The 70,250-nt window shown below is 42.3% G+C and overlaps 5 protein-coding genes across 5 annotated transcripts; 2 read left to right on the forward strand and 3 right to left on the reverse strand.

The window, feature by feature from the left end:
* Positions 1-418: 418 nt before the first annotated feature.
* usp8 (ubiquitin specific peptidase 8) lies at positions 419-12,237 on the reverse strand. The gene is made up of 19 exons (XM_079163662.1): positions 11,876-12,237; positions 11,059-11,234; positions 9,505-9,649; positions 9,296-9,381; positions 9,044-9,185; positions 8,739-8,781; positions 8,392-8,563; positions 7,986-8,148; positions 7,724-7,865; positions 6,891-7,165; positions 6,279-6,776; positions 5,630-5,704; positions 5,201-5,499; positions 4,785-5,003; positions 4,494-4,704; positions 3,171-3,407; positions 2,787-2,929; positions 2,489-2,621; positions 419-1,920 (listed from the first exon to the last, which is right to left on the reverse strand). The coding sequence occupies exons 2-19, from the start codon at positions 11,160-11,162 to the stop codon at positions 1,762-1,764; spliced, it is 3,246 nt and encodes a 1,081-aa protein (XP_079019788.1). The 5' UTR covers positions 11,163-11,234; positions 11,876-12,237; the 3' UTR covers positions 419-1,761.
* Positions 12,238-15,178: 2,941 nt separating this feature from the next.
* On the forward strand, positions 15,179-19,009 carry hdc (histidine decarboxylase; the record flags this gene model as incomplete). The annotated part of the gene is made up of 12 exons (XM_079161008.1): positions 15,179-15,206; positions 15,363-15,535; positions 15,622-15,735; positions 15,861-15,983; positions 16,072-16,209; positions 16,294-16,437; positions 16,983-17,049; positions 17,172-17,334; positions 17,433-17,523; positions 17,615-17,713; positions 17,871-17,972; positions 18,233-19,009. The coding sequence occupies 12 exons, from the start codon at positions 15,179-15,181 to the stop codon at positions 19,007-19,009; spliced, it is 2,019 nt and encodes a 672-aa protein (XP_079017134.1).
* Positions 19,010-19,117: 108 nt separating this feature from the next.
* On the reverse strand, positions 19,118-23,437 carry LOC306695441 (long-chain fatty acid transport protein 2-like). Its single transcript, XM_079158679.1, has 10 exons — positions 22,876-23,437; positions 22,040-22,249; positions 21,764-21,922; positions 21,452-21,576; positions 21,038-21,232; positions 20,759-20,849; positions 20,469-20,667; positions 19,971-20,068; positions 19,634-19,764; positions 19,118-19,521 (listed from the first exon to the last, which is right to left on the reverse strand). Exons 1-10 carry the CDS (start codon positions 23,354-23,356, stop codon positions 19,348-19,350), a joined length of 1,863 nt encoding a protein of 620 aa, XP_079014805.1. The 5' UTR covers positions 23,357-23,437; the 3' UTR covers positions 19,118-19,347.
* A 25,542-nt stretch (positions 23,438-48,979) lies between these two features.
* Positions 48,980-59,215, reverse strand: LOC306695449 (long-chain fatty acid transport protein 2-like). Its single transcript, XM_079158692.1, has 10 exons — positions 58,747-59,215; positions 57,002-57,211; positions 56,740-56,898; positions 55,263-55,387; positions 51,493-51,687; positions 51,174-51,264; positions 50,800-50,998; positions 50,300-50,397; positions 50,051-50,181; positions 48,980-49,838 (listed from the first exon to the last, which is right to left on the reverse strand). The coding sequence occupies exons 1-10, from the start codon at positions 59,141-59,143 to the stop codon at positions 49,662-49,664; spliced, it is 1,782 nt and encodes a 593-aa protein (XP_079014818.1). The 5' UTR covers positions 59,144-59,215; the 3' UTR covers positions 48,980-49,661.
* A 4,770-nt stretch (positions 59,216-63,985) lies between these two features.
* Positions 63,986-68,719, forward strand: gatm (glycine amidinotransferase (L-arginine:glycine amidinotransferase)). The gene is made up of 9 exons (XM_079162539.1): positions 63,986-64,129; positions 64,948-65,160; positions 65,303-65,498; positions 65,961-66,151; positions 66,379-66,516; positions 66,840-67,004; positions 67,127-67,190; positions 67,280-67,396; positions 67,521-68,719. Exons 1-9 carry the CDS (start codon positions 64,061-64,063, stop codon positions 67,631-67,633), a joined length of 1,266 nt encoding a protein of 421 aa, XP_079018665.1. The 5' UTR covers positions 63,986-64,060; the 3' UTR covers positions 67,634-68,719.
* The last annotated feature ends 1,531 nt before the right edge of the window (positions 68,720-70,250 follow it).

The following is a 70,250-nucleotide window of genomic DNA, read 5'->3' on the forward strand; positions in this document are numbered from 1 at the left end:
ACACAGGTCACCTGAACATGGGTCACTACACAGCTCTGTGTCACAACGCCTTGACTAAATCCTGGCACCGTTTTGACGACTCAGCGGTCAGAGAGGTACGGGACAGCCTCGTTCAATCTCCGAATGCCTACGTGCTGCTCTACAGCCGCAAGCCCTTTCAAAAGCCAAAGATCCACGGACTGAGCTCTCCAACCAGCCGGCCAAATCCACGAGGGGACTGAGTTTCAACTTCCTTTTTCTTGTTTTATCCAAGCTTTTTTTTTTTTTTTTTTAACTGTTGTTTTCTTTCTAATGATCATACATGGTATTGTCTTACAGCCTCAGGAATGACGAGACTACAACATAACAGGAGGGTTTCATTCAGCCGTTAGCCGATTTATCCTAAAAAAAAAAAGTCACTCAGACACAAACAGTAATTTGAAGCAGTTTTAATAAATAGTCATGAGTTGTATGAGGTTAATATAATTGTTATATCTGAAAGAAAATTTGTTTTAGACCATTAAGAAATAAAATCAACATGTACAAGTAAAAAGAAAACAGATTATGATCACATGCTTGGCAATAAAACTTTACTCAGGAAGTCAAATCCTGTCGCCTCAGATCTCTGGTCCGTTCAGAAGATACATCAGTATACTTTGTGCTTGCTCACGTCAGTCAGTCCGTCAGTCAGGCAGCAAATGTTGACGCTTGTGTAAGAGAATAAGGTCAATTTCTCAAGTCTTCATATTCTCCCGGGTCAGTACTGAACACAAACAAAATAAATCAGATAAATCTAAATTACAGCAACACTGATGTAAGCCGAGAAGGAGGCCAAGTTATCCCAGTAACTTGTCCTCTAAATAGTTGTTGTGTTTGAATATAATAATGTAAAGAGTTACGTATGTTTAACAGAGAACACATTTTACAACAACCTTTAAAGAAGCAGGCAGGTTTTTCTCTCACTGCCTGGACCAAGCAAGACGGCCGAGCTCTCAGCATCAGTATAGTTTTAAAGCGTTCTGAGTCGAGTATTAATGTCTGCTGTTAAACAAAGTGTTCTACATAAACAACTTAAATTGATTGCATAATGTGTAAGTGCAACAATGTGGCTAATATGAACAAGAAACAATCTCCGGTCCCTCCTCTCTGAAGGAAGAATGCAAAAGTCAACGCTCACAGTCTCCTCCATCCCCTTTAAGATCATGTTAAACACCAGAAGGCTATCGAGTTAAACCCCTAAAACACAGTTTGTCGTTATGAATATGGTGATACTATGATGGCTGCTACGTTCCAAGAAAAACTAATTTGGTCACATTAATACCTTGCTCTCCAGTATTTACATTTTTGAATGTGCAACATCAGCATCGGTGAGTATGTACATGCCATCTAACGGTTGACCCCGGTGTAGACACGGTACAAGGAAGCTGATCAAGTTCTGTGATACGGTCCACGCCAGCTGTCAGCCCTACAACACAACCATCGAGAAGTCAGAGTAAAAGGAGCATCCGTTTAGTCACTAGATCAGTAATATGAACAGACGGCATGTTTTAACAGGTATAAGGTCCTCTAGTAGCTGAAGCATTGTGTGTCTGCACATTCCTCCGATCTGCCACAGACGGGATCCCATCGCCACTCGCTCGAGTGCGTCCTGGCGTGCTCATACACGACTAGTGAACCTGCAACTACGTGCACCAGGTCCTCAGAGCTGTGATTTTAAAAAGGAAAAAAAAGAAAGCTTCGCTGCTCTGGTGTGGTATTCTGTCTTCGTGTCCGACGGCTCCATCACAGGGCGGAGTAAAACAGGATGTAGGCTGCGGAGGACTTGACGGTGGAGGTGGTGATGTCGGTCACCTCGTGGTCGTCAAACTTGTACCAGCGCTGTTTGGGCGCGTTCTTACAGTAGGCTGTGTAGTGGCCACCATCTAAACCCCCGTAGTGGTTCTGGTAGTGGAAAAGAAGAGGGTTAGTCTAGTCTAAACAGCACATCATTATTAGGATGTGATCGTTTCTCATTTGAATATGAGCTTAAAGATACGGTTTGTGATGTTCCTCAGAAACATCTTTTGTTGTATTTGATGAAATTCTAATTACATCCCGATAGCAACAGATAAATGAAATGCTCTGACCAAGAAAGAGAAAAGGATCCTGTATCTGTGGCTGTAGCAGGACCCGATAAGCCCGCTCAATCACTTTATTCAACCCGAATGTAATGATGGGAGAGGCGACAAGTTGGATTTTTTTTGCTCGTCTCTCAGGATTAACAAACCCTAATGTCAATTTGTCTTGCCGTCATGGGGCCAAAACATTGGTACACAAGTTTGTTATTGGCTTTTTTTGGACTCTACCAACAAGGACGGATCGCTTTATGGGAGATGAACAAGATATAACTACATAACAATATAATACAATAATACTACATTGCTCTCTGGTGTGCATCTCTTAACCTCTTCTGTAACATATTCATTTTGTTTTACCGCTTCACAACATAACCAATTTCACTTTTACTTACAGAAACTCCATAGAGGCAGTATCTCTTCAGTGTCTGTTTTGGTCCAATGACGTACTGGGTCAGGTCCAGAGTTTCTAGAGAGAAGTCGACATAAGTCTGCAGCTTCTGCTTCCATCTACCCTCGTAGGAGAACCTGCAGAAATGACGCCCATTAGAGAAAAAGAGTGTCAATGTGGGAACAGTGAGAAAAATGCTAATCTGATTTCCTAAACAGTGAAAGTGTGCATTTAGTTGTACTAAAGCAGGGACAAAGAATTTGGTCTTTGTCATTATTTTGAATGCAAACACGACTACGGACCGTTTTAAGTGCACCAGGACGATGGGGGGGACCTTCCAGATCTCCAGTTTCTTGGTGGAATCTCTGTGGGCCTTGCAGTGTCTGCAGAACACCTTGTTGTTGTCGGTCAGCTTCTCTTCCTTGGAGAACAGCCTCAGACAATCCTGCCAAGAAACAGAGAACAAAATCAGTGAAGCACAATAAAGTAACTTTTTCTTTTTTTTTTTTATACATAGAAACTCAGGGAACACTCTAAGCCTCGAAGATGTAGTCAGAAAAGGGTTTGTGTGTTTGTCAAGAAAAATAGTGAAAATAACTGTTTTTTACAAAGCTTATAACAAACTGTTAAAAAAAGAGAAATCTCCCGACACACGCTTTGATGCACACGTTTAATGTCTGACCGACCTGCAGGGAGCACTTGCTGGTGGAGGCCAGAGGCAGCGACAGGTACATAAAGGTCTCAAATGTCCGTGACTTGCGGTGGCAGGTCAGACACTGCACAGTGGACTTGAACTGCCCCTGGAACAGTGCTACAATGATGGACTCATTGAGCAGCTTGTGTTTGCTCCAGGCCAAGTCGGCTGCCGTCTGATCATCCAGATGGTCGTTTTCCTCCTCCTTGTACCGCTTCCTGTTGTCCGCCTGACACCAGAGAGGGAAACACGTTGGTACACGAGGAAAACCTACCTTCATGACTCATGGCAGATACATAATATACTGGTCATGACTACAATACAGTAAGCGTTGAGAAAACAGAGCTAAATATATAAATGATAAACTTTGTATTCAACACCTATCTAATCTCTTTCAGCTTCATTAGCATGCGTTTCAGCCAAATCACTTAAATTATGAAATGTAGGAAGAGATGAGAGGCGGGTAAACCCTTTCTAATTAACGTCTCATTAATTAGACTGACTGATTCATCATTTAGTCTGGAGAGACACAGTGGACTGAGGCAGACGGGTCTGAACATCACACAAAAGGGATGTGATGAAATGGAGTGTGTTGCATGAGAAATGCACATTATCAGCCTTCACCACCTAAATGGCACTTCATCCTCAAAACTTAAAAAGAGTGAATAGCTCAATATCAAACTGTGGTGAATGTATTACTTCAACTCAACCCCAGGTGGAGACAGTATCTTAAAGCTGCCTGTTCATCTAAGAACAGCGTGTGGCCTTCACCAGGAAAAAGGTCTTTAAAAAACGATCAGGTCTTGATGTTTAAACGAGCATAAAATGCCTTCTTAACAATTCACCGAGTCCTTTCCCCATTCAAATGCACATGAAGCCAGTAAAATCAGTCGATACAGGCAATGAGGCATGTCTTGGGTCTACATGCACATAGGTTCTGACAGAGCATCAGACCAGACAGATGCAGACACGCCACACACACACACTGCTGCAGGAGGAGGACCAAGGACACACAGCTATTTACTTACTCTCTAATTTGCCATCAAAATGAAACCAGGTGAAAAAAAAAAAACAGAAAGAAGGAAAATGACAAAATACTATGATTTAATCGTTAACAGGCATATGTGCAACAACATACAGGGGTTGTAAAAGACAAGCCATAGAAAGCCATGGTTTAAATGAATAAATTACTTATTATTTATTCACTCAAGATTTAATTCAGGGCGAGCGCGTGTAGATGCAAGTGTTTCTCAAAAGCTTTTTAAGACTTTATTTATGCCACACTGATGTTAAATGAAACAAGTGTGTGCGCTACCTTGTTGAGGTCCTCGTGGAGCCCATCCATGAGGAACAGCAGCAGCTCCTGGGAGTCTTGCTGGTCATAGCCGGCAAATTGGTCATTGATCTTGCCTATGGTGATCTTGAAGTCCCGCGGACTGATGCACTTGTACAGACCAGCCCACAGGGCCTTCATGATCACACCAAACTCCTCCGCCACCTCTCCTTTATGGCCCAGTATGTTGTACCTGTCGGAGGTAGAGAAGTTAAATGATTGTCTTTGCATGAATCGTTATGGTCAGTGATTGCACCTATCTGGGGCCCTGACCTGTTGATGTCGTCCAGGTACAAATTGTTGTTGAAGTACTCAGCCATGCCCGTAGTGTTACACAGACACTGCAAGATGGAGTTCATGTAGCACGTGTTGCCCATGTTACGAAGGCCAGTCAGTGATGGACCCAGACCTCCAAATGAAGGATTCAGGTTGCGAATTTTGGCAGCTGATGGTCGAACAATCTCCACTTTAGAGTAGACTTTACTAGGAGGTCTGAAAGGCAGAAGAGCACAATGAGAGGAACCCAGACTAGTTTCTGCAGAGATAAGACTAAAGGAAACATAAGTAAAATAGTCTAACGAGATACACTGCAGTCAGATTACGACAACAGATACTAGATGCAGGACATTGTCCATTTATCACAGTTCCTGGACTTCCTGGAGTTGAATTAAAACATCTGTGTGCCTTACTTTGTCTCTCTGTTGATGGTGGGTATGACGGCAGCAGTGATCGGGGCGGCAGCCTTCTTCTGGGCCTCCTCTCTCAAGTCCTGGCTGATATCAGGGGAGGAGTACGAGCGTTTCAGTTTAGACTGTTCCCGTTCTTGTTCACTGCTGGTGTCCGGCTCAGCTGCTCGCGGTGGTTTCTGTTTGACTGTTGGCGGCGTGGAGGGTGGGGTCTGGGGAACCATGACCTCAGGAGGGTACAGGTGGACGCGGTTGGTTGGGGAATGGTAGTATCGGTAGGTCCCAGTCACCGTGTCAAGGAACTAGCCAAGAAATGGAGGGGTGAACAGAAAAAGAGATAGAACATTAGGGAGAAGAATAATTATTTCTCAATTCTTTCATCTCAGACTACTCCAAAAGAGTCAACATATTTCAGATTTAAACATCTGGTACCTTCATCCAACCGATTGGAAGCCCTGGTACACTCCTACCCATCTCCTCACTCCTTGCTCGGGTCAGGGGCTCCCTCTGTGGGATAAACACACACACACACACACACACACACACACACCATCTTCACCTAAAGGTTCTCTACAAAAATAATTATGAGGGACTTTCATGGTGAGGACAAAGGAAATAATAGGTATTTCTGAAGCCCAATGTCACGGACACGTCAGCGTTGTTCAGCATAAAACAATAGACCAAACATTCTTGTTTTTGTGAATCTTTTTAAACAAAACTAATTTGAGAATATCTACAACACTAACTTGTGTCTACAGTATTTCTTCTCAACTGACCTAATTGCACATGTATTTATTGTTTTTGATCGATCTATCAAATTATTTATGATATGTTATATTTTGGCAGCTGATGGCTGTACCATCTCCACGTTAAACAAACGTCGGCGGTCAGTCTGAATGGAAAGAGCTGGACAGCACGAGCTAGTGGCTGAGCCCGAGAGAGAAACCATACAAATGGAACCAAAAGTGAAACGCAACTGTATTTGGTAATTCTGTCATGTCATTCTGGGTAAATATATAATGTCCAGTCTCTTTCTCAATACTGTCACAAAGGGGCAATAAATGCAAATAAAACAACTCACCTTAATTTCACTAACAATATGGTTGGGAGCAGGAGAGTCCAGAGACATACTCTTGGAGGGAGTGTCAGAGTTCTGCTCCTTACCCCTCCTCTCTTTCCCGTCCCACCCCCTGTTCTCTTTATCTTCCTCTTCTTCTGCCTTCTGCCTTTCCAGTTTCTTTTTCTCCTGAGGTCCAGTCTCCTCATCTTCCTTCTTCCTCTTTTCACTTTGCTCCCTTTCTAGCCTTTCCTTCTGGTCCTTCTCCCGTCTCTCTTCCTCTACACGACGCTCCTGGTTGCGTTTCTCCTGCTCTTGCTTCGCCTTCTCCATCCCTGCCACCGCCTCAGAGTGTATCTGGCTTTGTTCTTCTTTAGACAGAGAAGTGTTGGGGATGAGGGGTGGTTTCACTGAGCGGTCAGGGACAAGTGGGCCGTTCTGCAAGGAGTCCTTTGCTGACCCGTTCTGGCTGGGCTTGAGATCGTTCGACACCCGGACAGAGGGTTTCTTGGTACGGTCAAACTGGGACACGGGGATAAGAGAATAAAACAAAGCATGAGTGATGTTTAGCACACTAGAGTCGTTAATATTTAGCACTCTCCTAAAGTTTATTAGTTATCAGGGCCGTTACAATACCTGGGGGAAGGCCTTGGTTGTTGCAGGCGACGGACTGGATGTGCCCTTCTGACTAAGGTCTTGCCCAGAATTTATGGAGCCTGCGACGGTGGAATCGACAGCATCTGGCAGCCTGTCGGTAACCATGGAAGTTTCAGATGTGGGGGGTTCTGCTGGTGGAACCCCGTTCAACAGCACAGGAGCAGAGGGTTCCTGAGGCTTGGGTGTAACCTCAGGCTCTGGTGGAGGTGGGGTTGGAGGCTTTGGTTCCTCGAGGGATGGGTAGCTAAAGTTCACTGTTCAACAACATCAAGAAAGTAAATAAAAAGAGAATTATTTTCTTAGAAAAAGCTTCCTTATCTCACTGTATAATGTAATCTCCTCACCGCCAATGTATGCCCAGTAAAAGTGCTTGCATTTGTCACGGACAGGCTGAGGTTATTACAAGTGTCTGACAAGATTGTGGAACGAAAACCCCGACAGAGATATAAAACATTTTTCTTCCACAACATCACAGCCTGTTTAGCGGTTGCCGTCTGCAGCTTTCTCACTCAATACCGGACCGATTGTCAATGTGTTGTCCCCATTAGTGGAGGATCAAGTCCAGAAAACACAAGCATAATGTGGGATGCAACGCTCAGAAATGGATTTTGTGGACTCAATAATAATTTTGATTAAAATAAAATCTGAAACAAAACGAAGCCTATTTTATTTTACTAATCTTATCAATTTGCTGCTATAATTTCTGTTTTTTAAAAGCAGCTGCAACAACACAAACAATAAATCAAACTACGTGGTGTGAAAAACACAAAGAGCCAAAGCTGTGACTTGCATGCTGTGCTGGTAATACTCACACTGAGGGGTGGCGCTGATGATATTCTGTCTAGGGGCGCGAACTTTAGCGTTGGTTGAGTACATGGGGTAAAACAACAGCCAGTTCTCGTAACCTCCCTCCAGCACCAGCGGCTCACTACGCAGGATGGTGATGCTGTCCCACTGGGCAGTGTGCAAACATATTATTATACTTCACAGGAAAGTTCTGCTGTTGTTATTCACACTTTAGGAGTCACACATAAGCCTGCGCACAAATGGCCACAACCACACACACTCAGTTACCTTGAAGAGGGCATCTTTGAGGCTCTGCAAGGTGGTGCCAAGTCTCAGGTCAGTGACAGAACTGAACCAGTCCAGCAGGACTATATAATCCACAAATCCCCGCCTTCTCCAATGCTCTTTAGACACCTCCGGCAGCTTCGCCTCAATCTGATTCACAGTGATTCTAAAAAGTCATGACATACCAGTTCAGGCGGTCAGGTTTAAGGAATTTGACTTTTTTTTTTTAATCCATCATTGTTTGACGGTTAATGACAAAAAGCAGAGGGAATAAAATAACAAGTTAACAAAAATAAATAACATAATAGATTCCTTCATATTATGCCTCCAAAACCAGATTACAAATGACACATTCAGTGTGAGATCAGACAATCAGGTATGAAGCCTGGTCTCATAACCGCTTTCTCACCCTGGACTAATGGCCTCCTCAGGCACACTGACGCAGGTCTGGCCTGGGACCTGAATGCGAGACTCCTCAAAATCCCTGTGGCTGCGGGCATCCATGACAATTATGGTTATCGTCTGGTCCTTCATCATGTGGAAAAGCCTCTCAGCTGAAATCCCACCAGCTGGCACCACAGCTACCAGATAAAGTCATTCAATCAACACAAAAAGTAATAACGGACTAGAATTTGCACAAAGCTTCATGGGTTCAAGACTTAACATAACGTCAGCAAATGTGTCAGTTCCTAGAATGATTCTCCCCTCAGAAAGGACTACATAGGTTTATCAGACGTGGTCGTGTTGACTGCTTACCTTTGGAGGTTGTGTTCTTGAGTTCATTCTGTTCTCCTTTTACCTGACATACAGACACAACAATCATCTTGTTCATACTTTAATGTTGATTTGGCCAATTTCTTCTTCCATGAAATAACTCCATTATAAACATACTATTACTTACAACAAGGACATTTATATATTTGCTAATGAAAACAGTAGTTATTACTGGTATGATGTGAACTGTAGATGTAAAACTGTGTAAATTCAGTGAGTGTATAATTTCCATTGGAATCCAGTGTCTGCCTCATGTGAGTATGTTTTAATATGCAGCACATCTCTACCTTTTTGCTGTCCTTCTTGTTTGCTGAGGACACTTTTGGAGAGCTTCGACCGCCATCTTTCTCTGTTATTTCCTCCCTCCTTTTCTTCTCCTCTTGTCTCTCCATCTCCTCCAGTTTCTTTCGAACCTCAACTTCCTCATACCTGTTAAAATGTGAAGATTAGCTGAGTAAAATAGAAAAAAAAATTCCTCATATGCCACCTTGCAGCTTATGCATTAATAGCATGTGTACAATCCAAGAGAAGTCTCTAACCTGAGTTTAAGGCTTTCAGAGAGCTTCTCGGCCTCTTCGATGGCTTTCTTAAAGCTGTTTGGCCCAAGCATGGTCATGTAATACTCCTTGGACAATGGAACAGAGAAGAATTACATAGAAATACCCAATTCTTGATACATTTCCACAGCAAGACGCTACATCAAAAATACACAGAAAAAAAGACGCAGTTATAAAATGATTAACTATACCGGTTGTTGCATGAAGTCTGGTCTTTTCTTGATAATGTCATATACTGTGAGATACTTCATGTACAGCACATACGCCTTCTCCTCATCTCTGTCCAGACGACACTCCTCTGCCACCTTGAAGAGTTTGCAGGCACTCTGAACATAGCTGCAACACAGCAAAAAAACAAAAACTATTTCATTACTATCATTGCAAAATCCTTGATTTGAGTAGGGGCCTTTTTTGGTATGTTATCCCCATCTGGCTGCCCTGACTTAAAGACAGTTACTCTGTGTTGTGAGTGTGTTTTTACTGTATGCCATATAGTGCTGGGCGGTATACCGGTATTAATTTCCCGTACGATATGAATTTTTCATATACCGTCATACCGGAGCACAGTCTATCAACAACTGTCAATCTTCAGCAGGTGGCAAAATACATTGTTCGCCGCGGCTTGCGTCGCAGTCGGAGCTAGTTCTATTAACTGTATTGAGAGGGACCCTTGATCATGGTTCTAACTTTATAACACAACAATGAATAACCCACAACTAACGCTATTTAACAGGGCAAAACACCACGACACAACAGTTTGTGACACAGAAACAATTTGTAACACTAATAATTGTACATTTATATAATTTCACCGCCGAACTGCATGCTGGGTACAGCTCACTCGCCTGCTAGCGCAACAGTCTGCTAACAGCCGGGAGAGGCTCATCACATGCACAACGTTACATTAAAGAACAGAACAGATTGATGCAGGATGAACATAGACAGACCGGAGATGCACCGACAGAGTTTGACACATATGCAACGCTGATTACGTTTAATATGTGTGGCATTTGTAATAGATGTACGTTGGTACGTAGAGGGTGATAAGACGCTGTAACGGGAGGGACTTAGGACCCAGGGGAATGTAGGTGAAGGAAAGCGGAAGAGACGGAAGACACGCCACACGACGCCACACGAACAGCTGTTCACCGCTCGTCACTATCCTGCAGACCAGAGATTCTCAACTGGTGGGTCGCCGCGGACCTGTTTTCAGTGGGTCGCGGGCCTTTGCCTTATGCAGCGCACTCATTCACGCTCCTTTCCAGCATTTACGGCACTTGTTAAGGCGCTTGTTAAGCGGTGCAGGAAAAACGCCGACCAATGCGTTGTAAATCACGTCACGTGATGCAGTTTAGCCAATCAAATAAGGGTATTCTGAAACGTTTCCTTACTCTAGTGAGATGTACCCACACCGTGACACAGGGAGGAGAGACAAGGAAAGACATCATAGAGCAGATCTCATGAAAATGTATGTGTGAAAGTCAAATATCTCTGGTCGATTTTAACAATTGAAATTGCTGAAAAGACCGCATTCCTAAACGAGTGCTGCGAAAACATTGCAATAAAAGTGTTTCTCTTCCGCACACTTGGCCTTATGGTGAGGTGTATGTATTTGAAAATAATACCGTGATATACCGTGGTACCGCCAAAGTTATGCAAAATACCGTGATATACATTTTTCGTCATATCGCACAGCACTAATGCCATAATGGGTTGATAGCAGCAAACGAAAAGCTTAACGTTACCTTCTGGTGCTCGTCTTGTCTGGTTTAATTTCAGCCTTTTTATTGAGTTCACCCAGAGATGTGGACAGATACAGCTCTCTGACCCCGGTGGAGACTGCAGGCATCTTCGCGGTCGTGTTCAGTCAGAGCTCACAGGCAGGAAACCAGTCAGTGCTGCACACACGAGCCGGACATACCTGGAATACACGTGAAACTAAATAAACAACAACATCCAACCAGCTAGTCCTGTCCAAATCTATTTTTAGATTACAGTTAAGTTAAACGAATTGAGTTAAAAGTTATGAAGCATTTAAAAATGGCCACAATTAGACAGGCTGAAAACATGACATGTCGATGATACGTAACGTTATATCTCACCTTAACTACAACAGGCTATTGTTCTCACTGTTAGCGCATTAGACAATATTATCAAGTTATTTAGCTGGCGCGGGATTTGTCAACATCGACAACAACAACAAGTAGCTAGTAGTTTCCTGGCTAACGTTAGCCTTGATCGGTTGCCTGTTGGACAGCTAACGGGAAACAACATTGGTGTTGTTCAACTTAGATTATACACCAACCATTGCTTTGATACAAACACAATTCAGCTCGATAATTAAATGTTAACTTAGCGTTGTTACCTTCTCAGCTAGCTACGTTAGTTAGCGAGCTAGGCTCAAAGCTGCACGCAGCTTGGTCAGCTAAAGTTGTTTAGCTATTTAACTAGCTAGTGTTACTGCACAGGAAGCCACAGCTGTGGTCACATTCAGCAGTAAAGAGACATCCTCTAGTAATCACTGACTGTCTGTTAATAAGATGCTGTTCATTTTAAAAGTACCTCTTTCTGATCCGTTGCTTACACTTTAGCTACTTTTTGTTGACAGCTGATTTCTTGTTCCGCCTCCTCCTCCTCTTCTTCTTCTTCTTCTTCTTCTTCTTCTTCTCTGACGTTTTGCGGTAGCTGGTGTCTTTAATGTTGCCGTACTGCCACCTCCTGGAGCAAATGTTCTGCTTCACTGACCACTTTCTCTTGTCCTGTCCCAACTTCTCAGTACCTCAAACTCTCAAATCGCCAAGATCCTTTTCATTCGTGTATAGTAGCAGTGTTTTTTTGTCAGGGAGCATGCCCCCTGTGCCTCTATTGTCACATGAATGTTACAGATTCTTTACATTGTTCACAAAACCGGTCCGATGTGTCCCTACAATGTGTCCTGTTAAACGTGTTATGTCCTGTTGTTCATCATTGCCCTGTCCTCTACCTTAAGGTCTACAGTGTCAAACTGAACTGTACATACATTAGCCTAATATGTTTTTTTTTTGTATTCTTTTCTATATCTTCCTGTGAATCCGTTCCCTGCTCAGTGATTATCTAACTTTCTGTTTCTTTCCTTTCTTCTACACCCATACTCCTCCTACATATACTTTACCAATCTCAAGTGTCATTGAGCAATACCAGCCGCACTGCTGCATGGCGGAAGATGACAGATGTCGGGCCTGAGTTTTGTGTAATTAGGTCAGCCTTTTGTGATCACGCCTGGCAAAGCAACGATACAAGCACATACAGTGGCCACCAACCCGTCCAAAGGCCTTCTCACAGGCCACTCAGTAATGAGGGAAGAGCAAGTGTTGCTCTGTCAATATCCACTCTCAGATTTATACTGCTGGTCATAATAAAAACTATAAAACCTAAGGTGTGTCATAACTTAGCAAAATTGCAGTGACAGAAGCAACGTTTCTAAACCCACGCTTAGTTTTTTTACCCCTTTATTCACAGATTATTAGCCAGCAAGTATTTTATGCTCCTACTCATGTCAAACTAAATCCTATCTATATGAATTGTTTCTGACTTTTGGTTTGAAATATCAAGCCCAAGGTTTTTTTTCTTTTTTTTTTTTAATAAAAGCAAAAGAATATGATCCATCAGGATGCACTTTGACTTTGATGTCATGCCAATTGTGCAATTATGGTTAAGCCTGCTTTCATCAGGGTCAGACGCCCAGATGTAAAGGCACACAAAGAGCACAATACTCCCAGTGTGCTCTGCTCTATATCACATAACACTTATTTTTGTGTATTGCACCACACACACACACACACACACACACACACTTTCCATTACTCTAGTCATTGCCTGCTACCGGGCTTCCTGCGGGATCAAAAGTCTGTGCAGCATTTATTGCTCAGATTCAAAGAAGTTGTGGGTCAACTGTCATTCAGAGGACTTGCATGAATAAACAGACAAACTTCCCTGTTGAAAGTGTCTGTGAAACTGTCCAATGGTAAATCAAAGAGTGACAGAACAGATAACATTAGATATTAAACAAAAGGTATTTACAGATTTTGATAGTGACAATGGATCCAGATCTTATTCCAGCAGGATCTTACACATATACTGTAGAACCACATGAGAGCTACCACATGTGACCACAATGCAGCAGTCAACAGCACAGTGTGTGAACAGTCCAGGTGCGACAGAGTTTAATGAGCGCGACTCCTCATCATCTCATCTCATCTTTTTATGTGTGTTCATTCATTGTTCATTTGTTTGTAATGTCCCTATTTTACCTTTCTGTTTGCTCACGAAGAGGCATCATTTAATACAAATATTGATTTGCTTTTACACTCATCTTCTGTAATGCGTTCAGGGCGGATGTGAAGAGGAAATGAGAGAGATTACTGTATGAAAGGGCACCATTGTTTTAGAAATGTATGGTGCCAATGTATATATAATCAATCTCTTGAGGAAAATAAAATAAGGTAGGTGTATTTCTCAAAATATGGAATTGCTGGTTCTACCAAAGAGCGATTTCCCCTTTAAAACTTTTCAAACAAGTTCATATAAACAACTGTTTGAGGCCCAGTGAGGTCATATTATTAACATGTAATATTTCACCAAAAAAGAAAAAGTCTTTCTTTGCTGCTCCTCAGATGTTTCTCCTAACCTATTGGAGGGTGGCTGAACTCCTGGTTGTTAACCATGTACTGGACTAAAGTACCAAACTGTGTATAAAATCAGCTCCACCTCAACCAGCTCCAACAGTAAACCGATACATGAACATTGATGCATTGGTGGGACTTTTTAGAATCTAAGGGATCGACATATTCTTTGCAAAACATAACCAGTTTTTTTAAATTATTGTTTACTATATGAAAACTAACTAAAAAATATAAATACAAATAAAAATAAATATTCGATTGAAGTTTATATGGTAAAAATATGGCAATAAACTGAAAACAATCTGTAACATATATATATATATATATATATATACATATATATATATATATATATATATTATAAAATTGTTTTTAGGTTAGATTTTCATATGGACAACACATTTCAGATACATATGAAGTATATGTGTATATACAGGACTGTCTCAGAAAATTAGAATATTGTGATAAAGTTCTTTATTTTGTGTAATGCAATTAAAAAAACAAAAATGTCATGCATTCTGGATTCATTACAAATCAACTGAAATATTGCAAGCCTTTTATTCTTTTAATATTGGTGATTATGGCTTACAGCTTAAGAAAACTCAAATATCCTATCTCTAAATATTAGAATATCATGAAAAAGTATACTAGTAGGGTATTCAACTAATCACTTGAATCGTCTAATTAACTCGAAACACCTGCAAGGGTTTCCTGAGCCTTGAAAAACACTCAGCTTGGTTCAGTAAACTAAATCACACGTATGGGGATTATCACAATATTCTAATTTTCTGAGACAGTCCTGTATATATATATATATATATATATTTGGTATAGCATGTAAAATAATTACACTGTGATATTTTTCCTCTGGGGAAAGATTATTTGTTATTGATGTAAGTTGCAAAATGTTATCTTGACGAACAATTTGACCATGGTTGATATTGTCCCATCACGTTATATACAGTATTGTGTATTGAGATGTGAATAAATGAATCACTACATGCAGAGGAGAGTAATTATTTAGTGCAAATGTGAACATGTGATGGGCGGTTTGGTGGCTCAAATGCGTCACCAATTTTGGGCGTGTTCTCCACAACAGGGTCTTTATAGTCCTGTGATCTCTGCTTCAGAATACACAAAGCATCATTGCAGCCACCTGTTACACACAACAAAACAACCCAAAGAGCTCTCATCTGAAAAAGAAATGCAGGCTGAGGAATACAATCGCAGAGGTAATGGTAGCTTCTATTTGACTGCATTGACTCATTTTGTCTGTGTTGTTATATTCACTGAAATTAATGATTTGTAAAAAATAGACAAAATAAAGGTGAATTATGAATTTCAAAAGGAATATCATTCCAGCTTTTACAGTATCTGTTACTGCTCAGGTAAGGAGCTGGTGGACTACATCACACAGTACCTGGGCTCCATCAGAGAGAGGAGGGTGATTCCAGACGTGAAGCCAGGTTACATGAAGGAGCTTCTCCCTGACACTGCGCCTACAGAGCCGGAGGACTGGGAGAGTATCTTTAAGGACATCGAGAAAGTCATCATGCCAGGGGTGAGTGTTCTTAATGTCACCCATTATAATATCAGTGATATTAAACTACGGCAAGGAAGCAAGTATTTCCTCATCTTATCCCCCAGGTGGTTCACTGGCAGAGCCCTCATATGCACGCCTACTACCCCAGTCTGACTTCATGGCCCTCTATGCTCGGGGACATGCTGGCTGATGCTATCAACTGCGTTGGATTCACCTGGGTAAGAGGACAACCCACACTTCTTTTTCTCTACTACATTTTCTAGAAACAGCAAAAAAAAAAAAACATCACAGCAATGAAGTCATATCCTGATAAATGATGATTGTTGGTGCTGGTTTTGAATAGGCCTCCAGTCCAGCGTGTACAGAATTGGAAATGAATGTGATGGACTGGTTGTGTAAGGCACTGGGGCTCCCGTCCTTCTTCCTGCATCATCATCCAGACAGAAGAGGTGGAGGCATCCTGCAGGTTTGCGTCAACCTCGATTCATTTATTTTAAAACCCCAACCTTTGCAGTCTGTGATCATGGTTCTTTTCCACCTTACTCGTGTGTTAGAGCACAGTCAGTGAGAGTACACTAGTGGCTCTGCTGGCAGCCAGGAAAGACAAAATGTTGCAGCTGCGGCCTGAGCTCGACCAGGACGTGGACGACTCGGTCCTAAATTCAAGACTGGTGGCCTACGCTTCAGATCAGGTCAGTGTCACCACTTCTTCTACAGTGACTTCCTGTCAATCAGATGAATTCAACTGAGAATGTTGATCTGATGTGCTTTCACAGGCTCATTCCTCGGTAGAGAAGGCAGGTCTGATCTCTCTGGTGAAGATCAGGTTTCTGCCCACTGATGAGCAGTTGTCTCTGAGAGGAGACACATTAATACAAGCCATACAAGAAGACAGGAGGATGGGACTGGTCCCTTTCATGGTAGGTGCTTAGGTGGAGAACTTACAAATCATACCAGTGTTTTTTTGTGTGTTTTAGCTGACTGGAAACTATTTTTGAAAGCATATTGTACAGTAAGATATTAGAGTGATTTTCTACGATGTGATTTCCACGATGTGATTTTCATGTCATGTCTTATATATATATATATACATACACACATATATATATATACACATTGTATAATATATTATAATAAATAATTGCTTGGCGCCAAAGAGGGAAAGTCTTCTAATTAAATTTGAATTGTTGCTTTTTTGCTGATGACACTTGTGATTATTTAAATTGGATTTTGAATGCTTGTAACAGAAACGTATTGACATTAATGTATTGGTTAAGAAACAATGGTAAAAAATATTTTTTTTTAAATCTGTTATTAAGATTTAATTTTACAATACAGCACAATTTGTAGGGCTGAAACATGAACAAATAATGGAATTTTATTTTAAAAGAAAAAAAATGACAACAAAATACAGACATTAGATGTCAAATCTCACATGATGTAATTTTGTTTCTCCCCTGTTCAGCTGTGCGCAACTTTGGGAACAACAGGAGTGTGTGCCTTTGACAATCTGCCTGAACTGGGACCAGTCTGTACGTCTTCAAATTCCCTCCCAATGATGTCTGTTTAAACGTCTGTAAAGCCAAAATATTGTGTTATTCCATTGAGATGCATTCAGAGAAGTACCATACTTGTATTCAAATCTTTTTTTCAGGTGCAGAAGAGGGACTGTGGCTCCATGTCGATGCTGCGTACGCTGGCTCAGCCTACCTCTGTCCTGAGCTCCGCTGGTCCCTGGAGGGCATTGAATTTGCTCACTCTTTTGTTTTCAACCCCTCAAAGTGGATGATGGTCCATTTTGATTGCACAGCTTTCTGGTGAGTAAGAAGACTGAAGCCCGATCTCCCCTATATAGAAATTAACATTATCAATGAAGCTTGTTGGTTGGTAATATGGTTTTACTTTGTTTTCTCAGGGTTAAGGATAAATATAAGCTCCAGCAGACGTTCACTGTTGATCCCGTTTACCTCAGACATGAAAACTCACAGGCAGCCACAGACTTTATGGTATCATATTGTCACGTCTTCACCCAATTAAAGAATCATTTATCATATTAAATCATTTCAAGCAATGAATCTGCTTTTTTCTGTTGTTCAGCATTGGCAAATTCCCCTCAGCCGGCGCTTCCGTTCTCTTAAGCTCTGGTTTGTTATGCGTTCCTTTGGGCTGAAAAACCTCCAGGCTCATATCAGACATGTAAGTGGCACTCAGTTCTCTTCATGCAAATGATCTAAAGAATAAATATCTGATATGAAACTTGTAAGTGCATCCACGGAAGTCCATGACAAACAACGGAATTGATAAGTTTTTATGTTTCAGAATTTACATGTATATTTCTTTTATCTTTTTTTAGGGGATTGAGATGGCAAAGCTCTTGGAGTCTCACATAAAAAGTGACCCAAATTTTGAGGTTCCTGCCGAGAGGCACCTTGGCCTAGTGGTGTTCTGTCTGAAAGTATGTGGCACACATTTGTACTACACAGCAAGGTATCTTTTATTGACTAATCATTGTTGAGATACCTCGTTCAAAGGTGAATTACTGAATAACTTGTTTTCATCAAACACAGGTGAGGGCAAGAGCAATACCACAGATCATAAAGAAGAGCGGAAACATTCACTCAATGTCACTGAAAATGCTTACGTTTAGTTTGGAAGCTTTTTTTTTGGCTCAGCAACGTCTATGAAGATTTAATGTCGGGTTTTTTTTTATTCTAGGGAGGAAATGCTTTGACCCAGGAGCTGCTGAGGAGACTAACCCGGTCGGGCACCATATACCTCATCCCTGCAGACATTCACACAAAGCGCATCATCCGCTTCACGGTGACCTCGCAGTTCAGCACCGCGGAGGACATCCTTAAGGACTGGAGCATCATCTCCAAAACGGCTTCCACTCTGCTGGCTGAGACACAGGCTCTGAATAACGCAGACCAACCACAATCAGGGAAGGATGAGGTGATACAAGAAAACCAAGACTCAGACACCAAGTCTGAGGAGAGAGAGGATGCTGCCTCCAGGCTGGACAAGAATGAAGTGGAGCTGTGGATTGACAAGGCTTGGAATCGATCTCGGAGACCAATGCGATCTCTTAGCTGCAGCAGCGAGCCTCTGCCTTACACTTGCGTCGGTCCGCTGTCCTGCTATGACTTTGAAACGAGGTCTAGTCTGAAAGATGCTGCAGGCGCACACCCCAACGTGCCATCAATGGCAGGATCCGGTCCCATGTATAAGATCAGAGAGATGCCTTCAAATCTTCTGGTTAAACATGACCTGAAAAAGCTTACAAAGTTCTACAGCGTGCCCAGTTTCTGCAACCAGTGGGTGCAGTGTGGCCGCCACCAGCTGTGCTGCCCTGTGAAGGTTTCACAGGCAACTCAAAAACACTTATCCTCCACCTGCAGACGAATGAACTGTATGTGTTCTTCCCCTGTAACCAACACAGCTCCCTCTCCTACTCCACTGGAAACTGCCACTGCTCCTAAACTCCTGGAATGATCCTGAAGCATCCAAATGATAATTAACCAATTTACTGCAATAGCTGTGTTGGTGCGGAGCAAGCACATTCAGTTCTTGGTAATTTGAAGATCCCTACCTAAGCGTGTCAATGATTTGGGATTGCTTAGCTCATTTACAATCATGTTTTAAGAATATTTTTTATTAAAGTGTTTCAAACTAAATATTTAAGTACACAATATTCCCCAGAAGTAGCTCATGAAATGTGCTGTACATAAATGCTCAATGTGCAGGTCATTAATTAATTTGGCATCTTGTGTCATTTAAAGCAAATGTATTATTTTCAAAGTGACAATCCAATAATAAACGCTGAAACTCATTCAGAGCCTGAGTTTTCCTTCTGCAATGGAGCTGAATATCTCCGGAGTCATGGGTACGTAGCCCTTGTTGTCCTCCAGGTAGAACAAAAGGTCTCTGATGACGGCGGGGTTGAAGCCCTCCTCTGCCAGCTTCACCTTCATTTGCTTAAACGTCCCAGTTAATACCAGTACTTCCTGTCAGAGCAACATTAAAAGGTTATATCATGATTGACATTTTTAGTTAAATTCACGGATTTCTTTTTGTTTTTTTAAGTGTTACAATATTAATCAGCAAGACTTTGCTCACCTGTATGCGAATGAAGCGCGGCCGTGCGTAGCTGGGGAGGTAGTTCTTGACGTGCTGATACACAGCTTCGCCGTCAAAGTCCATGTTTCCTTTGAGCTTCAGTGCTGCCATTCCTATTCTTCCCTCGTGGCCTAATCAGCCATGGTTAAAGTACAAAGAGGACTTATTTCAGAACGTGAGTATGAACAGCCCTTCATATGTTTCAAACTAATCACGATTCATAAGTACATTGTTAATGATTAATGGGCAGGTGAAAACAAATATAGTGGTCAGATAACACACAGTTTCACCGATGCTATGAAACATATTAAAACATTGCTAACAATGTAATTATTACCTGGCACCTTCACACCGTAGACATTGGCCTCTTCAACACAGTCCACCGTGAGTAAATGATCAGCCACCTCTGTAGTTGCCACATTTTCTCCTTTCCACCTGTATTGGATGATGAAAGAAAAAACAGAACGAGCTCAACTGAGCTGCAATGTTTTCTTTAAGCACTGGGAACAGTTTTGTTATAATTTACATACAAACAGTCAGGGGAAAGCTTGTTTTTTTATTTGCAGAAAATGCTGAAATAATAATAATAATAATAATTAAAATAAAATAAAGTCAAACGTAATGTTGTGTCCTACACCTAGAACTGTGATGAAATGTATCGCTCATCATCGTATCGTTATTTTGCAATTAACTGACTTCAAAAGTCAAACGTAGCCTGCAGTTAATCAAGCAATCATCTAAAAAGATCAAACCATCTTTACAGTTCAGGCTTTGACATTGTTATCTAACCACTGTTTCTAGATGTGGACTCGTCAGATGTGTTTCACCCACTCACCTGAAAGTGTCTCCAATGCGGTCTTGAAAGAAAACAAATCCCTCGTTGTCCATCTTTAGAAGGTCGCCGCTGTTAAAGTAGAGGTCTCCCTTCACAAACACGTCTCTCACCTTCTTCTTCTCTGTCTGCTGATTGTTCTTGGCGTAGCCGGTGAAAGGTGTTCTTTCTCCAATTTTTGACACCAACAAACCGGTCTCTCCTGCGGGTGAAAGCAGTGAGCACGGGATACGTGTTAGTAAGAGCGAGAAGGTCAAGCGGGGGGGCTTTAGTTTTGGAGGAGATGGGCTCACCTCTGGGGACTTCAATACAAAATCCTCTGGAGTCTTTGACTGGCTCCTCTTTCTCTGTGTCGTACCTTATGAGGGCATACGGACATCCCATCTGAAACACAGTTTAAGAATAAATCATAGAAAATAATTGAGTTATAAATCCAACACTTTGAAATTGTGATAAAGCTAACTTGTAAAGGTTGGACTAAATAGTCCAGCCAACCCTGCAAGGTTATCCCATGGTGTTAAATGTTACCGTACAAAAAAAAAATAAAACTATTTGCAAAAGGGAGCTCTTACTTTGTGGAGAAAATGCTCTTTGCCAATAGCTCCAACTTTGCCACAGTAGTTGACAAAGCCAACATTTCCTTCAGTCGCTCCGTAGCATTCACAGATACTAATGTCCCCAAATCGTTGCAAGAAATCAGCCCAGACGTCGGCTCTTATCCCGTTCCCTACAGCCAATCGGACTTTATGATCTCTGTCATTGTCTCTCTGGAGGAAAGTGAAGGAGAGGTGAGACCAGGATAAACATCACATCATGCTTATCTTTGGTTCTGAATACAAAGCAGTGTGTCTGACTGCTGCAGGTGTTAGCTGCCCACGCAAATGTCATTAGAACAATTAAAGCTTTGCTTTGTATTTAACAATCAATAATGTTCAAAAATATATATATATATATATAAACATGTTTGTTATGACACTAAGGTTTACCTTTGGGGTGTTGCAGAGGTAGCGCATAATCTCTCCTATGTACTGAAAAACAGTCACGTTGTACTTTCTACAGTCATTCCAAAAGTGGGAGGCAGAGAATTTACGTCTTAAAACAACAGTGATGCCTGAAATGAAGACGCACAGATCTCAGCAACTCAAAATATCCCACTGGAAGCACAGTAAGTGTTAGGACTTTGAAATACAAATAGTGGAAATCCGGATCAAACTGTGATCTGAGGTCATATACCTGTTTGTTTAGCCTTTAGTAAACTTGTCAAAGTTGTTTTGTAGTACTATGATGCCACAAACTACCTTTTTCTATGGCTCCACAGAGTCCCATCAGAAAGCCAGAAGTGTGGTAAAGAGGCAGGTACACGTAGATGATATCATCTGAGCGTACGGCAGCAAGAGACTGGAGAAAAGATGCCATCCATAGTCTCTCATGGTTGATTACAGCAGCCTTGGGAAGCCCTAAAAGGAAACAGACGTAGCGTAGTTCTTACAGTCTTAGTTCTGCAGCTCAAGGCCTCCATACGATAAACAGCAACGCAGAATAGAGGCAAGCGTCACATTAGCCCGTAAATTTACCCGTGGTTCCTGAGGTGTAGATGTACAGCGCAGGACTCTTCATGGTAACGTTGGCCCTCAGCTGAGGTGACAGAGGCTGGTCTGAGGCCTGCTGAATTTTATCAGAGAGGCTTTCAATGCCCTCCACACCAGAGTCCTCGCTGAGGATGAACACACGGACGCCCTGCTGGCTCAAGGTAGGCAACACCTCCTCGACAGCCCCTCGCAGGTCTGAGAGAGACAAAAGAGAGCAAGTGAAGGCCTCATGTAGGTCAGTGCAGTGACAATAAAAAAAATGTGAAAACAATCAAAACAGATGTGGAGAATCATGGGAGTTAAGCCCATTAAGCCCAAACCCTGGCCAGCTCATCTGGTTAGAGGTCAATTAGAAACCGTGTGTCTATCACATGGTTAGTCCACCAGAGAGAAGAGATTTTTAAATTGTAAATGTGGTCACATATGTTTTTAAATGTCAGGGTTCCATATCCAGATTGCTTATGTTTAAAGTAATTCTTTAATTTTTGGTACGAATATCAGCACTAGACTTAAAAAACACAGTATCGATCAGGCTAGACTTTAAACACTATAAAAAAACATATTCACAGCAGGGTACTACATCAAAAAAAGAGATGACAATGTAATTCATTCATTCAAGACTCCTGACAGTTGTTTTGAATGAAATGGCATCTGACATTTAAATGCAGATTATGTGACAGTAATAATGATTTGGAATGGGGAGGTGTGAAAGACCAGTCACCTTCTATTCCTAATGTAACACTAGACAAATAAATAGTGCAGAAAACCCTGAAAACCATAATCACATAGAGGATGAACTCAGTCTCATTTCCCCAGCTTACCAGCACCAGCGACCAGGACCTTGGCTTCGCAGCAGGAGAAGCAGTGCAGCAAAGATTTGGACCTGATGTTGTTGTTCAGTAAAGAAGCGGTGCATCCCAGCTTGGTCAGAGCGAGCCAGAGCCACACGAACTGAGGCTCGTTGCCCAGGAAGAGGGCCACCGTGTCCCCCTCCTTCAGCTGTGCATGCGAGGCGAGAGCTCTGGCCACTTTGCTGCTTTCTTTGTCCGCCTGGCTGTAGGTGTACGAGCTTTCCTCGAAAAGTATGAACTTCTTATGCGGCTGCTTCGCCACTTGATCCAGAAAACGATCCAAAATACTGTAAAAGGGTTTCTGCTTCTTGAATCTACTCAGACATGCACCAATTTGAATTAAAGAAATCGTGTAACGTAAATCTTGAAAAAAATAAGGGTTTCTCAAGTAAAGCAGTAACGGCAAAATCGCCAAACCTGTCAGAGCGGTGTATATAATGAGTGCAATCATTGTTAATTAGAAGAGCAGTGTCGGTCCGGGCTGCAGAATGAGTGCTGAAAGGTTCAACTTTCTAGAGCACACAAAAGCTGAATACACTGCTGACTAATTCAGTTTACGCCTCTTGAACTTTGACCGTGGTTCCTCCTTTGTGGGAGTGTACTCAAACTCCTCACTCACGGGCGCATGGACTTTGAGGCGCGCTCCCGCAAAATCCGTGAGGGTTTAGGGTTTTCCCACTGTCAAATCATCGAGTATTTGAGGGCTCTCTCTCAGACATTTTGAGCCCTTTATGAACCCTTTCCGTAAATCAGCATACGATGCTGACTTAGCCTAAGGGAATTACCCACAAATCATTGCAATGTGGCGTTAAACACGGGGTAACCAGTGGACGCATGGAGAGGTAAACAATAAGGACGGCTTACATGTGTTCAGCCGGTCTTATTCAATTTACACAGAAACATCAAGGGTTAAAGATGAAACATAAGATAAACTTGAAATCAGAGGATATTTATTTATTTATTTATCAAATATTTGATTTTGTCATTGAAGCCGTTTTGACAAAAACGAGTAAATAGATTATCTGAAGTTACCTCTCCTATTGTGAGGAAAGAGCCTGGAAGACGTTCAAATCAGGGAGTAAAAAATATAAAATAAATACACACTATGTTTTTGACGTTCTTATGGTAACGTGATATGTTGCATCAAAGTGCTGTTACCTTCATATTTCCACCATCTCAAGCCACTACAGTGTCTCACACTCGACCATTTACCAGGTATGTGCCCTGCATTAGTTTACTGCTGACAGAAGCGCTCACTTCAAGGTAAACTCCCTCTTGTGGCCAAATGGGTCAATAACGCTGCTCTTCAATATGTGACTAGTATCCCTGGGTGCAGACAGTGCATAGTTTAAGTCCGTTAGCAGTCGTCAATGTTGTACTCCCTGGAAGTATAATGTCCATCATGTGATTTTTGCATTCATTTGCAAGGTTTATTGATTATTCTTGATGTTCTTTTTAATATTTTTAGCAAGGCATCCATACAGTTATATACTACAATGTTATTCAAAATTCGATAGTCAAATTTATGATAGGACAAGAAGTTCAAAGGGCAAGAAGCCAGCCTAACATATATGTTATTTTATTTCATCTCATTAAAGCTCCATGGCATGACCTAAACTGTTTGCCAAAATATGTATTGTTCATATGGTGTTGTAGTTTACAAAATAGTGACTGTGCTCCAGTTGTCTGCACCCAGGGGTAGTAGTTACACATTGAAGAGCAGCGTCATTGACCCATTTGGCCACAAGAGGGAGTTTACCTTGAAGTGAGCGCTGCTGTCAGCAGTAAACTAATGCAGGACACATAACCTACATATGTTTTATTTATCACCACAGGTGGAGAGATGTTTTCCTCTGTTTCTTTTTGAAAATATATTTATATTTATATTTATAAATCCATTGTGCAATGAAATTAGTTAGCATAGCCGTTCATTCACCCCAGTTTAGTCTGCTGGTGTAGTTGACATGGCAACAAGTGCCAACTGATGTTAGCTTATATTAGCTTAGCTTAATAAAAACGAGTAGCCATACTATTACAATTCGGCATTTTTTTTTAATAAACCAATTACAACTACCAACAGTCATACCTTCAAGGACGTTAATGTATTTTCACATATTGTCAAATAACGAAACATAAAGGCTAAACTGCCGCGGCCCCTCTTCCAGACAGTGGACCTGCCACGGTAGCTGCCACACGCAGTGGAAACTACCGGGAGAGCTGAGCTTGCAACAGGAAGTGCCTCTACTAGCTGCCGCTGCCACGATTTGAGCTTGCCCTTTCTCGGCAGGAGAGACGTTGACTGCCACTGCTGTTTTATTTAAGTTATTAATTTAGTTGTATTCATGGTTTTGTTTTGCATAGTTTTGTTTTGCATGTGTAGGTAGTTAGTTCAATTAGTTACCCTCTTTTATTATAATCTGTATCACCAAGTATATTAGATATATACCTTTTTATTGTTTTTAACCTGTTAGATGTTATGGATTTCCTGTATTTTATTACCCCGTTAAAGTGTTAATTGTTGTAATACATGTCGTAATCTTGGGGTAATCCTTGGTCTCAGTAAATCATTCACTGCCACATGTACCCTTATAGAGAATATGTGGGTTTTGTGGCCCATTTGGCCACAAGAGGGAGTTTAACTTTGAGCAGGTTTTAAAGTATGTACATTTTAAACTAAATCCGGGCCTTGCGTGGTCACAATACATTAAAATGGACTCATTGCAACACATCAGTACATTCTCCATTGTGCCTGTTACTGACCCCATTGTGACACCAAGAAAGGGTTGACCTTTACCGAGTAATCAAATCAAAGATCAACTTCCTGTGAATGTCTCCACCATTTTCCATCTAAAGCAGCAAACCGATCATAAAATAATAAAAACTGAACATACCAGAAGGCAACGTGGACGGCAAAGACCCGGTCAAGTTTATGTCAGAGCTGCTGCTGCAGGTGATAGGTCCCGATGTCTTCCCTGCGCCGCCTGAGCTGGAGAGAGCCCACCGGTCCCCAACCTTCAGATCTGGCCAGGGAAGATTCCCTTTTTCTAGATTCCAGCAGAAATAGGCTGCGTTGCGCTGTGCGATGTGAGGGATTTAAGTTTTAGAGCATTCCTAGTGCTGGATATTATATGTTACAGTGTGTTTACTTGTAAGAGTTTAGACCAAGAAGTAATCTCATCATCAGAGGTAATTTCATGCTGTAAGAGGAAGGTGTGAGGAGTGTACTGGAAGCGGGGGTTTGGCGAATCAAACAAAGGAACTGGCCCCAAGAATGTAAGGAGGTGTCTGCCAGCGGGGGTTGGAACGAAGCTGGCTGACCTAGGTGAGAAGAACAGAACAATGGGTAATCTGCCCAGGAGGGGCTTATTGGATGAGCCAATCGTGGGAGCTGATCGATAGGCTCAGGAATGTAACTTTGGGGGGACAAAGAGCTGTGAATCCCTGGAGAGAGTGAGAGACTTCCTTGGGGCCATCCAGTGAACACACCAGTTTGCTGGGTGGCCTGAACGGGGTCTCACATTTATGGAATATTATGTTTGTTTTATCATTCATGGTGTACATCAGTTTGCAGTTGTTTTGGCTTCTGTTGGTTATTAAATATCTTGTGATTTTGATCTGGACCTGCCGATTCCTGTCCTCCATCAGAATGGGAGCAGGGGGGGGGGGGGCTTCTTCTCCTCTGGGCTGCTTTTCAACATGCGGCCTTCCACAGTTCTGAGAGGTTCTGAACCTAACAATTTGGCGACCCAGATGGGACCTCTCGACTGGACTCGTGGAAAGCTGGACGGGTCGTGAATCACGGACATTTTTGGAGTGGCCACGAAGAGGATGTTTGTGGTTGGTGGCCCCAAAAGCTGGACACGTGGAGGAGAGGCTGCAGGAAGCAGGTAAATGACTGTATAAGTTGCGGAGGAGCAGTTGCGGACCGAATGCAAATTGTTTGTGATGTTTAATTAGGTAGTCCAAACAAAGGTTGGATGAGTTGGTAGCTCTGAATTGTGAAATTTGAGCGAGTGTTAATTTGGTAGTCTAAATGAAGTTTGGATGAGTGTAATGTTAATTTGGTAGTTTGAACATGGTTTAGACGAGTGTAATATTGTTAGAGCATTTAGTAAGCTAAGGCGGATTGAGACGCAAACTGACGTATCTTAGGAGAAGGCGACGGCTCTTCTGGTTATTGCATTAGCGTCTTGGGTCTAGTAAACTAAAGGCTCAAATATACGGGAGGGAATAAATGTAATACAAGCTTAAAAAAGCCGAAAGAACGGGTCACGTTTTTGTTAGCTCCACTGGTTGGAAGCTAGCTGTCGCGAAACGCTGGTATGACTGAGTTCTGGGGAATCTAATCTTGGGGTTGGTAATAGGTAATGAATGGTGCGAATTGTACATTGTGTTTTGTAACTGCTGTATTTTGTGATAAATGTTGTAGTGTTGTTGAAAGTTCTGTGAATGAATTGTTTGAAGCCGGGAGCTAAAGGCCTGCTCCTGTGTTTACCTTGAGATAATAGATAAGAGGAGATTATTAAGAAAATATCCGGTACGGTGGTGGAAGGCCACGTCCTGGACTAGTTTAATAAAATAGGAATTATCTGCCGTGATAAACCTTAAAACACATTTGATTTGGTACTGTTGTGTAATTAATTCACTTTAAGACATCGGAGATCGAGAGACAAGTAGTAAAATCAATTTGCTTTATTGCAAGCTCAGCATGAGTAGTGTATTCCGGCAGTTAAACGTGCACGGACCTAACAGTGAACGTCTGACCTAGAGTCAAACTTCCACAAAAAGGCGCTTACACAGAGTGCGCAGGTATTTCTTATAGGTTCTTCTTATGGAAGCCTATTGGACAAAATCATAGTGGCAGGCGGTGCTTGTTTAGCGTGAAAGCAGCCCAGTTGGAGCACTGGGCAAATCCACCCACGCTGGCTCACGTCCCAGAGGTTGCTGTCATCTTTTCAGTGTGTGTGTATGTTGTCGAGGTGCATAGAGAGTTCATCCCAGAGCCAAGGTCACCTAACTACTTTTGGTTGAATCTGCTATTTTGTACCAGGCCGCTGCAGAACGGGGAGTACCTGGTTCCTGTTGTTTATACTGAAGGGCCTCTGTGTGTGTGAGAATCACTGCAGCTTCACTCTGTGACTTACACTTAAAGACATATTATGATTACTGCACATAGCATATGGTTTAAGCTTCACTAAATGTGTTTACGAATATATAGAAGTGTTTACAAATATCAGCAGTGTTTACAACCGTATAAAAGTGTTTTCAAACATATAAAGGTGCCTTCAAACATGCAAAGGTGTCTTCAAATATATAGCATACTGTTTAAGCTTATTCTGTAATGTGCTTACAAATTCCCTTATTTTGGTGTATCTCTCAGGCACTTCCTTTTTGTGTTACTGTTCTTCTTGTAGCGTGCAGATGCGAGAATGCTCTGACGCAGTTTCTGACCTTCTACAGTGTTTTCCACTCTTCTAAGTGCCCGAGTGTATGTGTAGTTTTAAAGCATGTTGCTATTAGTGCATTGTGTCTCTCATTAGCTTAATATGCTTGTGTTAATACTAAGTTCAAGTTCAAAGCTAGTTATTTATATTACAAATCCCCCTTTTCACACCTACTTGGTGTGAACATTCTAATACTGTGTGGTAACCTCTGTCTGTTCTTCGTCTTCAGAATCGTAGTCTGCTGCTGCTAGCAGAGGATATGTTCCATACGGGGGAGGATCTTTCTCCTTGCTAAGGGCTGTGGTGATGAGCCTTCCCATCATGGTGCGAATGCAGGGAATGCAACAACAACCACAGGTGACTATGATCCCGATAAACACTGCCACTGATACCGCAATTGTCATGATGAGGGATTTCCATTTACCGAACATGTTTTCCATCCAATCAGAAAACGGGTTGTCTATGCCTGAGGCAGCATGCATCTCATCAGAGAGGACTCGCAGGCTAGACAATGCCTTGGTCACTGAGCCATCAGGTGCAGTGTTATTGGGAATCATGGTGCAACACATTTCTCCAATCATTGAACAAACACCCCCTTTTTCAGCCAGCAACATGTCTAGTGCCATTCTATTTTGTAATGGCACTAGTGATGTGGGGGCCAATTGTTCGGCTACCCCTTCAATTGCATCTCGGGTCAAATTTGTGAGACGTAGAAGATTGTAGTGGACATAATTGATGCGGTCCACATTTTTGTTTGGCGTTATTGGGAAGATAGCAGATATTACTGGGATGTTTTCAAAACCAGCGGCTACCTGGTCAACCAATTTGTACTCGTTGGGGACTCCGCGGGGAATCCCGATAGCATCGATGTATGTTGGGCCACCGTCCAAAGTGAACGGGGTGGCTGAGCGTCGGGTCAAAACATGTCTTCGTCGTCTAGTGGTCAGAGTCTGAGGTAAAGGTCTCTCCTGGACTATTTTGTTACCCACGAGCGTGATAGGCATTGCAAGGCAAACCATAGCGCATATTCCTACAGTCATTTTGGGGTCTATGCGAGTAAACAGTCGCAGTCCTCCACAGTAGTAAAACAGTCCGGCTCTGGCCCAAGGCCCAAGAGCTGAGGCTGGAACGGTCGAGTTACACCAATCGTGTGATATTTCACCTACATTTTGTGTGGGTTTTGCTGCTGTGTAATTGAATCATCTTTAGGAGTGGTTGGGCCCTTTTCTGGCTGAAAACCACCCTGTCTTGGTCTCGTTGTGAATTGGAGGGAAAATGGAGGCCAAAGTTGTGCAATTTGTGGGCGTCGCCTCCCTGGTTAAGTTTAGCATGCAGGCATAACCTATTGGGTCTGATTCAGGGTGCAAAGGTGCAGGTTCAGTGGACATGGAGGGTCAAGCAGATGCACAGGCTATGCAGCCAGCCATGCCTTGACGTCTTGCATTGTCCGACAGCCAAGCCAGCCACACATTCTCATTGCTAAACCCTGTGGACATTTTCAGAACATCCATCGAGGTCAGCGTGGAGAAGTCCTGAGTAAACACCACAGGATTGTCAGGGGGTGCGACTAGGGTGTCTTTCTTGGGAGTCGATGGTCTAGGGTGAGTCGATGATCTAGGGTGAATGTTTATCTGAATTGGAACTGTGACATCTGTCCCACTTAGCCATACTCCCATTACCATCCAAATGCGTTTTTTCCCGTGACACTGGTTATAACATTCAATGATAGTGTGATAGGATTTCCAGTCGGGGAAAAGTCCCTCTGGAACGATATTTTGTCCCACCAACGATCTTTTGCCTGCCAATATGACGATCGTATCGGTGGCTTCCAAGTGCCAGAGAATTTTCTTACCATAGTCCAAGAGTTACACCACCCCTCCATTTTGTGATATGTACCCTTCCCCTCGCACATTGTTACAGTGTTCCACTGGCTACACAAATATATGTCGTACCCTCTCCATGATGAGTTTTGTCCCCCGCAATCTATCACGGAGCATAAGTCAAAAGTAAAGGATGTTGTGGCACCTTGTGTGTAGTTTAAGATGAACTTAGCTCCACAGGCGGGGTCGTGGTTGGCCTGTGAGCGTGGAGTCGAGCGTCGGGGTCGGGAGTGGGTCGTGGTATTGTCAGTCTGATTCTGTGTTGGTCTGTTTTCGGTTCGTGGGTGTGCAACCTCGAGTCCCCAAATCAAAAGTGTCACTCCTAACAGGAGTCCCAACCCACAAAGCAGTCTAGTTTTCCTCCCACACCCTCGGTCTTTCCATGTCGGTGCCCTGTGTATGCCCAGGGGCTGAGGTCCGTCTGGGTCACCGAAACACCTTCTATACCACATTGCTAATTATGTTTTCTTTCACTTCATGCAGTGATCGTGTTGGGGGTGAGGCTGGGGCACAGTGTGTCAGATGGTGCCAGGGAGCTCCAGATTTGCCCCTGACCTGGACCGAGTGTGAAGTAACTTCCTTCTCTTCGTACGGTCCAGTCCACCTGGGGTCAGTCCACTTTCGCTTGTGAACCTTGACCCTGACCCAGTCACCTACTTTTATGGTCTGCTCCTCCCGATCCGTGGGCTGCTTTTGCTGTGCTTTCGCCACCTGGGTAGAGAGGGCTGAGACCAGAGATGTTAACTCGCGCATATACTCAGACTTCTCTATCTGAGTGACATCCAGGGATGGCATATGACCTCCATCCCTGGGTGGTCCTGGCATTGCTCTCCCGGTTAAGAGCTCGTGTGGGGATAGATGCGTTCCTCCCCCTTTTGCAGTCCTCATTGCCATGAGCGCCAGAGGGAGGGCTTCTACCCAAGTCATCTTTGTCCCGGTGCATGCCTTAGCTATCTTAGCTTTCAACGTTTGATTTGCTCTCTCCACCAGTCCCTGGGACTGTGGATGGTACACTGACCCAAAACTGTGGACTATGCCTAGGCTATGTTCTACCTCCTGCAACATTTTGTTATTAAAATGTGTTCCGTTGTCGGATCTGATGCGTCTAGGTACCCCATATCGTGGTATTAGTTCTGTCCTTAGCCATTTAATCACTGACTTCCCGTCTTCATGTCTGGTGGGTATTGCTTCTACCCATCTTGAAAATCTGTCCACCATTACCAACATGTACCTCTTTCCCTGTACTACATTATCTGCTCCCATGTCTGTGTAATCTATGCTGATATCTTGAAAGCAGGCAGAAGGCACAGGGTAGGATCCCATCGGTGTTTTGAATGGTTTTCTTGGATTGTGGTTCCCACAAACAGTGCATTCTTCACAGTATAGTTTTACCATGCTGTCCATGTGTGGATGCCACCACAGAGTGGAGAGGTTTATGAGTGTCTGTCTTTGTCCTTCGTGTGTTCTTCCATGCGCTTCAGGCAGCAATGTTTGACATAGTTTGGCTGTTGCCACTATTCTTCCATCATGGGATCTCCATATTCCTTCTTTGTCTTTTGTTGCACCTTTTCTTATCCATACTGACCACTCGTATTGCCCTGCTGCTGCTTGCAGCTCTTTTATGTGTTCGGGGGTCAGTTTGTCTTCTGGTGGCTCCATTCGGAGCATCATTTGTTTGGGGATGTATCCGCCTGCCTGTTTTGCTGCTTGGTCTGCTGCATCATTTCCAGCGCTTACACGGCTTTGGTTCTTGTCATGTCCTTTACACTTCATTACTGCTACTGTTAGCGGCAGTTGTACTGCTTCAACCAGTTCTTGGATTGCTGCTTGGTGTTTGATTGGCATATTGTTTGATGTGGTGAAGCCTCTTCGCTGCCACATCGGCGCGTCCACATGTAATGCGCCGTGTGCATACGCTGAATCTGTGAAGATGTTGACTTTTCTTCCTTCAGCTATTGTCAATGCCGCTGTTAGTGCTTTGACTTCTGCCATCTGTGCAGATGCTGGTTGTGGCACTACTTCACGTCCGGGTATTGTTGTACCACTGCGAGCGATGCTCTGTTTAGTCCGTCCTCCCCTCGGTAGCAACACCCGTCTGTGTACAGCCACATGTCTGCTTCCATGTCTGGGGTGTTCTCGAGATCTGTTCTCAGCTTGCTCTCTTTCACTGCCAATTCTTCGCATGAGTGTGTTTCTCCTTCCCCGAAGTTTCCTGCCATGTTTCTGTCTGTTGTTACAAATGTGATGTGTGGTTGTGTGCACACTCGTTGCATTTTTGTTTTTCTGGCCATGCTGAAAGTGAATTCTTTGCTTGTCAGGAACGCTGTGACACCGTGTTCTGTGTGAATTTCGAGTGGATGGCACATAACAACATGAGATGTTTTTTGTATGGCTTTTGCCACTGCTGCAATGTATCTTGCGCATGTTGTTTGTCCTGTTTCGACTCCATCCAGTTTTGATGAGTGGTATAGTAGTACATTCCTCTCTCCCCCTTTTTTCTGATACAACACTGCGTTGAGAAGCGAGTGTTGTTCAGAAACATCCAGGTGGAATGGTAGCGTGTAGTCAGGCGACATCAGTGCCGCTGCTTGGGAGAGCACTTGCTTCATGTCTGTGAATGCTTGTTCAGCCTCTGTTGTCCATGGCAACGCGGCAGTGAGGTTGCGAGCACCTACCTCACTTATGATTGCGCGTAGAGGTTGAGTTCTGTTGGAGTAGTCTGGTATGTGAGAGCGGCTGTAGCCTGTGAGGCCCAGAAAGGACAGCATGTCAGAGACTGTGAGGGGTTTTGCATGGTGCAGAATGGATTCGCGGTGTGATGGGGAGACACCCAATCCTGAGGCAGAGACCAGTCGGCCCAGAAACACAACCTCCCTCCTGCAAGCTTGAACCTTTTCTTTTTTGATTTTGTAACCTTTTAGGTGTAACAGTGCAAGCAGGCGTTCGGTGGCAGCCAGACAGAGGGCCGCCGTCTCCGCTGCGAGAAGCAAATCGTCAACATATTGGATGAGAACAACGCCAGGTGGCCACGTCATTTCCAACAAGTGTGTTTTCAGTGCCCGGTTGAAGATTCCGGGAGAGTCCCTGTAACCCTGAGGCAGTCTGCTGTAGGTGTACTGCTGTCCGCTGAACGTGAAGGCAAACAGTGGTTGAGAGTCGGCATGCAGTGGGATACTGAAAAATGCGTTTGCAAGATCCAAGACAGTGAAGTGTGTCATTGCAGGGCTGAGACTGGTGAGGGCCAGATGTGGGTCGGGCACAGGGTGCACATCGGGCACTGTGATGTCATTTAGAGGCCTGAAGTCTTGGACCATTCGCCAGCCTTTACCACCGGCCTTAGGAACAGGGAGGATAGGAGTGTTCCACGCAGAGTTGCATTCGTAGATAACACCAGCGTCTAACAACCCCTTTACTGTTGGGGCTATTCCTTCCATCTGTGCAGGTGTGAGGTGGTATTGTCGGCGGCACAGAGGCGGGGCAGCTGGGTCCATCAGTGAGACGGAAATGGGGCTGGTGTCCAGAGCGCCCACATCATAGGCAGATGTAGTCCAGATTTTGGGGTTGACGTTGCTGAGGCAAGCAGCAGCTCCAGGATGGTCAGTGCATGGTAAGCCGTGGTGCCTTGGCAGAGGCAGATGTTCTGGTAGAGTTGTTTCTGTGGTGTATGGTGCTGTGAAGCACCACATATCTTCTTCTTTGGCTTTCAGCAGGTCTGGCTGGGTTGTGTTTTCCCAGGTGAGTGAAGAGGCCCTCTTGACCATTGGTCCCAGGCCCCTCGCCTCCTGTCCAAAGCCAACTGCCAAAGTGACATGCGGGGCTGCTGTAGGCAACAGTCGGTACCACTGAGCCAGCCAGGGTTCAAGCAGGACTTTGGCCGCCACTCCCTCTTTTCCACAGTAAATACCTCTACACACCAGGGTTGGCCGTAGATGAGACATATTGGCATCCCAATCGTCTGTGTATGGGTCATCCGGGTCTGAAGCGACGTTCATGGTGCAGTGCACATGATCCAGCGGCGTCTTGTAGGGGTGGATTGCAAAGATGCGGGGTTTGAGAAGGTTGAAAGCAAACTGGATCGCTGGCGTGCGGGGCTCGGTGTGGGTGAGGCGCAGCCAGTAGACTTCCTCATCTTGTAGCAGGGGTGCGGGTTGAAGTGAAAGCAATCTGACAGGATTATTTTGCGTTGGAGCCGGTGTTTGTGAGGAGACGTGAACTCCATCGTTGTCCATGTAGATTGTGAGGCCGAGTTTACACATCAGGTCTCTGCCCAGGAGATTTACCGGGCATTCGGGTGCTATTAGGAAGGAGTGCTGTAATTTTTGGTTTTGATAGATCACCTCAAGAGGGGTGGACATATGTTGCGACACAGGTTGACCCGTTACTCCCACCACCGCTTGAGTCTTGCCTGACGTCTGTTGATGTGTTTTGACGCAGGAATAAGTGGCACCTGAGTCTGCTAACATGACGTGTGGTTCGCCTTCGATGGTGAAGGTCAGCAGGGGCTCGCTGAGCATGTCAAAGTGCACATCTTCCTCTGTGGTGTGCGATGGAGGGGTGTGTCAATACTGTTGGTCGGTACTGCCATAGTAGTTAGTGGAGTACGCTTGGTGGCTTGGACCCGGTGCTGGCCATGGCTGCTGTGGCTGTAGCTGATGTTCTTGTCCGGGGGCAGGTGGAGGGGTGGGCTGTGGCCCGTAGCCTCCTCTTCCTCCTCCTCCTGCTTGACCTCGTCCCCTTTGTCCTCCTCGTCCACCGCTGCTGTTGCAGTCGCGAGCATAATGGCCGGGTTTACCACAGGCGTAGCAGTAGAAGGTGGTCCTCTGAGTGGTTCCGCTTCGTTGTCCTCCTCTGCCAGGGCCTCCTCTTCCCCCAAGGTGGGGTCCCTTGCTGGTATAACTGACTAGCGAGCTGAGTTAACAGCATGGTGGTTGTGTCTGGTGGTTGAGGTGCTGCGGTCATTTGTTTTGCTCCTGTCTTCTTTGGGTCTTTGCCTTCGAGTTCGGCCAGTTGTTTCTTCAGCACCCTCTTTTTTAGTGTCATTAGCTCCTCCTCTTGTCCTTTTAGTCCCATCATGTGTTTGGTGAGGTGGTGGCGTACTTGAGAGGCCCACATTGGTCCGTCCATGTCAGACAGACCCACGACGTTTTCACATTGCGTCTTGGCACCTTCAGGCAGTCCATTCACCACTGTTTGTCTCCATAGGGCCAGAGTGGTTGGGGAGTGATCATTAGGCTCCAGGAAGGCGGCTTGCCATTCCACCTTGGCTCTGCCCATGTATGCATCGGGGGTTTCATCAAGGCCACACTTCAGGGAGGTGACAATGGTTCTGTCGACCGGTGTTGGATATGCTCGACGTAGCTCCTGCCAGAACAGGGCGCTGAAGCGAGCAAATTGGGTTGCATCTGGTGTTGTGGCCGGCATATTACAGCTGGTAAGGATTGTGTCGGCAGTGTGTCCATCAGTGCAGCGTCCTAGCACAGCCCTTATGTCTCCCAATGCCAAGGTGTTGCCTGAGGTGTGCACCTGGAATGCAGCCATCCAGGGGGCAGCTCCAGCATGCAGTGAGGGAAGCTTGGCTGTCAACGCCTCCAGGTCACCGAATGTGAAGGGGTTGAACACAATGGTTCCTCCTCCGTGAGGCGCTGGCCGGAGTGGAAAGGCATGGGAGGGTGACAGCCCTTTCTGGCGTCGTGACTGACGTTTTGGAGATTTGCCAGGAGGTGGTTTTGGCTTTTTGCTAGGTTTGGCATGTCCCACAAGCACTCCGTCCACCTGGTAGATTTGTGATGGGCCTTCTCCTAGGCTATTGAGGTGTAAGCTCTGCACCTCCTCCTCAAGGTCCCTTATTTCGCGATCAATCACATCGTCTTCTTCTTCTGAATCCTCTTCTCGTTCTTCTTCGGATTCAGAGTCGCTTGGGTGACTCTGATGTCTCCAGGGTTTAGGATTGCTTCCCCTTGATTTTAATGATGATTTCTTTGTCTTGGGGGGCGTTGGTTGGGGAAATACTGAGGGTAGTTTGCAGTGAACCTGGGGGTGTAGCCACCAGAGGGCGGTGTTACTCCAGTTCCTCCCGTTCCTCCAGCTTCCCCAGCTGGGTTTGATGCTAGCAGCTGTTGTAGCTCTTGTAGCCGTCTGTCAGCTTTGTGTTGTGTCTGCAATTTTTCTAGCTGGACTGCTGAGTTGTAGTCAGGGGAGTTGGGGGAGAATTGAACCTGCCGGTCCAGTCTGCGGTTGAATTCAAGTTTGTCCTCTTCTGACCATTCGCAGTAGTGGCTGGTCACTCTTGCATCATACTGTTCTTGTGTTTCGTAATACTGTGACGCGGGGTCCAGCAGGACTTGTGGCATGGGTGGAGCCTGGGCTGCAGCAGCTGAAGCACCTCCCCCTTGTGCGTCATCGTAATCACTTCCTGTCTCACTTCCTGTTACCAGGCCGCTTTGTTGTTGTTCAAGTTGGGCGACTCTTGCCCTTAGTTCGAGTAGGGTCCTGTTCATCCGAGGCACCTGTAGTTCTTGTGGACTTTCATCGAAATCCACGAATAGCCCTTTCACTTCCCTCAGGGGGGCTTGAGTAGCTGGCACCCCTGTGAACGGGTTGTGTGTGGAGTAGGAGGGGGGTGGTGCAGTTGTGGCGACCTCTAGCGGCAGGGCAGGGTACAGGCCAGGAGTCTTAACTGCAGTGGGTGTTATGGCGGCCTCTGGCGGCAGGGCAGGGTACAGGCCAGGGGTCTTAACTGCAGTGGGTGTTATGGCGGCCTCTGGTGGCAGGGCAGGGTACAGGCCAAGAGTCTTATCGGCCTCTTCTCTTTCTTTCTTTGTTCTCCTCCTGCCATGTTCGTGCGCCTCTGAGTACATGGCGGTCAGCAGCATGTTTGCCAACCCTGTTTCCTTTTCCTGACGGGCCTTCGCAGCCTTAGCTGGTTTGCTCCGGAAACGCCCTTTGTTGTGTGTGTGTTCCTCTCTCTCTGCATCTTCTGCCCTCCTGTATCTGTCTCTCACGTCTTCCAAAATGGCAGCCGAGCCCTTCTTTCCCGGTGGCCCTTTGTTTGACATGTGTCCCTGATTCTGCCATCTTGCCAGCAGTTTCAACACTATCCTGCCATCCTCTCTGTCTCCTTTCTTCTCCTTTATCAGCCTGTCCTTCAGCCTTTTACTATAACTTTCCTCCATGCTGTGAACACTCCACACTCCTCACTCTCTTTTTCTTTCTCTTTTTTTTTACACTCTCACTTCTCTTGCTGCCAGTAATATTTTTATAACCATCAATAATATCAAAATTAATATAAACAACCCGAGAAACACCGTTGTCGTTGTTCTCATATATTTGCCGATGTATGATGTGTTTGCGTATATATGTGCGAGTGTGGGTGTAATCACTTGTGTCTGATGTGTGTTTTCTGTTGCAGGAGGGGGAGTCGCAGCTGTGCTCAGCGCACTCACTGTCTCAAAGTTTGGGGCGTTGTCACCTTCGTCTGTGTCAGTGTACCAATTCAACTCTAAATCAAAATCCATTAACCACTCTTTTCTTATTTACTTCTATCTCTTATTTCACAGCCACTGCTGAAACTACTATTTCTACGATGAAACCCTGAGGCTCGTACTACACCGCAAAATGTCAGTTTCAGACCCGGAGGTGCTGTTTTATTTATCGTACTGCAAACACATGATAGCGATTCAATCTCAGATTTGTTAGGGCTGATGGGCCGACCACTATGCCTCGCGAGACTTCGGATGAATTTGGGCCTACTTCACGCACGTGTGCATGATTCAGTCCTACAGGCCTTAGTCAAGCGTCATCACTATGTCTTCCCATCAGTCTTTCACAATTCGTCAATTCTGTTGAATCCACTCACTCATATGTACACACTATGGCATATATTTTATGGAATACAGTACTCTTGCTTTATCAGAAGTCAAACACGCTTTTACTCTTAACAGTAATTTGAGACTAAGTTATTCATACTCACACTCGGTACTTCTGATCACACAATTTAGTTTTAGCTGACTACAATCTGCAGAATTCAGTAAAATAGGCTTCTGCTTACCTTTGGTAGAGCGCTCTTGTGATCAGTTTCCCGAGGTCAGTAGAATCCCTCTACTCGTCCGCATGGGCTCGGAAATTTGTCCGACGTCCGCAAGACAAGGAAATTAGTTTAGAAACCTCTCCTCGTCGTGAATTCATCTATTTAAAACAACCATCCTCTGCTACCAAGTTTGTTGTGTAATTAATTCACTTTAAGACATCGGAGATCGAGAGACAAGTAGTAAAATCAATTTGCTTTATTGCAAGCTCAGCATGAGTAGTGTATTCCGGCAGTTAAACGTGCACGGACCTAACAGTGAACGTCTGACCTAGAGTCAAACTTCCACAAAAAGGCGCTTACACAGAGTGCGCAGGTATTTCTTATAGGTTCTTCTTATGGAAGCCTATTGGACAAAATCATAGTGGCAGGCGGTGCTTGTTTAGCGTGAAAGCAGCCCAGTTGGAGCACTGGGCAAATCCACCCACGCTGGCTCACGTCCCAGAGGTTGCTGTCATCTTTTCAGTGTGTGTGTATGTTGTCGAGGTGCATAGAGAGTTCATCCCAGAGCCAAGGTCACCTAACTACTTTTGGTTGAATCTGCTATTTTGTACCAGGCCGCTGCAGAACGGGGAGTACCTGGTTCCTGTTGTTTATACTGAAGGGCCTCTGTGTGTGTGAGAATCACTGCAGCTTCACTCTGTGACTTACACTTAAAGACATGTTATGATTACTGCACATAGCATATGGTTTAAGCTTCACTAAATGTGTTTACGAATATATAGAAGTGTTTACAAATATCAGCAGTGTTTACAACCGTATAAAAGTGTTTTCAAACATATAAAGGTGCCTTCAAACATGCAAAGGTGTCTTCAAATATATAGCATACTGTTTAAGCTTATTCTGTAATGTGCTTACAAATTCCCTTATTTTGGTGTATCTCTCAGGCACTTTCTTTTTGTGTTACTGTTCTTCTTGTAGCGTGCAGACGCGAGAATGCTCTGATGCAGTTTCTGACCTTCTACAGTGTTTTCCACTCTTCTAAGTGCCCGAGTGTATGTGTAGTTTTAAAGCATGTTGCTATTAGTGCATTGTGTCTCTCATTAGCTTAATATGCTTGTGTTAATACTAAGTTCAAGTTCAAAGCTAGTTATTTATATTACAGTACCATTAAAGAAATGTGAAGTAGTAATATGACATGTCAATACAATATATTTGGAATAATTGGTGTAAGTTTGAAGACGTCGGATAAATGTTGTGTGAGGAGAGACAATGGTCTGTGAGCAGTGTGAAAAAGTGTGGGCTGTTTGATAAAAAAGGAAACACTGTTTGGAATGTGAGGAATGTGGTACCACAGTGATGAATGACTGCAGAGAATAGAAAAACTTTTTTTCCTCTGTATCTTGTTTTTGGTATTACACTTTTAAACATCCGGTGAGATACTGAAATTTGGAAAATTGACTCTGATAAAAAATGGGTTTTGTTTATTTTGGGTTTTGTTTTATTTTGTTTGTTTGTTTTCTTTTTGAGTCAAATTGGGATTTAAAAGTGCACTGAATTGGGACATAGAATATTTTTGGTAATATTCATAATAATGTTTTGATAATCAGACAAATAATTGGAAGGATGGATCAAATTGGGGTTCCTTGAAAAGGCAGTTTTTTGCCTACGAAAAAATGTAATCAACTCGGAGTGCGCTTGTAGCCAACTACAGATTAGCGAAGATGTATTCTAACATTTACTGCTGAACTTTGGGTAGTTTTTTTTTTTTTTTGTTTTTTTTTAGTCGAGGTACATGGTCGAGTGAATCCTGATCTGGGATTCCACTTCGCTGCTGTACGCTCCCCACCCACAAGCAACATGAACGGCACCACTCAACATGCCAAGGATGAAGATGAACGAGACTCATTCAAGATCTACAGTGTCAGCCCTGACCGAAGACTTTCCGCCATCCATGAGCCTGGAAAACATCACACAAGAGAATTGTGTGACATGGACAGAGAAGTTTCGTCAGCACAGATGCAAGGATGCTCAGCTGATAAGCTGATAAGGCCATGAGAGGAAGCTGAAAGGGGGGGCAGAGACTTTGAGACTTTGACACACACCAACTGAAGACTTTGGGTGCCATAAAAGTGGCAGCTTGAACATCAAAGAAGAGGCTGCTCATCCTCCATGAACAAGGAGTGGGTGAAGGGATTGACAATCAGCAATCAGACTGGGGGGGTGCAGCAGGCAAGCGAAGTGGATCCGAGTGATGGACCGGTGATCACACATTACAAGAGAGTGAGTTAACTTTAGATTCTTTAGATGACAAACTTGTACATTTAATACACACATTAAAAACTAGACAAACACCACTCACATCCACATAGCGCATGTATTCGAATGAAATTGAAGGATTTGGAAAGTTAAAACAAGTCACGTTAACTATTAAGGTATAGATGTTTGGAATGTCACATGCAGGCTGATTCACTTCACTGCACAGCACATATGTTACGTGAACTAGAGAAAGGTTAGAGGAAGTATGACTTAGAGAAGTGGAAAGGTTATGTTATAATGGTTATAATGAGTTTATTGGATGAAAAGTACTGCTGCTGTCTCTGTTTCTCTGTCTCCCACACAATCTGAGTTGTAAAAGGGGAGATTCAACAAGTGTTCTTTTATGAGGCCCAGGAATGCTGTGAAAGACATGTCTGACTGGCAGCAAGTCAGACTCAATCAGAAGCACAGACGATCTTGATAAACAACAGTAATAAAGATGGAGAGATGCATAACAGATTTGTTTCTCTTGAACAGGAATTTCTGCAGCTGATGCCTACAGAATTGTGCCTTAAGTGAGCCTGCAAAAATGTCCTTACTTGTGATATTCAATTATTATAAAATTGTGAATGAATGAGCCTAGACAATTGACATGTGATCGCTTCCATTGTTACGCTAAATTAGTTTACAGCAGAGATAGCGTGGCAAGGGGGGGATATGTAATGTCATTTTGGAATTTTGTCTGTCATTTTTAATTTTGTTGTATTTGGTAACGTCATAAAAAATCGCAACCTTTGTAAAAAGATACGGCTAAAATCCAAGTCTTCTAACTCAGTCATAGGACTTTAGGAATATAGAAGATAGGACATGGACGGAGATTGAATCTTATACTTTTACTTTGATAAACTGTACTATGCAGGTTATAATTTTGATGTATGACTAAATTGACACGAGTGAAAAGCAAATTCACCACCGTTGGACGACGATGAAACACCTGGAACTATGTGGCCTTAGAGGCACAATGTGTTGTCTACTGTTTTTCAACATGTAAATTGTAACACCTATTCTGCTTACACATCATGATGACACCTATGTGTAAAGAATTGTCCTTTTCCCTACACAGCTTGTACTTATTTTAGAAATGCTACACGAGAACTGTTCGAAATGCTTTTGAATGTATTAGCCTCAAGAATTGTTAACGCAGATGTTCAAGTGGATTCCTGCAGAGATTGATTGACAATTAGTGAAACAGATATACAGGGCAACCAGTTATGAGTAGATGATGCATTGATAAATACAACTGTTTAATATTCTCACTGTGAACAGTGAGAAAGGGGGGAACTGTGAGGGATTTAAGTTTTAGAGCATTCCTAGTGCTGGATATTATATGTTACAGTGTGTTTACTTGTAAGAGTTTAGACCAAGAAGTAATCTCATCATCAGAGGTAATTTCATGCTGTAAGAGGAAGGTGTGAGGAGTGTACTGGAAGCGGGGGTTTGGCGAATCAAACAAAGGAACTGGCCCCAAGAATGTAAGGAGGTGTCTGCCAGCGGGGGTTGGAACGAAGCTGGCTGACCTAGGTGAGAAGAACAGAACAATGGGTCATCTGCCCAGGAGGGGCTTATTGGATGAGCCAATCGTGGGAGCTGATCGATAGGCTCAGGAATGTAACTTTGGGGGGACAAAGAGCTGTGAATCCCTGGAGAGAGTGAGAGACTTCCTTGGGGCCATCCAGTGAACACACCAGTTTGCTGGGTGGCCTGAACGGGGTCTCACATTTATGGAATATTATGTTTGTTTTATCATTCATGGTGTACATCAGTTTGCAGTTGTTTTGGCTTCTGTTGGTTATTAAATATCTTGTGATTTTGATCTGGACCTGCCGATTCCTGTCCTCCATCAGAATGGGAGCAGGGGGGGGGGGGGGGGCTTCTTCTCCTCTGGGCTGCTTTTCAACATGCGGCCTTCCACAGTTCTGAGAAGTTCTGAACCTAACAGCGAGGAACCACGAGCTGCTTTACCAAGGAGCCGCCATAAGGATGTACCAAGACCACAGCGCAGCACTCGCCACAAAGCGGGCTGCATTTAACGGTAATAAACAAGCCCTTTACAGAAAAAACGTCCGGTTTCACCTGATTTACCCAGCCCGACTGCGCGTGGCTCACCTTTGATTCACCTGATGAAGCCCAGAAATGTTCCGATCAGAGGAGGGATAAAGAGTAAAATACAAATAAGTTTGCCTTGTTCTGTATAGCTTGGAGATCGCAAATTGCATGTACTGACTTGAAAACGTGAATTATTGCCTTTGAAATCATCCAGCCAACAGCCCTAGGACTCACGGTATGGTTACTCTCACTAATGTTGTCGCTGGGCTAGTCTTTGTAAAGAAAGTTGTTGTTTGTTTTGCCCTGTATTGTTATTTATTTTATCTTGAAGGTGTTAAGCTTGTTATATTCTATTATATGAATCACTGGGAGCCTGTCGTGTAGACAAGTTAACGAATTGAGTTCGAGGCGTTTACTTAGATTCAAGCAATAGTTTTATTTATCACAGAGATATTAGCCGAGCAGTTAAACGTGCACGGTCCTAACAGTTCCTCTCCGATTGAGAGCAATGTGAAAAGGCGCTTGGACACCGCAGCGCGGTAAGTTTTGTAGGTTCTCCTTAGAGGAGCCTATTGGTCAAAGTCAAGTTGCAGGCGGGATCGATTTTAGCAGAGCGAGGCCTGGTTGGAGCACTGAGCATATCCACTCGCACTGGCTCACGTCCGGGATCCTCCTCGATGCGTCTTCAGTGTGTGTGTATGTTGTGAAAGCCTAGCCTAACAGGCGTCTACGTTTTGCTATCTCAAGCTGTGGTACTACTGTTCTCAGCTGGCAGTTTACTCCAAGATTTGATATCAGTGTATAGTTGCCCAAGCGTGTCCTTCAGAGTTAGTTTTCTCATTCCTTTGTACAGGCGAGTGCTAGAGCGCCCCGCCTGGAGTTTTAAACCCTTCATAACCTGTAACTCGCAACTGCGCTAATTAGCACATAACGCTCTGATTAAGTGTATTTACATAACAAGCCTTCTTGGCTAAGAGGATGTACTACCAGGAGTCTTTAGATAGTGTTCAGCCTGCAGCCTGCCTCAGAGAAAGGAACAGTATAGGTTTAGTGGTAGTGTTGTTTGTGAGTGGGATAGGGTCATGTGTAGCCCTCCGCACCAAAGAACCGCAGCAGACACCTTGAATACAGCTTGAACAAATGTTTTATTGAGGGTGCCTGTTCTCTACAAATGTCCAAACTAAACAATACCAAAATAACCATGCTGTCACATTCACCAATGGGTTAGCTTGTTAGGCTAATGCTAATAACGGCCCTATCAACAGTTTTCTACCAAACAACGACTTTACAATCTATTACTAGCCTTAGCTAACACGCGTAGCAGCTTCCCTAAACAATGTTTGCCTTTATCTGACCTGGAATACAGTTTAAACAAATGTTTTATTGAGGGTGCCTGTTCTCTACCTTACACTCTTCCCTTGCTGTTCTTCTTCTGAGAAACTTTACAAGGAAGCGTGAATACCATGCACAGACAACCCCCCCAGTGGTGAGATGGCGACACCTGCTGGCCGTTTTAACTATAACACACATTACAATGTAAAAGGAGTTAGTCAAAAATCCATTTATCTCACATATGGGATGGTACACCCCTAGAATTTTGCAGCTTGAATCTGATTTTGCTCTCGTTAGAGAGGTCACCCATGGAGCTGTACACTTTGTTGCAACCTTTTATGATTAAACATGGAAAAAATAACTAATATGAGAAAGGCTGATGTGCGTTTCATTAGCTGGAATGTAAAAGGCCTAAATGGGCCTGTAGAAATACTTAAAATGTGAAATTGCATTTCTTCAAGAAACTCATTATTAAAAGATCAAGTCAGATTTAGAAAAGCTTGGGTGGAGCTGAATATTCAACTATAATTGAATCTGATCACGCCCCAGTGTTATTAGATCTCACATTTGCTTTTAATAATTTGGAATGCCCTCCTTGGAAACTAGACAAAACCTTACTCGCTGACGCTTCTTTTTGTGAATTGATAAACAAAAAAATGTATGACTTTTTAGAATTCCTGCTTTGGGAAACACTTAAGGCCGTGATCAGAGGTGAGATTATATCATATTCATCAAGAACCTATAAGATGCGTAGAAATGAGCAAGACCAGCTTATTAAATCAATAAACACAGTGGATGCTCAGTACTCTACGTCACCATCCCCTGAACTTTATAAAAGGAAGCTCAATACAACTTTTTATCAACTGGAAAGACAGAAGAAATGCTGTTAAAATCGCGTGGGTATGTCTATGAGCATTGAGAAAAAGCTGGCCGCCTTTTAGCACACCAACTTAAGTGCCAATCTGTTACCCAACAAATCCCACAAATAATGAAAGCAAATGGAGAAATGAATGAAACATTTGCCTCATTTTACTCAAACCTGTATACGTCAGAAATGGCAAACGATAGAACTGACATGGAACATCTTTTTAACAACCTTCGGGCTCCAAACATGATACATAAGACAAAGACTGAACTCCCATTACAACATTCTGAGATTATTAACGCGATGATGGCAATGCAAAGTGATGAGGCGCCTGGCCCAGACGGCTGTTCTTTTTTTTCCCTCTCTGGTGTCTCTGGTGGAAAGAATGTTGTTATTGGTGTCATCTTTGTCATCAAAGTTTTCAATGAAAGTCTGTTCATTACATATTTTACTGGGGATTTTCTCAATATTCTTTACTCTAGTTACTTTTCCCCTCCCCCTATTGATAACATCTTAACCAATTCTTTGAGTGAAGGAACCAAGTCTGAAATCTTGTATTCAGACTTGTTAGATAATTTCCCCATTTTTCAGTACTCTGTAAATGAGATTAATAGAGCTAAACATACTAAGAAGATAATGCACATCCATTAAGGATAAGGATTAAGGATAGTACATCGTTCCACAGTAATGTTATGCAAATCTAATGTATTCATCTAATCTAATGTGTGAAACAGCATAGGAACCATGTGTGTGAGCTCACCATAACCCACAATATCACGTGCACACAGCTCGCAGACACAGAGGAAGACCAGCTGCTGCAGGCTCTAGTTTAGTAGAGAAATATGCAACAGGGATTTGTTTTCCCCCATGTTCCTGAGTCAAAACGGATGTCATGTAACCGTCCCTTTTAAGTAGTCCAAGAGTTGGAGCTCACAGTAATGCATCTTTATGTCATTAAAGGCAGCAGTCCAGGAGTCAGTCCAGGTCAGTTTGTTATGCACAGAAAGATGTTTACCATGAATCATGGAAGAGAGGGGCGCCTCTGCTGTGATCACATGTCCCAGATATGAAACTATCGAGAGCGAATTGCATTTTGGACAGGCTAGCCTTATGACCAAGCAGCCAAAAAATGTAAGGAGGATAACTGTAATTGTAAATTACTCTGATCTGTATGCTTCTTCTGTGGGGCTGCAAATCATGTTGTCATTAACATATTGTAACAAGGCAGAACCATTTGGTAAGTGTGAATTAGCCAGATTGTCTCTCAAGGCACTGTGAAATACACCAGGGCTTTCTGAATATCCCTGGGGACACCAGGTTCAGGTAGAGCCTTTAAATGAGAAGGAAGGCAAACCAAAATTGACTGTCTTTGTGCACAGGTACAGAAAAAACAATGCATTGGCCAAGTCGAAGACGGTAAAATGGGTCGTGTCTGGAGGGATGAGTGACAGTAGGGTGTGGATTAGAAACTTGAGGTGCTCGCGGGTGCACCGAAGCATTAAGGTCTCGAATTTTCTTTACCGGAAAGATTGGTGTGCGCACAGGTGAATCATCACAAATCAGATTGTGGGTGAACCACCAGAGGTGTCGCACCCCTCCCAGTCCTACGTCATATTTATGCACAGACCATAGAGAGGAGGGCACCTCGGACAGCTCAGCCATGTCGACAGATGGAACATTTCAAACCATGGTGTGTGTTTTGATCAAACATAAGTTGAGTGACTCTTTTACTGTTGACATTGATGTACATCTCATTCTGTATACGTCACCCTTATTACCACAGTTTACCAGGATCCTCTGTGTGACTGAGCAGCCAGTCAGACATGTCCCTTCACTCCATTCATGGGCCTCGTGCATATAGGACACACATGGGAACTCCCCCTAAAACAACTCAGATTGTGCGGGAGACAGAGAAACAGAGACAGCAGCAGTATTTTTTTTTGTTGTTGAATGAATGTCCATCGTAGATTACTTCTCAACCTAATACATTTAGATTTTGGACTGTGATGTTATCTATTATACAGGACAAGGGCTTTGTGTACGTTTCACTAATTGGTATGCCTCCTGAGTCTACCAAAAATGTAACATTTTTACCTTTAATAGTTAACGTGTCTTGTGGTAACTTTCTAAAACCTTAATTTTTGTTCGAATACATCTGGTATGTGGGTGTGAGTGGTGTTTGTATGGTTTCTAATGTGTGTATTGAATGTACAAGTTTGTCGTAGTCAGAATCTAAAGTTAACTCACCCTCTGCGTTGTGATGTGTGTGCGTCGGTTGGTCCATCTCTGGGGTCCGCCCCGCCACCCGCTCCTCCCCTCAGTCTGACGGCTGATGTTGAGCCGTTCCACCAGTCCTGTGGAGATTGTGGGCAGTCTCTTCTCCAATGTCCAAGTTGCTGCATTGATGGCACATATAGTTTTCAGCTGGTGTGTGTTTTCCAAAGTCTCTGCCCCTCAATTTTCCTCTTCCGCCCCTGTTGCCTCTGTCCTTTCCTCCTCCTCCTGTCATGGCCTGATACATTGTCTGCTGGGCATCCTTGAGTTTGCACTGACGAGACTTAATCTTTGCTAGTTTTCTGTGTTGTTGTTTGTTGTACTGCATGTCAGCATGTTCAGCATGTGACAGACACTCTCTTTGGTGTGGGGTTCTCCAGGCTCATGGAGGACGTAAATGCCTTCTTACAGAGTTCGGTCAGGGCTGTCACTACATGGTTATACGACCAGTTTTAAGCACCATGGTCGTATATCTACTCGACCATGTCCCTCGGATACAACCCCCCCCCAATTTGCAGTATATTTTCCTTTTTTATCAAATGTATCTGTCTTATTGTTTCATCTGTTTCTTTCTTTCCCTATTGGACATTATTTTTTGTTTTTCTGCCTCGGCTTTTTTCTCTCTGCTCCCAACACGTTTTGAGTTGATCCAATTCTTGTCGTAGGCTAAAACTGCCAGGGAACCCCAATTTGATCCATTCTCCCAATTGTTTGGCAGTCTGATTATCTTTGTCCCACATGTATTTTATTATTGGAGGTAAGATCTTGGCATCGGGCTGCTCAGGCTCATTCTATTAGTTTCTATCATTCCCAAATGTCCAACATTTGCCCAACCTTTATTTTATTTCCCTTTTTTTTCATATCTTCCTATTTTTCTCTTAACTCTATGTAATGTCACTATCAGATTGAGACTGAATGAGCCTTTTTTTTGGTTTACCCATTCGTTCAGACGTTGGCAAGTCACTTTCCCATATTTGTTTTTCATGAACATGAAATTGGGTCCATCAGGCGGAGTTACCTGGGCTCTCTCTCGCCCCCATATTACGTTTCATTCTTTATATGGGGCTAACACATTTTTATTCTCTTTAAACAGTCGTCACCGTGAGTTTAGATTCATTTTTGGCACAATCTGAATAAAAGCTGTTGCTCTAGACACACAGTCTAAGGCTTTTCTCTAGACACATTTATCCTTTACGAACTCTTCGTCTCTTAGGTCAAGGGACTTCAGCGTTCACTGTTTACCCCTATGATATTCAAACTCTAAGACAGACACCAAACACTCACCCCTAGTGTTACAGTCTTAGGCCAAAGGGCTTCAATGCTTAATGTCTACCCCAAAGATATTTAACCTTTAAGGTATTCAACGTGACTATCAAAACACTCCCGTTTTCCAGTAACCCAATCGCCACTTCTCAGAAAAACGCTAAGATACGAGGTTAACCAACATCCACAATAAACCCATAAAACAAAATAAAACCCCAATGTGAATAATAACAGACAGATTTGCTTACATTCTCACAATATGGTCTTCCTTGATCAATTATCAAAGTTTCAGCAACTCAGCAAATGAGAATTTGCAGTTATTTGGACTCAACAGGTCCATCAGGATCCCAGTGAAGACGATCAGGAGCCGGATCGGGCCTCTCTCTCTTAATTTTTGTTTGGAGGTAGAGGCAGAAGGAGTCTCCTTCTGAAGGGCCAGTTCACCGACCCCTGTTGGCTGCTGACGATCTTTCAAGGGATCCTGTTTGTGACGCCAAGTTTGTGGTGGGAAAAATCCCATACCCGCTTTGCGTGAGTCTTTTAATGCTGAAATAAAGAATACCGAAAAAAACAGAGGTTGCCTTTTGAGTATTTATTCTTTGCGCAGAGAAGATTCAATCGTCACAACAGAATGCGAACAGTCTCAGAGCGGAAGAACCCCGTGTAAAGTGAACGCACTTTCTTTATACAAAAGGTGGGGGCCAATGTTACAGACATTTTGGTCTCAGACTGATAGAAACAACAATGAAAAACAAACAGCCAGCAATCCAAAACTAAGTTATCTTTGCGCGCCGGCAACTGTGAATTCTTCTTTTGCACAACAATAAGAAAGATACATCTGGGCATGTACGCTAACACAGTGAAGTTCAACTGAGTTCAGAGAAAACTAAGTAGAAATATATATACTAAGTAAAAATGTACCATTATAAACTCTCAAACCATTTTACATGATACTCGTGTCTTTCCTATAAGCAAAGTATTCGTTAGTACATCAGATACTACCTGAGAAACAGTCCAATAGCCGCTGTCTGAAAGTTTGTTCTCCGGAAACATCTCATTAAACACTACATCTGTTTATCTATATATATTTGTAAAAAGCAACACTTATAATAACACCATTATTAGACGGAATAAAGCAAAAGCAGCATCTCCCGTCTACTGCGTTTTATTTATCCGTATTACTTTACTACACTCAAATAATATGAGTATTAGTAAAAAATATTAGTTTAGTCGCTGAGCTGAAGGTTCATTATCAAAAGCATTAATGCAGCTGGACTGAAAGCACAGTTTTTTGCACTCTAAGTTCCTACTCATAGTTTGATGTTTCCTGATACGATGGAGCCGTAGACCTGCGCTGTCAGCGGTAGGTAGCTCTTCTCTTTACCATCAAGGATGTAAATAGGGTCCTGGATACGCCCTGGATCAAAACTCTCCTCCACTAACTTCACTTTCATCTGCTTGAAAGTCCCCGTCACCTCCACTGCATTCTAGACAGACGACAGGCACAAAATACTCAGTCAAGCACAGTATCAAAATATCACTACTGCTTCTCATCACATGCTGCAGACACTGTGAGTGATAGAAACATTCCGTCACAACAGAACGACGTTTGTTTTTCAAATATTTTAAATTATTTCAATTTAATGTACAGTTTCTTCCAAAAGTGAAATGCAGTAAAGTGTGTATGAAATAAACATACCTGTATTCTTATAAAGCGAGGTCGGGCATATGAAGGCAGGTAGTTAACCACATGGTTATATATTCTACTGCCATCAAACTGGGCACCTTCATTCACAGTGACAGCTGCCATCCCTATCCGCCCCTCATGTCCTACATTGCCAGACAAAATTGAAACAAAGCATTTCTTTACCAAATCAATGTGTCTCTTCAATGTTCTGACATTTGTAAGCCATGACATGACAGAATGTACAGAGGAAATGACCGCTACCTGGCACTTGGACTCCATAAACGTTGGCCTCTTTGAGACAATCACTGAGCGTCAGGATGTCAGACACCTCGTTTGTGGCCACATTCTCACCTTTCCACCTGTTGAACAAACAAGTTTCAACACATATCGATTTTTGATTTGGTTCATAAAAACCATCATACTCGTGTGAGAAACAAACAATAACAATAAGGTTGTACATTAAGTGTTGCACTGTCTCGTAACATTCTCCAGTTTAGATATAGTTGTGGTAGAAGGAGAGTTGTAATAATAATGGATTGCATCTCAAACAGGAAGTGGATAATCATTTCAATACAAAAGAAAAACAAAAGCACATTTGGGAGAAAAAAAAACTAATAAACCTTGTGTTGTTTTTTAAATGTAATCTTTTTTCTAAATTTATACAAAAAGTGGCAGAATTTCTCTTAAACCTGCTGCAGGTAAATTAACGAGTAAAGAGATTCTACTCAGCATTAAAATCACTGTGTACATGAGTTCTGTACCTGAATGTGTCACCTACACGATCCTGAAAGTAAATGAAGTTGTCTTTATCAATCTTCATTAGGTCTCCACTGTTGAAGTAAAGATCTCCCTTCTTGAGAACATTGCGAAGTCTTTTCCTTTCCGTTTGTTCCTCGTTCTGGGCGTATCCCACGAAAGGAGCGATGTCTGTGATCTTCGACACCAGCAGTCCTGTCTCACCTTAAGGAAAAAGACAACGAGACATGTGTTTTACAGCCGTTGTCTATCAATGGAATACTTTCCCCATCTTTTGGGGTCCTGATTTAGTTGGTAAACAGCCCCTGTTATATCGAGGGTCATGGTGCATAAAATATGCATAGACATATAATTTAAGTTTAAGCTGGAGTTTCTTCACCTTTGAGCGACTCCACACAGAGGCCGTTAGCATCTCGAATCGGTTCATCCTGCTCTGTGTTGTACTTAATAAGAGTGAAGGGAAACAGCTTCTACGGGAGTAAAGAAGTAAAGACATTAGAGTTGCTTTATATGCATTATACAGTTGAATACAAATAATCTATTGACAGACATGACACTCTAATAAATGACATGTGTGATTCTAACAAATGTGTATATATATATACGTACCTACTTTTACACACACACACTTATTAATTGGCTGTAATTGATAGCAGGAAGAATGTTGACAGAATATTTTTTTATTTTTCCATTCTTACCTGATGAAAAAAGTGAACTCGCCCAATAGCTCCAATTTTCCCGGCGTAGTTGACAAATCCCACATTTCCCTCTGTGGAGGCGTAAAACTCTCGGACCTGAATGTTTCCAAAGCGATTGAGAAACTCCCTCCATACCTCTGCTCTGATCCCGTTGCCAATGGCCATTCTTACTTTATGTTCCTTGTCATTTTCTTTCTGCATTGTCACATAAAAAAAGAAAATGAATAGAATACATGATACATGATACATGATTGATAGTTGCTGGAATTGACTGACTGTAAAAATCTTATCAAACATACAATACAAGAAATAGTGGCGGTGGGGCCAAAAAACACCTGTCAGCAGTTTTTAAGAGGGTTTACAAAATGTGAGAATGCACTGCTTTTAAACACCAGGGGTGCAAACTCATCAGGGGTGAAAAGGTGGCAAAGAGGCGACCACCCAGAAGTATTTTTCTTTTTAAAATCAGATATTGATTTCAACATGAAGAAACTGTAATAATTTTACAGTAATAAACGTATGATAGATTACAGTAGGTACACTGTAAAATAGCAGTTTCATGCTGGCAACCAGGACCTTGTAGGCCCCAAAAAACTCGACATGTTGGTCTACATGACTTACACATTACCTTTTTTGGATTTAAAATGGTGATTTTTGACAAAAGGTGACAAGTTGAACCCTGAAACACACGTACGTTAGTGCTTCATAAGACAGACATCAGTCATCTAATTAGGCTATTAATTAGGATCATCTCTGATCAAGTGGCTAATCACTGTCTATGTGTGAGAATTTCCTCAGTTTGATGGAAGTAGAATATATAACCATGTGGTTAACTACCTGCCTTCATATGCCCGACCTCGCTTTATAAGAATACAGGTATGTTTATTTCATACACACTTTACTGCATTTCACTTTTGGAAGAAACTGTACATTAAATTGAAAAACCAGTTCACAATATTTCTGAGCGTCTTAAAAATACTATGTTCTCTAAAAACAAACAAATACTATATAAGAAATACTTTAAATGTGACCCTAAAGTCTACAAGTCCAGTAATCTGGTTGCCAAGTCACTTGATATGGTCTTCCTAAATTAAGGCCAGCATCTATTCCTAGTGGTGACCAGATACAGACAGGCCCCTCTTCTGACTCGAGGTCACACGGTAAATTGAGACTGCACTTCATGTGATGCAATTAGATACTCTGAATGGCCATACATGTAGGCAGAATGTGTACAGTTCTCCTAAATACAGCAGATACATCTTTGAGTGATATGAAAAGTATACAATGCTACTTGAAAAATGTCAAATGTTCAAACCCCTTACACATAATGACGTAGAAGGCTGGAACCCGATAGTTGAGATTTAACGATTTCTATTTTTGTAAGCCAGCTGTGCTGCGCTGTGGGAATGTACTGATTTGCAAAGTTATCTCTGACTGAATGTGTCTCAATGGCAGCTTGCTGCAGCCGGTTCACAGAACTCTGTCTCAGCAGCTGTCTCTATTGAAAGGAGTTTTACACAAACGGAAGAGAGGAGGCATGGTTCTACAGTGCTATGTCAAAGATCTTATGTGGGCTTGTTTGCCTTGCAATCACTCTACTAAATGAAAAACTGGCATTTAATTAGGAGATACATGGTAATTGAAAATGGGGCCGGACCAATATTATCAATCCGTCAGCATACGATATATCAAATATGAGACATCAGGTACGACGGTTTACTTATGACATTATGACAGCTCCGTCACAACCACAGATGACTAAAACTGCAATTATATCAATTTTAATTGTCCCTTAAATTGTACATTCTGTCACACAAATATGTTCCTTTGAAGGCATTTTCAATTTTCCGTGATTAAGAGGGAGGGAGACCTTTACCTCCTGCCAGCCCTAAAGGAATGCCAGTGGTTTAGGTTTCAGATGAGTGTTTTCACTGTCACATGATCAAGACACATGCTGCAGAGGCTTTTCAACAAAGAAAACCAAGTGTGGTCAACATGGAATGACTTATACTTAGAGGCATAAAGAAAACTAAAGGGCAACTTAAAATAGTTACAAAGTACTACTATCAGTCTTCAAAATCTGCAAAACAGATATTATTCCTACTTAACCAATGTTGAAACATTGCAACGCTGCTTAGTTTTGCAGTTCTGAGCTCTGCATGGCTGCAGCAACACATGTAAAAGGCTGAGAACAGTGAAAATCATTTTATAAAAGGAGTGGACTCCGTTAGCCCTCTCCAGCTGCCTTCCGGGCTACACTGAAGCCCTTACTATCATTGATTTATTTAATCAATTCTCTTTACTATTATTATTGCTATTATTTATTTATGTACGTAATAAACTAACTTATGAATATTATTACCATTTATTTACCTATCTATTTATTTATTTCTCTCTCCTCCTCCTGAAACATACCTGCAGATTCCTCTGGTCACAGTCATTTAAATATATGACAAACCTACACAACCCACTTTCATACATGCACACAAACACAGGCAATACTCCCACTCAAAAAAACAACTACATTACATTACAGCAGTGGTGGGCGGTCAGGGCCTGCAAAGCCTTCTCTGATGGCCTAAACAGAATCACAAAGTTATAACTATTTTATAATTTAAAAAATGTTCTTAAATACACTACATGTATTATAATTTATAAAAATAAAATTCCCATTATCTTATTTTCTCATAAACCAGAGCAAAGGTGCAGTGCAGAGACAAACAAATACAATAAGTGCAACAAACTAATACGAGTACAAAAGGTGCAACAAACTAGTATGAGTACAAAAGGTGCAACAAACTAGTAAGAGTACAAAAAGTGCAACAAACTAGTATGAGTACAAAAAGTGCAACAAACTAGTATGAGTACAAAAAGTGCAACAAACTAGTATGAGTACAAAAGGTGCAACAAACTAGTAAGAGTACAAAAAGTGCAACAAACTAGTATGAGTACAAAAAGTGCAACAAACTAGTAAGAGTACAAAAAGTGCAACAAACTAGTATGAGTACAAAAAGTGCAACAAACTAGTATGAGTACAAAAAGTGCAACAAACTAGTATGAGTACAAAAAGTGCAACAAACTAGCATGAGTACAAAAAGTGCAACAAACTAGTAAGAGTACAAAAAGTGCAACAAACTAGTATGAGTACAAAAAGTGCAACAAACTAGTATGAGTACAAAAAGTGCAACAAACTAGTAAGAGTACAAAAAGTGCAACAAACTAGTATGAGTACAAAAAGTGCAACAAACTAGTAAGAGTACAAAAAGTGCAACAAACTAGTTTGAGTACAAAAAGTGCAACAAACTAGTATGAGTACAAAAAGTGCAACAAACTAGTATGAGTACAAAAAGTGCAACAAACTTGTATGAGTACAATAAGTGCTAAGTGGAAGGCTCAGGGTAGCACTTCTTGAAGAGGTGAGTTTTCAACCTGCGCCGAAAGATGGGCAGCGACTCCGCTGTCCTGACGTCAGTGGGGAGTTCATTCCACCACTGTGGGGCCAGGACAGAAAACAGCCGTGACCGGGTCGATCGGCCGCAGGGACCTCTGAGCGACGGGGCAACCAATTGCCCCGAGGCAGCAGAGCGAAGTGGTCGGTCGGGGGTGTAGAACTAAAAGCCTGAACCATATTTAAATGATGACGTCTTTTTCATCCATCTTGTGTTAATCCCTGAATATTTCGTTACACCTTTGTCCGTCCATTTGTCACCTGTTTGTATTATGTTGCCCTGACGAAGTAAAAAAAACGAGAACAACAATAATAAATTTACCTTCGGTGTACTACAGAGGTAACGCATCACCTCTCCTATGTACTGCACAACAGTCACACTGTATTTCCTGCAGTCGTCCCAAAACTGAGAGGCAGAGAACTTCCTCTTCAGAATGATAGTTGACCCTTCACAATAAGACAGCAAAAAAAGAAAATTTGATTATGAGCTAAACAGCATAAAAATGGGATGACAATAGATTCAGATCCATTTTGAAGGCTTTCCTTTCAGCAAGTTCTGCACTGTATTTTGACTTGCATTAAAGATGAATTGCTGTACTTTACGTTAAGCTTGAACATTTCCAAAACACTCATGCCAACAATATTAAACTGTATTATACTGTACAACAGAACGGTGATTGTTCTGCAGCGGTGTTGGATATCTCCTAAGATGTGTGTAACTCAGGCTGCTAACCCAGACATATAGGGATGTGAACTTTAGCCTATTTAGAAAGAAGTAGTTAGAAATTAGAGGTAATCTGGTTGTGGTTGACCCAGCTCTGTTCAGATTACCGGTTCACAGCGACAAAGGACTCTTTCATTTAGTTTCCCACAGGGACAGAAAAACCAGCGGGAGGAGGAGTAGGATCAGGGTCATCACTTTTTGTGAAGTGTTGAAACAAGTTCATTTCGGTTTACAATTTTGCATCACTGTAGCCTCATATTTAGGTTGCTGGTGAGAATCCTATAGGGGTCTTGTAACAGAGTGCCATGTGTCTCAAATCTGCATAATAACAAGTGATTCCTCTATACCTAGTCAGCGATCGCAGGTGGGAACCCAGTGAGGGATCAAATCCTTGTCAAAACAATGAATCATTGTATGTTAACTGTCGTGGTTGTTCTTCGAAAACCATGCATCTCCAAAACGTCAATTTTTCAAGAGCTAATTACAACAGCTTTGTGAGGACACATTTTTCTACTAATCCAATGGCATTTTGAAATGGTTTATTTAGCTTAAGAAGTAGAGACCCATGGTTTTCTTAGGACACTGATTATGTCAATGATGTATGACGACAAACTGAACCTGGATCTGCCATAAATCATCCATCGCTTCTCTTCTCGGATTTCCTGCGACGGCCACTGTCTGCACGCACAAGCTCTTTTAGTGACAGTTTTCTTTTTGGTTTAAGATTCAAACCATTTAAAGTTTTGTTGCACCTGTGACCTGTTTGCTTTCACACTAGGATGGATGGTTTGACATTCAGCTTGCATTAAAAATAAAAATCACTGGCTTGCAGTTGGAGCCCTTTGGGGTCAACTTGGTGAACTTGAGGACGGATATTGAACCGTGGCAAAGCCTTTGGCCTGAAATAAAATAACTATAGAGTTTTTGTACAGTGATCTAACCGAGTCTTAAATGTAAAACAACCTAAAAACTCCATGTTAGCTCAGTAAAGTGAGTATTCATTTGTCTGAAAGGAATTTCACACAGCCCTCACAAAGTCGTGTTTGATTTACACTCTGTTCTTAGCTCGTCTCACCTGTCTCAATGGCGCCGATAAAGCCTATAATGAATCCAGCTGTGTGGTACAGAGGCAGGTTTAGGTAGATGATATCACTGGACGTTACACCGTTTGAAGATAGAACAGCCAGAGCGGTTAAGAGGCGGTTCTGATTGACCACAGCCGCCTTTGGGAGACCTGGAATACAACAAGACACAAACGGCACAAACCTTGACAACAGAGGAACTAACACGTCATCGTGGTAACTGATTATCACATAAGACTGGAGGACAAACCCTACCTGTAGTTCCAGAGGTGTAAATATAAACTGCAGGACTTTTGAATGTGATGTGTGATCTGAGGGATCGAGGGAGCGAAGCGTCTGATGCCTCGTCCACTTTATCGGAGAAGCTCTCGATCCCAGGTGTGTCACAGTGTTTGGTCATCAGGAGGACGGTGACGCCCTGCTCCTTCAGTGAGGGCAGCACATCCTCCACCGCTTCCTTCAGCTCTGGAAAAGGATACAGGACAATCATGACCACTAAATACTATAGTTTCAGGATAATATGCAGATATTGGCCCACTACTGGCAGTGAAATATGCAATTTTACAAACAAAAACTAATATGATTAAAGCCAACCAAACCCTTGCAAGCTTGGCGTTCACTTTGAGTTGTACGTGTGGATAACAGTCACTGAGAAGATGGAAGACGGTAGTCAGTGAACTTCGGGGATTAGTTCAGGAATCAAAGAAGATGTGGCTGCAGTATGTTGAGAACAATAATATGGTTTTCTTCCATGACTCAGTTGAAAGCTGTCCCAGGACCCACAAAGGCAAATGTTGAGACCCCTGAAAAAAGTCTCGTCAAACCACTGAGTGAAATTCTCTATATTATCTCGAGAAAAAAAAATGTGTCTATATTTTTCACAGAGGCTTGAAATTTAAACTTCAGTCAAATATAAAATAAATTTACAATCAGATTGTTTATTAACTGGATCCCCATTAGCCGACGCCTTGGAGCCCGCTAATCCTCCTGGGGTCAACAGAAAGAACAAACCATAATAGATACAATACATGACGTAAAACAAAGAGTAAAGACAGTACAGTTCGAATAGTTAAAATAGTACTGTCAGAGACTAGGATGTATAGTATCAGAACCGACCATATACATTATGCATCCCTAACTTCTTCAAAGAAGGATCAGGAGTCTACAAAGACAATGGAGTTCTAGTGGTCTTAGGGGAGCTTTTAATTGTTTTTTAAATGACAGTTTGTTACTTGTATAAGTTACATGAGGAGGTAGTGAGTTCCAAGCTGTTATTGAACGGTAGATCACTGTGCGTTTGAGGAGGTTTGTTCTTGGGGTTGGAGGTGTCAAGTGACCTGAGCTGGCACTCCTTGTGTGATGGTTATGTCTGTTGCATGTGTGTTGTACTTGGTCGAAGAAATATTCAGGTGTCTGATTAAATACTACATTTCTGTAATACGTGAGAAGGCTATAGTGGAATTAACCACGACAGGCGAGAGTGCATATGTGGTAAATATGATGATGATGCTGATCATCATAAATGTTATACAGTATATGATGATGACTGTTTAATAATGAGGATAAGTGCCTTCCCCTCCACATGACAGGGTTACATCATTGTGGCAGGGGGTGCATTCAGGATAAAACCCCAAAGCCCTTTTAATCTCTGATGAAATATCAACTGTACCAGCCACTTGGCCCACTGTGATGAAAAAATACTTCCCTAAACAAAAGTTGAATTGAAACAAAAACTGTACAGCATTCCATAAGCATTTGAATTTGTATATTTATTTCTGCACTTCAGGTTGCAAACCCCATGAGGGCCAACACTTTTAACTTCTGCTCGAACCTTGAGGCATGACTGAGGTCAAAATAGCTCCAACCACAAACCATGATTTTGTTTCACAGTCGTTTAAAATGCAAACGTCAAATCTGAATGTACGGCTTGTAAACGAGCAGGCCTGGCAGCCTTAACTTAAACTTTAAGCAAAGCTTCGCTCATCTACGCGGATGCATACCTGGGGCCGCGATCAACACTTTGGCCTTGCAGCAGTTAAAGCAGTGCAGCAGAGACTTATTGCGGATGTTGTGATTGAGAAGAGCCACGGGAGAGCCTAATTTAGCCAGGGCCAGCCAGGTAAACATGAAGGCGGGCTCGTTCCCCATGAAAAGTGCCACGGTGTCCCCGGCTTCGTAACCCGGGTGAGACCGCAGCGCGTCGGCTGTTTTGTTGCTCCTTTTGTCCGTGTACGTGTACGAGTAGCTTTCATTTTCAAACGCAATAAAGATCTTGTCTGGTTGCGAAGCGGTCTGCTCCAAGAAACGGTCCAAAACAAAGAAGAGAGGTCTCCGTCTTCGCCTCGACACAAACTTCACCAAAATCCGCAGCAGATCCCCGAAATACAGAACATCCATCCAAAGATACGGGGACAAAGTTCTGAGCGCCACCGGTATGATGAGAACACTTGCTAAAACGACTGAAATCAAATAGACCAAGATCATGTTTTCTGCCTTAAGAGCCACGGGTTGTGTAAAAAAAGAAAAGAAAACAACAACAACAGTTTCAGCTCCGGGCTGCAAAATGGGGAGCGTTGTGCCAATAAGGATTGTGTTCAGTGGGGCGGGGCATTTTCTCCAAAAAGTAGGTTCAGCTCATGGAGGTCAAATATTTGAATAATTCTGAATACGATTGATTGAAGAGGAAATTGCTCAGCAGCGGCGTGTGTCGCTGTGTTCAAACTTGACGACATAAAGATTGTAAATGAGCCCCATTGTGTTTCCTGCAGCACTGTGTTCAGTCATTAGTCAGACTCCCTCCTGAGGGTCACAAGACAAATGGAGATGAGACATGATTAAAGCAGCAACAGTCAGATTTTGCCACACAAATATCCAACAACTCACAGACATGAAATGACCCAAGGGGCCCCACACACACGACTGGTATGTAGAGGGCCGCAAGCCATGCAAGGATTGGGAACCACTGGTTTTATGTGAACTCAATCTAACTCGTAACTCAAGCTGTCAAAATGTAGTGTAGGAAAGTAAGGCACGGCAAGGCAAGTTTATTTGTATAGCACATTTCAACAACAAGGCAATTCAAAGTGCTTCACATGAAACCATTAAAAACATAAGGCAAAAGAAAAGGAGATTTAAAAACAATTAAGAAAATTGATTAAAACACTAAAAAGCAGTGTAAGAAATAAAATACAGTAGTAAAATGCAGAAATTGATTAATATCCTTGAATCTGGTTCAATTAAAAGCAGCAGCAAACAGAAAAGTCGTCAATCTGGATTTAAAGGAGCTGAGGGTCTCAGCAGACCTGCAGCTTTCTGGGACTTTGTTCCAGATATGTGGAGCAGAAAAACTGAACGCTGCTTCTCCATGTTTAGTTCTGACTCTTGGAACAGGAAGTAGACCGGTCCCAGACGACCTAAGGGGTCGGGATGGTTCTTAAGGTAGCAGCAGATCAGAGATGTATTTTGGCCCTAAACCATTCAGTGCTTTATAAACCAACAGCAGGATTTTTAAGTCAACTCTTTGTTGGACAGGAAGCCAGTGCAAAGACCTCAGAACTGGAGTGATGTGATCCACTTTCTTGGTCTTAGTGAGGACTCGAGCTGCAGCTTTCTGATTGACTTTTTACAGAGACCTGTAAACACACCGTTACAGTAGTCCAGTCTACTGAAGATAAATGCATGGACAAGTTTTTCCAAATCCTGTTGAGACATAAATCCTCTAATTCTTGATATATTCTTCAGGTGATAGGAGGCTGATTTTGTAATTGTCTTGATATGGCTGTTCAGGTTGAGGTAGAACTAGATTTCTGGCTTGGTTTGTGGTTTTTAACATCAGTGATTGAAGCTGAGCGCTGACTTTCGATCGTTCGTCCTTGGTACCAAAACCAATTACTTCTGTTTTATCTTTGTTTAATTGAAGAAAGTTCTGGCCCATCCAGTTGTTGATTTGTTCAATGCATTTACCCAGCCCTCGTATGGGATTATAGTCCCCTGGTGATATAGTCATGTAGATTTGTGAGTCATCTGCATAATCATGATAACACACTTTGTTGTTTTCCATAATCTGAGCTAGTTGGAGCATGCAGATGTTGAACAGAAGAGGCCCCAAGTACTGTGCCAGAGAGTCCCACCCCGATTTGTAGTCTTTCTAGTAGTATGTCATGCAGCACTGAGATCCAGTAATACTAAGACTGAAATTCTGCCATTGTCTGTGTTTAAGTGGATGCCATTGAAAACCTTAACAAGAGCAGTTTCAGTGCTGTGGTGCTGTCGAAAGCCTGACTGGAAGACATCAAAACAGTTATTTATGGCCAAGAAGTTGTTCAGCTGTTGAAAAAAATGCCTTTTCAATTATTTTACTTAAATGGGAGGTTTGATATTTGCCTATAATTTTTCATTGTTGCGGAGTCTAAATTAGCCTTCTTTAGCAGTGGTTTAATAACTGCAGTTTTTAGGGCTTGTGGGAAGACACCTGAGAGAAGGGATGTGTTTACAATTTGTAAAAGATCAGTGGTCATGCAGTTTGAAATATTTTTGAAAAAGTGTGTTGGTAGAATATCCAAGCTGCAGGAGGATGACTTCAGATGCTGTATATAGTCTTCTAGGCTTCTAATGTCGATTGAATGAAATTATGTCACGATATTTGAATGGATGTTATTTGGAGATGGGAACAACACATATCCTGTGGTTGGTGTGGAGGCACTGACTGCTTGTCTAATTTTCTGAATTTTTTCAGTAAAAAAGGAGGCAAATTGATTGCATGCCCAGATGGATTGGAGCTCAGCAGCTACTGACACTGGAGGGTTTGTTAGCCTGTCGATGGTGGCAAATAAGGCGCGTGTATTGTTATTGTTTTTGGTTATGATGTCAGAGAAGAAGGACTGCCTTGCATTTCTAAGTTCCAAATTATAATTGCGAAGTCTCTCTTTATAGATGTCACAGTGAACCTGGTGATGATTAGGTCCAGAGTGTGCCCCCAGTTGTGGGTGGGTCCAGTCACATGCTGAGTCAGATCATAGTTATCAAGGACACCACATAGTTCTATAGACCCTCTGTCCTGGGGATTATCAACATGGATATTAAAATCACCAAGAATAACAACACAGTCAAAATCAATACAGATTATAGACAGCAGTTCAGTAAACTCATCAAAGAAGGTTGCACAGTATTTAGGTGGTCTGTAAATGTTTAGTAATAAAGCTTGAGTGGAGTTCAGAGCCACATATTCAAAAGAACTAAAATGACCAAAAGACATCTGCTTGCATTGAAGAGAATCATTAAATAAAATAGCAACTGCACCTCCTTTCGTATGCGCTTGTTTCACTCATGAAACTGAAGTTGTGAGGTGTTGATTCAATAAGAACAGCTGCACTGTTATCTTGGTCTAACCATGTTTCAGTTCAAAATGGTCCAGTTTGTGCCTAACAATAAAATCATTGATTAAAAATGTTTTTCCTGACAGAGACCTGACTTTTAATAAAGCTAAATTTAACGTGTTTAAAGCTTTATTTGCCCAATTTATTTGGACAGGCTGAGGAGGAATGAATGTTAAGTTTGATACGTTTGAAGATTTAGTATTGTATAGTATTGTTTCTTCGCAGCCTCACCTTTCTTTTTCTATAAACTATCAGGACAGGAATTAAGAAGGCTATAGCTGCATACAGGGCCCCGACTTTTCCTGGAGAGAATCATTGGTGTCATTAGCCTTGTAGCCTGGATCCAGAAGATATCAATTATTGCCTTGTAGTATTTCTGCCTCTGACTTGTAGTGGAGTAGGAGTGGCATAACATGGACATTCTCAAGTACAGTACTTGAGTGAATGGTACTTTCTGCCACCGGTAATGGGACCACCCTTGTGTTAAGAGCACAGATTGGACAAGTCAGATGACTGACTGCATATGCATGTGTAGGCCTACACACACAGACACAATAAGACAATAATAATTATGAAGTTTAATCCTCGGGCCCATTTTGTGTCCACACAAAAATATTGGAAACAGGGAAACGGCAGCCCTGGCTCTGTTTGAAGGTATGAAAATCTGCAGCATCTTTTTACATCACAAAATAACATATTTCATCTTGTTTGTTTAATAACTTTAAAACATATACTTACAAAACAGCAGGTTGCAGTGTAATGGGCGGCTTATGTGTCTGGCTATTTATTGCACAGAGAAATGACTTCCTGAACTCATATCAGCCATGCATGTGTCAGCTGGATTGGATGTTTGTCTGCCCTAGCACGATGAATTGATTAATGCAGCTTTAGTTATAAATTAGGCTCACAAAGTTCTCTTTGTGACCGTCCGACTTTGTAAATGATGCTTTGGAGCTGAAGGCATCCTCGGTGCATAACCGGTGAACCCTGGGCATCAGCCTGAGATATATATATATTTTTTAGAGGGCGGGATATCAGCGGTCACTGAGGTCTTTGGGTTGTGAAACTCTTGTGAGCACAGTCCAGCAGAGCATATGGTGACACAGCCGGCGCGAGGCTATCTCTTTCTTTTGATTAAGTCTACTCCTTTCTCACCCTTCGCTGTGCTTTGACTCCCAGTGTGCTTGTTTTAATGTTCCAGAACAATGTGATGTCATTGTTAAATACTGTTAATGTTATTACACCACATTGGAGTCAAAAGAGTCAAATGAAGAAGCCTGACAAACACCCACAGATAGTAAAGCCAGTTTTTTTAGGAGATTTATTAAATGTGATTGTTTTCCTAATACAATAGACCTGTGGCCTTTTTGTGATGAACACAGGAAACATTAATAAGAGAATATTGGAAAAATACATTACTGGTAGACGTGTACTTAAATTAAATACTGAATAAATAAAATCCCTAAAAATGCTTAATGTGTTCAGCCTTTGTATGCAGTAGCAAACAAGGTGTAGCCTATTCCAATCTTCTTCTTCTCTTTTTTAAGTGTTTGAAATGTGTTTAACAGTTTTTTACGGTTCCTTAATCATTTCTTCAGCAGAAATAACATTGCTCAAGTCGCTGGTTTTGAAGGAGGGGAAAGAAATGCTCCGCACAATGAAAATAATTCTTGATACATTTTCAGACGTATGGAAACTTTTTAGCGCCTAGTAACCCAGTTGATAAGAATTTGCTGGCGTCAGGGATTGGGTTTCAGAAATGCTTTTTCGAAAGTCACGTTGACTCGCAGCATGACAGCGACCAATAGTCTAAGAGGCACGTAGACCCACCGCTATAAAGTTGGCTTTGGGCTGAGGCGTCTTCATTCATGAGCAAACTGCGAAGTGGATCCTGCGCTGCCGTTTGATTTCACTGACACGTTCACTATTACGTTGGACAATGCTGCGAGTCAGGTGTCTGAGAGGAGGTAGCAGAGGGGCCGAGGCGGCCCATCTGATCGGAACCATGGTTGGTATTGTGGTGGTTTTAATGTCTTCTTCTATTTTTTTCCTTCCAAAAATGTTAGAAAAATTTAATTTGGGGTGAGGGTGGGGGGTATAAAGAAAAAGCACATATCAGTAAACGTGAATAAAGAAAATATGTTTGACCTTTTCTTCACTGCGCTACATCTGAGCTGCTTCATTCACTTGGGATCAGTTTCATTCATTTATTGATTTTTTTGTGTGTGTGTGTGTGTGATTGAGCATTTTTGTTGAAAATACAATTTGGAGGAAGAAAAAAAACAACAACTTGAGATTATCTCAAAGAGACCTGAGTCAAAAGATAGATTTGTTTCTAACTGCTGAGAGAGTTTTTTTGGTCCTGGTCCTGGTCCTTGAGTGACAGTGAACAGCTGTTTGCCACAGATGCGCTCCCAGACTCAATTACACTGTAGCTGATCCTGAGTCAGCAGAGAGCTTTGTGTGGAGATAGCGGCTTCTTAATAGCATGTGAACTTTAGCACCAAACAAATCAGCCTTTTTGAAGCAGATATCGTTGTTATTTATCAGTTTATACTGTTTTACTCTGTTTGAATTGGCCTTTGTGTGTGTGTGAGCTGCCAGCCACGTCATTTATTTGACTATCACTTTGAATCTAACTTAAAATGTAATTATAAACAAGCAAACAGCAATGGTAACACACACATTAGTTGTATTACAACTAATATACAGATTGTATCAATATGTGTAATTTATTTTATCTGAAAAGGTTGATTAAATCTTAAAATATGCCTTTCTCAGTATCTGTAGTTTCACAAAACTGAGGGGCTTTCTTTCACTCCTCAGCTTGGCCGGGCGGTGACTGGATGGGTGCAGGGGGCCTTCCAGAGCACCTCCAGTGCAGCAGCTGCACAGCCGCGCCATGCTGTTGAACATGTTACTGAGCCCGTCCAGCAGGAGTGTCCTGTGTGCAGCTACAATGAATGGGACCCTCTTGAGGAGGTGATCGTGGGTCGCGCCGAAAACGCCTGTGTGCCTCCCTTCACTGTGGAAGTGAAAGTAAGCCATAATGTTAAGATGACTTCTGTGAGCCAGATCTCACAATGCTCGCCAGTGGGCCACTGTTGTGCAGGTAAAGAGCTGCTAAAGTGTAAGGCAATGAGATTAACTCCAGATTGTCATTTTGTGAACCTCTCCACAGGCTAACACATATGAAAAGCATTGGCCCTTCTACCAGCAGTTTGGGGGCCAGTGTTTTCCTGCGGACCACTTAAAAAAAGCTGTTGCTGAGATTGAGGAAATGTGCAATATTCTGCGCCACGAGGGCGTCACTGTGAGGAGGCCGGAGCACTTCAACTGGTCCATGGAATACACAACTCCAGACTTCACATCATCAGGTAAAGAACGAGACAAAGCAGAAGTATCACTCACTGATTAGGCTTTTCAATATGTTTTCATTCCCCATTCATATCAAAAATATGTCTAAAATGTGTGCGCAAAGAAGTAGTTCACAGCTCAAAGCCAGTAGTCCATGAAGACACAAGTACTAGTACAATGTTGACGTACTTTACTTGAGTATTTCTATTTACTGCTGATTTATTCTAATAATAATAATAATAATAATATAATAATATAACACTGACAAGGCCTATTCTACCCAACTAGTACTTTTACTTTTGACACTTTCACTTGTAGCCTACTCAAGTATTTTTATAATGTAATGCTACTTTTACTTTAGTAAATGATCTGAATACTTCTTTCGCCTGCTGGTCTCTTATTTTTCTATTATAACAGCACTCAAATTGTATTTTAAAGAATATTTGATGTAAGCTAATGTTGTATTGCTGAATCTGTTGCAGGCATGTATTCTGCCATGCCCAGAGACATCATCATGGTTGTGGGGAATGAGATTATTGAGGCTCCTATGGCCTGGAGGGCTCGCTTCTTCGAGTACAGAGCTTACAGACCTTTGATCAAGGAGTACTTCAAAAATGGTGCAAAATGGACCACTGCTCCTAAACCCACTATGGCCGATGAGCTGTATGATCAGGTGAGGCCTTATCTTGTGAGATTAGGACAGCACATGTTAAACGTTTGAAGAGTGGACTGTGTAGGACTAAGGACTAATGCTTTTTGAGGGATTTTCTTGTTTTACCTCCATTATAAAGTTAAACCTGTACTAAAACACATTGTTTAGGTTCTCCATATCACCACAGGCCTCTGCAGGCCACACACTGATCAATTGAGTGTAAATGATTACTGCGTGGGGTCTTTCAGGACTACCCCATCCGCACAGTGGAGGACAGACACAAGCTGGCTGCCGAGGGGAAGTTTGTGACCACAGAGCACGAGCCCTGCTTCGATGCTGCCGACTTTATCCGAGCTGGGAGGGACATTTTCGTCCAGAGGAGTCAGGTATGAAGGCTGTCACACTTGTGAGCACGTCTGCCGTCTGATAGGGAGGGTGACTTTTCTTAAAAGCACCCCTGGTACAAGTACTGACGTCTATAGTGTAGACGTTTTTAATGTGAGTTACGTGCAGAGTGACATGCAACATGCAGAATGAAAGATTAGATAAAGCAAGGATTTGCTTCAGCTAAACTCGAGATGGCATACAGAGAGGTCTCTGTGTGCGTGTGAACACCAATCTACCATTTATTCACTCAAAACTAATACAAGTACATACGAGTTTAAAAATATACAGCTTAAACCTCCACTGTTTTATTTTTTTTTTGCAGGTTACAAATTACATGGGAATTGAGTGGATGCGCCGCCATCTGGCTCCAGACTACAACATCCACATAATCTCATTCAAGGACCCTAACCCCATGCACATTGATGCAACTTTTAACATCATCGGGCCGGGACTGGTGCTGTCAAACCCTGATCGTCCATGTCACCAGGTACTGTAGGGCAGGAAAGGTGGCCTTTCAACTCTCACAGTGTCGTGTGCTGCCCTCTTGTGGACGGATGCTTTAACCTGGACTGCTCCACGTTCACTACTTCTCTTTGTCCTCTTCTTCAGATCGACATGTTCCAGAAGGCTGGTTGGTCTATTGTGAAACCTCCGACACCTCTCATTCCTGATGGTGTGTACTAAAAGTCATCTTTTCCTACATAAGGAAAACATTTTAAGTTGTTCCTTATAAATATACATTCCCTCTCCCTTTCTATGTAGACCACCCACTGTGGATGTCCTCCAAATGGCTGTCCATGAACGTGCTGATGTTGGGTGAGAAGCGTGTTATGGTTGACGCCAACGAGAGCACAATTCACAAAATGTTCGAGAGCCTCGGTGAGTTCCTAAAATAAAGTTGTTCCATCTTTATTTTTGCAGCATTTAAGATTCATTTCTGATCTTCCAAATCATCTGTATTAAAATACTCTGTATTTGAGGCATGAATGTGTTTTTGTTGCAGGTATCAAGACTGTAAAGGTGAATATACGCCATGCCAACTCCCTAGGTGGTGGTTTCCACTGCTGGACAACCGATGTCCGCCGCCGCGGTACCCTGGAGTCCTACTTCAATTAGTCATGCCAGAAATAGGCAGTTTTTATTGAGCTTTGAAGATTAAAGCGTCAGTTTGGAATTTTGCTTCCACTCTAGTTATCGAATCTTAATTGTCAGTCAGTTGTGTATGTACACACTAATCACAAATCTACTTCCGGCAAATTTCTTTGAAAAAGTATTTGAAATTTTTGTGTTTGGGTGTCACCCGCTGCAGCTCAAAGTCAAAGCAGTATATCGTTCAAACGTGCCTGGAACAAACTAATAATTGGGCAATCCTATGACCAAAGTTCTTTTCTGGAACTGTGTCTTTCTGCCCTAAATGAACATGTATGAATTGTTTTGACTTTGCTGTGCGTCACAGTGCCTTTGCCAACAGCTTTGTCCTGATATCTATATATCTCTATGCTTAACACATGCTTAACAGCAACAAATTAACATAACTTTACTTCAATCAGTAATCTCGATATGAACTGCATTTCTGGCCTGGCTATTGTGAAGCTGAATTGTTTATGGCTCATACATCTAAAAGTGATAACGTTGAGTACAAGGTACAATTTGGTATGTGAAAGTCATCAAACAAAGAGGAGAGAAGCTACCTCCTCATGGAAAAAACATCTTTTTCCAAAGTTTTTATAATTTTTTATTCAAACAAATGTATAAAAGTTGTGAAGTAGGTAATTAAACAATATAAATTTCTTATCTCTAGTATATTGTTTTGTAAAGATTTTAATTGATTTAACAGACAAAGTTCTATTTATATTTTTCATACTCTTGATTCGATTATATATTTACTTAAAAAGTTTGCAGCCCATATCAGATATTGTGTACCTTTTGCTTTTTCTCCTATTGCAAATCTGGGCCAGTTATATGCTGCTCGTCATTCTCACTGAACTGATCGGCTGCTTCTGTGTGCAAAGCAAATATGCCTAAAGAATGAAACATGTTTTGTGGTGAAGATGTTTTGTGATTTCTTTGCTGCCTCGTATATAGGATGTTGAAGTCTTGAGATTTATTTTAATACAATGAATCCAAGGGAAGCTTTGGCTCAGCAGATGAATGCAAGTTATGTTTTGTATTATGCAACACCATTAAATGTAATTAAAAAGAGTTGTGTGTCAGTTTTTTTATTTTATTATTTGTTAATTTCACACATTCGTGTTTGTTAAGTGTAAACGTATTGCAGCTTTGCATATCTCAAGTGGTGCGAGAAGTACTGAGATATTTTACTGAATCAAAAGTGTAAAGACACCAAGTTAAAAGGAGTTCATTACAAGTAAAAGTCCTGCAGTCAAAAGAGTATTATCAGCATCAATGCACTTTAAGTATCAAAAGGAAAAGTACTCATTACACAGAGTGAGTCCTTTCATAATGTTATATCTGTTTTGTATATTATTGAAATATTTATGTGTTAGCAGCATTTTTAATCTCAAAGGGGAGTTATTTAACTGCTTCACATACTGTTAAGCGGTTTTATTTTACATATATTATATATTTTAGAGGCTGTTCATATATTTTTTAAACATTTAATCTGAAACATAACTTGTAACTTAAGTAATCAATTAAATGCTGAGTATAAAGTAGCATCAAATGGAAAAACCTGAGTGAAGGTACATCATATGGTAAAACGTCTTATACCACACATTTAGGTCAGTGAGGGTCTGTGACACCTCTAAGTCTGTAAACATTAACCAGGCTGGTCAGCGGGAGAAATATTGCATCATATATCGTTATGTAAACCGGACCACTGCAGATACAAATAGAAATGGTGACTTTACTGTAACGATTAAAAAGTTCACTGCTTTATTTTTTCATTACTTTTTTTTAAGAAGAAGGCAGAGTCTTCAGATTGATTCTATTAAGTTGAAGGTTTGTAGTCAGAGGTGCTATTTTCAGGTAATTAATGCACCAAACTATAAACGTAGGTGAAATGTGTAATGAACAATTGATGAAGTGACACAGTAAAAGACAAAATAACAGTCTCAAGATCCGCAGTATCAAAATATTGTTATGTAAGTGGTGCTCATAAATAATCACTCACATTTGACTTAATGTATTTACTGTACTGTCTCATACTGTATTCTGCCATGTAATGGATATTCTGCATGATGAGTACTTCATACCTTTGATACTAAAAGTTTTGATCCGAATACTTTTGTCCTTTCATTAAACTAATAATAAGTTAAACTTTGACTGAAGATCTTTTACTTGTAAAAGAGTATTTCTACACTGTAAGTATTACTTTGACTTAAGTAAAAGGTCTGAGTATTTCTTCCTCCACTGCTGATGAGTAAACAACTACTTGAGGATTACTCTGCAGTCAGGAGTAGCCCACATTTTAGGGGACAGAGTCTGTATTCATAATTTCCTCAATCTGATTAAACTTTTTCAGACCTGACATCATACGCCTTCATTGGGAGCACAACAGCGTGCTGCCAGCAGACGCATCCTGGCTATGTGCGGACCCTCTGACGCTGGGCACAAGTACGCTGCCTATTTAACGGCTTCACCTTTGTCACAATGTGGTCCTGATCAGGCGCTGCAGGGTGAACGCTATGAGGCTACAGCTGTGGCCTGAGACGATCCTGCGGCTGCCTCCTGCACCGATGAATCACATTCAGAATCATCCTCTGGATTGAAG

Source organism: Pholis gunnellus (genome assembly GCF_910591455.1).
Source record: "Pholis gunnellus genome assembly, chromosome: 1".
In the NCBI taxonomy this organism is placed as follows: domain Eukaryota; kingdom Metazoa; phylum Chordata; class Actinopteri; order Perciformes; family Pholidae; genus Pholis; species Pholis gunnellus.

Excerpts from the sequence above, each read along its gene's own strand:
- usp8 (XM_079163662.1), bottom strand. The coding sequence starts at position 11,162 with ATGCCTGCAGTCTCCACCGGGGTCAGAGAGCTGTATCTGTCCACATCT. Across the intron at positions 8,564-8,738 it reads CAAGAACACAACCTCCAAAG|CTGTGGTGCCAGCTGGTGGG; the intron begins GTAAGCAGTCAA and ends TTTATCTGGTAG. Across the intron at positions 6,777-6,890 it reads CAACCAAGGCCTTCCCCCAG|TTTGACCGTACCAAGAAACC; the intron begins GTATTGTAACGG and ends CCCGTGTCCCAG.
- LOC306695441 (XM_079158679.1), bottom strand. The coding sequence starts at position 23,356 with ATGATTGCACTCATTATATACACCGCTCTGACAGGTTTGGCGATTTTG. Across the intron at positions 21,233-21,451 it reads ACCTCTGCAACACCCCAAAG|AGAGACAATGACAGAGATCA; the intron begins GTAAACCTTAGT and ends ACTTTCCTCCAG. Across the intron at positions 19,765-19,970 it reads CTACGGTGTGAAGGTGCCAG|GCCACGAGGGAAGAATAGGA; the intron begins GTAATAATTACA and ends ATGGCTGATTAG.
- LOC306695449 (XM_079158692.1), bottom strand. The coding sequence starts at position 59,143 with ATGGATGTTCTGTATTTCGGGGATCTGCTGCGGATTTTGGTGAAGTTT. Across the intron at positions 50,182-50,299 it reads TTATGGAGTCCAAGTGCCAG|GACATGAGGGGCGGATAGGG; the intron begins GTAGCGGTCATT and ends CTGGCAATGTAG. Across the intron at positions 49,839-50,050 it reads CTCGCTTTATAAGAATACAG|AATGCAGTGGAGGTGACGGG; the intron begins GTATGTTTATTT and ends TCGTCTGTCTAG.
- gatm (XM_079162539.1), top strand. The coding sequence starts at position 64,061 with ATGCTGCGAGTCAGGTGTCTGAGAGGAGGTAGCAGAGGGGCCGAGGCG. Across the intron at positions 66,517-66,839 it reads TTTTCGTCCAGAGGAGTCAG|GTTACAAATTACATGGGAAT; the intron begins GTATGAAGGCTG and ends TTTTTTTTGCAG. Across the intron at positions 67,005-67,126 it reads CTGATCGTCCATGTCACCAG|ATCGACATGTTCCAGAAGGC; the intron begins GTACTGTAGGGC and ends CCTCTTCTTCAG.